At 44.9% G+C, this 69583-nt stretch overlaps 4 protein-coding genes across 8 annotated transcripts; 1 reads left to right on the top strand and 3 right to left on the bottom strand.

Moving 5' to 3' along the window:
- Window positions 1-20674: 20674 nt before the first annotated feature.
- Window positions 20675-26993, bottom strand: LOC113421186 (phospholipase A2 inhibitor and Ly6/PLAUR domain-containing protein-like). Its single transcript, XM_087970370.1, has 5 exons — window positions 26847-26993; window positions 25416-25532; window positions 24454-24606; window positions 22844-22987; window positions 20675-20958 (listed from the first exon to the last, which is right to left on the bottom strand). Exons 1-5 carry the CDS (start codon window positions 26896-26898, stop codon window positions 20810-20812), a joined length of 615 nt encoding a protein of 204 aa, XP_087826496.1. The 5' UTR covers window positions 26899-26993; the 3' UTR covers window positions 20675-20809.
- A 937-nt stretch (window positions 26994-27930) lies between these two features.
- LOC113421185 (phospholipase A2 inhibitor and Ly6/PLAUR domain-containing protein-like) lies at window positions 27931-34520 on the bottom strand. The gene is made up of 5 exons (XM_087970371.1): window positions 34388-34520; window positions 33368-33484; window positions 30410-30562; window positions 28979-29122; window positions 27931-28214 (listed from the first exon to the last, which is right to left on the bottom strand). The coding sequence occupies exons 1-5, from the start codon at window positions 34437-34439 to the stop codon at window positions 28066-28068; spliced, it is 615 nt and encodes a 204-aa protein (XP_087826497.1). The 5' UTR covers window positions 34440-34520; the 3' UTR covers window positions 27931-28065.
- Window positions 34521-36716: 2196 nt separating this feature from the next.
- Window positions 36717-57620, top strand: XRCC1 (X-ray repair cross complementing 1). Of its 4 annotated transcripts, XM_087971071.1 has the most exons (18): window positions 36717-36869; window positions 38730-38822; window positions 39885-39992; window positions 40593-40751; window positions 41912-41992; window positions 42107-42224; window positions 42607-42728; window positions 43375-43498; window positions 43984-44212; window positions 45305-45421; window positions 45506-45602; window positions 48007-48181; window positions 49342-49396; window positions 49970-50115; window positions 50485-50575; window positions 51279-51354; window positions 52370-52502; window positions 56856-57620. In XM_087971071.1, the coding sequence occupies exons 1-17, from the start codon at window positions 36819-36821 to the stop codon at window positions 52481-52483; spliced, it is 1956 nt and encodes a 651-aa protein (XP_087827197.1). In that variant the 5' UTR covers window positions 36717-36818; the 3' UTR covers window positions 52484-52502; window positions 56856-57620. The 4 variants fall into 4 exon arrangements, with proteins under 4 accessions (XP_087827197.1, XP_087827198.1, XP_087827196.1 ...); XM_087971072.1 differs by lacking the exon at window positions 56856-57620 and having other exon boundaries at window positions 40593-40718; window positions 52370-55024; XM_087971070.1 differs by lacking the exon at window positions 56856-57620 and having other exon boundaries at window positions 52370-55024.
- On the bottom strand, window positions 56769-67577 carry ZNF575 (zinc finger protein 575). 2 transcript variants are annotated; one of them, XM_087971074.1, is made up of 3 exons: window positions 67469-67577; window positions 60270-60383; window positions 56769-59360 (listed from the first exon to the last, which is right to left on the bottom strand). In XM_087971074.1, the coding sequence occupies exons 2-3, from the start codon at window positions 60349-60351 to the stop codon at window positions 58663-58665; spliced, it is 780 nt and encodes a 259-aa protein (XP_087827200.1). In that variant the 5' UTR covers window positions 60352-60383; window positions 67469-67577; the 3' UTR covers window positions 56769-58662. The 2 variants fall into 2 exon arrangements, with proteins under 2 accessions (XP_087827200.1, XP_026537214.1); XM_026681429.2 differs by lacking the exon at window positions 67469-67577 and adding an exon at window positions 65353-65835.
- Window positions 67578-69583: the final 2006 nt, after the last annotated feature.

Genomic DNA, 69583 nt, shown 5'->3' with positions numbered 1-69583 from the left:
ACCAGACAGAAAGAGGACATGGTGGAGAGAAATTGACATCTTCCTTAACTTCTCCTCCTCCAAAGTTTGCTAATTATTTCCTTCTTTTATTTTCTAGGACTGGTTAGGGCTCCTTTTGTTACGCCTTCAGGCATAAGGAAGTAAAACTCCTTTTGTTCTCTAATGCCTCATGATTCCCCACCACCACCACCAGAAACTCCAGACATGGAAGAAAGTAGAAACGAAATGTCACGCTAAAACTCACAAAATCCTTCAGTAAACGTGCTGGTTGGGGAATTCTGGGCATTGAAGTCCATCTCTCTTAAAGTTGCTAAGGCAGACAATCACTAGTTTAGAGAATCCAGCGACAATATAGTGACTTGTTGTTGGTCAGAATCTATCCTCAAGTCCACATATTTTAAAGTTTGCCAAGACTGAGAAACACTCTTTAAATATACAAATTGCAGGTCAGGGGGAGGAACTGCTGCTGTTAGCTTGAACCGAAGTGAAATAAGAATTTATAGTATTTTTCCTTTCCTTAAAATGCCACTTTCCCCCAATTAAATGATATCTCTGCTCTGAAGAATAGTAGTGTGTACTGGGTGAGTGATCCATGGAGAATCTGGTCCTCCGTAATCATGCCCAAGGGAGAACTGAGAAAAGGCATATTGTTGGTCATTAACCTTAACCATTCCCAAAATTCAGAAGCCAGCTTGGCCCACTGCTGAGAATTCTGGGAGCTGGAATCCCTGAATCACAAGAGACCCAAATGAGACAAAAGCTAATCTGCAGAAATGTTGAGATGTTGGATCTATTAGAAGGAAAAGATCCTCAGCCATTTTTTGCTCCGAGGATACAAATCCAGGACATGGTGGTGTCTTGTGACGAGAGTGAAAATTGTGTTTTTAGAGGATAGTGCCACGTGTGAGATGATGATTACAAGAAAAAGTGAAAAGATGTTTCTCGGCTGGATTATTTCAGCATTAGGGCCCAGACTGGAGTTGTTGCTATTTTTGATATGAGCAACAACAGAACTTCTCAGAGCTGCTATCAATAAAGATTTCTTCACATACTCTGCAGTTTCGTCCTATCTTTTTTTTTTTTTTTGAAACAAATTTTATTGATTTTGAAGACAAACAAACCACCGTTAACCTTTAAATACATAAAACCTCCATTATTAACTTTACAAGTCAAATAAAATATTATTTTATACAACATCATTCTGTTTTTCACCATTTCAATATCATCTTCATTCCTCTCTGTCTTGTTTAACATTATTCTCATCCAACAGTCCTCCGAGGTTTTATTAATTCTCAAAGAAAACATAGACATACAAAACACAAAAATATAAAAACTTCTTTTAAGAAAGTAGTTTGGCCCCAGATTACCTCTCTTTGTATGGACTTCAATTAAATTCGTGCTCATCTTATATACCATTACCTATCTTATTTACCATTCTATATCTTCTATATAACTTCTACCCGCTTTTCACTCTTCTTATTTCTATTTTATTTAATTCATTTTAATTTAAATCATTATATTTATATTTTTTGTCCATTCTCCAAATTATCCATTTATCTCATTCCCTAGAGCAAGTAAAAAAAAAAAAAAAGAATTTCTCCTGAAATCACTGATCAAGGTATGATGCCTTTCTATCCTCCCCCTAAAAATATTTAAAATACCCAATCTGAATCTGCTTAGTACATTCAACCTACTAACCTCTTAAAGAGAGAAAATAATAAGTCCATAATAATTAATATAATTAAATAATAAATCTAAATTTTAAATCTTATAACATTCCAATTGTCTATTTCAAGAAACAAGTGCTACAATAATGAGTTTATAATAAGATCAAAACAACAGTAAATTAAACTTTTTAATTAAACTCAATATTTTAAACATTCCTTTTAATCTTTTATTAAATTTTAAAATCTATCATTACTAAACATTTCAATATTTTAATCTTTTGTTAATTCTTATAACATTCTAGTTTTCTATTTCTAATACAAATACTACAATACCATCTTATGTACCTTGCAGAATCTTCTTTTTTAAAGAAATTATACATTACCCTTTATCCCTAAACAAAATTCCTTTTTTCCCATCTTGTTTTATACCTTTGTGGCTTTTCCCTCCCTTTTCCCTTCCTTTCTTATCCCACCTAACCTTTTTATCTCCCCCTTTAGCTTCCCCTCTCTGTTGTATTCCTTTCTCCTTTTGCTCAATAACATTAACACTGAGTTGGTTTTGCATCTTATTTTTTCCTTTCTTAAGTATTTTTTAAAGTCATAAGTCCTTCATTTTCCTTCCTTTCTTTCTCCTTTCTCTCTTAACTAAATTTTTAGATTCATTGAAGATGGCGTCTTCTTCTTCTTCTTCTCCTTCCATTTCCTTCATCTGTTGTTGTATTTGATAATTAACAAGCACCATTTCTAAAAAGAGGAAGGCTTCTTTCACAGCGTCCTTTCTTTCTTCATATTCTCTAAGTTCATCAACAGATAAAGCCATTCTTTATTCTTCTTCTTTTATAAAAAAAAACAACAGGTTTCTCAATGGCCATTTGTTGATTCCATAAGGAAGGAGAGTGAACTTTCCCTTTCAGCACTCAATTTTGCCGCTTGTAATCCTCCTCTGGAAACGAAGTGTTGTTCAAAAAACCATAGTTCTCAGGATTAAACGCCTCTTAAAATCCTGGGTTGGCCAAAAAAACTTTCTCTTGACAACTTTCTCCTCTCTTCCTCCTGCCCAATCTTACCCAGCTGCCGGCTTCTTTGAGGCGGCCATTACGGACCGCCGCTCGACCGTCTTGGGAGAAGGGGGTTTTGCCGGCTGGGAAGGGGGTCTGCAACACCCCCAAACCCCTCACCAGCTCCCCCTTATCTTCGGCTGCCTCTTCGTGGCAGCCTTAGCCTCCAGATCCGCGGATCGGAGGCACCAAAGCGGCTAGCGCGGCAGGGATCACGCAGGATCGCAAATCCCTGCCGCTAGCGAAGCCGACAAACTGGAAGTCCCCCAGTTTCATCCTATCTTGTGTGCGGCCTATTCAATATTGGGCAAAGAAAGAGGATGGGATTTTTGCTCTTAGATGAATAGTTTTTTAAGTGGGCAAAGGGGCTACGAGGAACTGTAAAAAAAACAATAAAACTTTTCCACTTGTCCATTAAGTTAGTGATCACTTGTGAGTCCTCATTCTTTGGCGTCTGTGTTGTTTTTAGCCATCCAGTATCTGATAGCAGGGATACACCCAATGTCTTTTATTCCTGAACAATGACTTTAGAACAATTAACTATGTACATTACAGCTTGAAGCATTTATCATAGTCTCAGGCATTAGAAGTTTCCTAACTATGTACATAATTGTTCTTTTGAAATCTGGGTAAACTAAGCCCCTCCCGGTAGTTTTCATGACAAATAAATCTATGCAAGGCTGGTTCTCTCTAGATTAAAAAGGCTAACAATCCTTTCTGTAGCAATCAACTGGTGAAGACTGCTTTGCCTTCACAAAAAAAGATGCGTTACTTGAGGAAACTTTCATGTAATTTCCTTCTGGGATTAATTGCTTACCAGCTTTGAAAATTTTATTGATTTGATTTGATTTGATTTGTCGATTGCTTACAAGATAATAGATATAAGTATAAACATAGTTATGAATACATGGATACATATAAGAAAAATAAAAGAAACAATAGGACAGGGGCGGTAGGCACGTTGGTGCGCTTATGCACGCCCCCTACAGACCTCTTAGGAAAGGGGTGAGGTCAATGATCCATTCCACTTTCCAATAGAAATTGCCGTCTGTGATTCGGATGATGTATTTTACAACCATGATGTTTTAAAGCAGGGGTGCCCCCCCCCATCCCCGGGCCGTGGCCCATTCAGAACCGAGCTGCACAAGAGGTGGGCGAAAGTGCACACATGCACACAGCTCCACTTGTGCGAGCGGGGGGGGTGGGGTGAACATGTGTGCGCATGAAGCTCCATTTGCATGAGCAGTATGTGTGAGTGCCCACACTGTGCAACCACTGAGCCACTACTTATGCTGACCCATCTTGTCTCTCCACCGCCACTGCCAGTCCACAAAGCCACAAGGGTTGGGGGTCACTGTCTTAAAGCATAAACTTTGGTTTTTATGCATCTGGCAGAAAGAAAAAAAAAAACGGTTTGGTGTGGTGCGTAAGACACAAGTCCTAAAAATGGGACACCATGAGTTAGTTGTTCTCCTATCTTAAACATGAAGCCAGCTGGGATTTGGTTTTTTTGAGCCAATCACTTTCTCTCAGCCCTTAGAAAGACTGGTAATCAAAGAAAAAATAAAAAATGGAATATTATATGGTATGGCATTTATTTTATCAATGATTGGAAAATAAAACAAATTAAAATGGACTAGATGAATATATAAAGTAATAAGGTAAGATCGTTAAAAATAGATATATTAAATAATAATTATAAGAAAATGTGATTACTGTTACATTGATAAGAAAAGTATTAAATATAATTGTAAGCACAAGATATATGTATCCAGTCAACACACGATTGAAATGAAATGGAATTAATTGTGAAATATAATTTTTTTTTCAAAAGAAAAGGAAGAAAGAAGGTGTTGGAAGAAATATCCTTCTGGGTTCAGTTCCAAGTGGGGAAAAAGACACTGGAAACATGGAGGCTGTTTGGAAAGTTGGTTTAATGGTGGACAGGACCACATGCCTTGGAGCTCTTGGGCGAAGAAAAAGGGGAGGAGATGCTGAGAGTCCCTGGGTTTTATGCCCTCTCTGGGCTTTTGAACTTCCTGGGGCACAGGAAGAGTATCCCGATTGGTTGCTGTCAGAGGTCATAGCTAGCTCTGTAGGTTGCCTGGGTGCTATGTTTGGTTGAAACTTGGTGGGTGGTGCAATGAAGGGCAATGGAATGGCTCTGCCTGAAGGAGACAGATCTTTGTTATGTAGAATAGACTGGCCCAGGCTTTAATGGCCCGTTAACAAAGGAGGGGGGCTGAGTTTCTGCCTCTCTGAGTTTCTAATTCTCTTTTAGGGGAAATATTCTGCCTTTTTAAAAAATATATCCTAAAATATTTCATTTTCCTAGGGGAGGGGTGGGTTTTAACTTCCAACAAAGGCAAGGGCCAACCACTTTTGAAATGACTTAGGTGGAGCTCTTGTTAAATCTCCTACAGTTGCATTAAGCAAGACGTAATGCTGGAGGCACCCATGGGAAAGCTTCTGCAGGGAAGGAACAGGGAAGGGAAGGAACAGATAAGAAGGAGCTTTGGCCCCATTTCACAGCTTGGATAAGCCACTCTCAAAGAGGCATTAACTCACTTTTTTAGCCTTGTCCGCAACTCCAGATTGGGCTGCTGAAACTGGATGGAAAAAGCATCAAATGTGAATGTGGCCTCCTAAAATTTCCACCCCACTCCAAAAGGACCAGATATATATGAGTCCTTCATTTCATCCACATGGTTATATCATATAAACAGGGGGATAGAATCAAGATCACATGAAGTATTAATAACACTTTATAATGCCTTGGTATGGCCACACTTGAAATACTGCATTCAGTTTTGGTTGCCACGATGTAAAAAAGATGTTGAGACTTTAGTGCAGAGAAGAGCAACAAAGATGGTTAGGGGACTGGAGACTAAAACATACGATGACTGGTTGTAGGAACTGGGCATGGCTAGTCTAGTAAAGAGAAGGACCAGGGGAGACATGATAGCAACGTTCCAATATCTCAGGGGCTGCCACAAAGAAGAGGAAGTCAAGCTATTCTCCAAAGCACCAGAGGGTAGGACAAGAAGCAATGGGTGGCAACTAATCAAGGAGAGAACCCAGCTAGAACTAGGGAGGAATTTCCTGACAGTGACAATAATTAATCAGTGGAACAACTTGCCTCCAAAAGTTGTGAACGCTCTAACACTGGGAGTTTTAAAAAAGATGTTGGATAACCATTTGTCTGAAGTGGTGTAGGGTTTCCTGCCTAGGCAGGGAGTTGGACTAGAAGACCTCCTAGGTCCCTTCCAACTTTGTTATTCCATTCTATTCTATTTTCCACATTCATTCAGCTTTGGAAAGTGAAAAGTTAAAGAAAAAAGACTCCCAGTTTCAAAAAAAGATTACCCTGGCTTTCTTAAAGCAAGAAGCTAAGGGACCTCACCAGATGTTTTGTTTCCATCTTGCAAATCTAAGGCCTCTCGTTTATTTTATTTTTTCTTTTTTTCCAAGAGGCATACAGTAGAGTAACATTTCTCAACCTTGGCTGTCTGCTCTACTGATGGGAATTTTGGCCGTTGAAGTCCACGCATCTTAGAGTTGAGAGTCAAAGTTGAGAAACAGCACACAATGGACGGTTTCTTGGGGACAGTGATATCCTGCCCATTGCATGAAGGATATCAAACCTGTGTTTCCTTGGACATACAGGATGTGTAAATATTTGCTCCTGTAATATTTATATGTTTTTACTTGGACTTTAAACTTGGCTGCTTTTTGTGGAAATCAAACACAAGGTGTTTAACCGCTTGCTGGTCAAAATAATTTCCCTCTTCCGCATTTGATAATCGAAGCAAAGACACACAATGATGCAGAGGTGTGTAAATGGAAACACTGGTCTCTCCCATGCTCTCAGCTGACCAACATGCATTAGATTAATGTGTTAAAAGAGTTGTGAAAAAGAGGTTAGGATTATGGCGGTTGACTTTTTAGATGGTTTTTCTTAAAAGCATTTGGCATGATGTGATTAGCCTTTTTTGTCAAAAAGTTTTTTATTTTTTAATTATTTAAATACATCTTTGAGAAAGCAGTGAAGTTCCGGAGCATCTTATAGTAAAAAAAAAACATGGTATATAAAGAAAGCTTGGGACTCCATTCGTGCCACTGGAGCTGCCTTCTTGCCTTTGATGCCTCTTGCTATGCCACACATCCCCGTGGATGACCCTTCCCTGAGTATATATTGGATGAAATTGCTTGGGTAAATTTTTCTCCAAAGAATTCTTGGGCTATTGGTGAAAATTTTTAAGGTTGCAAATGGAGGTAGGACATGTCCATCTGGACCTCCCACTTTTTCCAGAACAAAATGAAATTTTGGGTCATCTTTTGACCTGTTGGATTGTCCACCCTCCCATCCAACGTGAGACCCAATCCTCACACATTCTCAATGAAGCGTCAGTGGGTATAAGAAATTCCCTCTAATTTTACAAGGAAGAGAACAAATTAAATGTGTACCTATAAAACAATGTTCCTCATGCCTTAGGCAAGGAATACGCCTATTTATTGTTCGGGACAATGAGGGTCATGCAAAGGTGCCAGCTTTGTGGTTATGAAAAATAATGTTGTGGCTTTTCTAAATCAACGTAGTTGAGCAGGAAGCTAAATTCTGCTGTGACATCTTTGTATATCTGGGCCATTAGCTGAACGGCTCTAAATTATTGTCCAGTGTTTAACATTTGGCAACTTTTAAGACATTGTAATTTAAGACATTCCAGAATTGCTGAGAGTTGCTAAGGTTAAGAAACACTGGTATATTATACTATAGATTAGCTAACAAGCATTCTAGCTGAGGAATTTTGGGAGTTGAAGTCCATGTGTCTTAAATTTGCCAAGTTTGAGAAACATTGTATTAGATAAGTGAGAATAATACTCATTAAAATGTATGCCTTCTCAGATCCTGTGGTTCTGCAAAGAAATGTCATGTATTAATTAATTTGATTTTGAGACAAGGTTTAATACAGAAATGTCCAACCTTGGCTTGGCCACTTTAAGACTTATGGACTTATGGCTGCCTAGGGAATTCAGGGAGTTGAAGTCTACAGGTGTTAAAAGTTGCCATGATTGGATAACCCTGGTTATTAAGTATTAACTTTTGTACACCTGTATTTTCTTGAGCTTCATAACCCCTAGATGGAAAATGATGTTTGCACAACAGACTGTACTGTTCTTCTTTGCTAAGAGACTAATTAAACATTGGAAAGATATATTTATGTCCCCTTCACTCAGGGGTGGGATTCAATTTTTTTAACAACCGGTTCTATGGGTGTGGCTTAGGTGGTGGGCATGGCTTGGTGGTCATGTTATTGGCTGGGTGTGGCCAACTCAATATCACTCACATCGAGGCATGGCCTCTCATGACTGTGGGGATGCTGCTGAAGCAGGACCAATTACGGCATATAAAATATGGACATTATAGTAATCTAGGTCATAGGTTAGAACTAACTTACAGGTCACATTTACTTCTGTATTTTGTTTGTTGCGAAATTAAGAAACTTATATTTTAAGGAAGTAAAGCTCTGCTTCTCTTGCAACTAAGGATGGGGATGGAAAATTACTGTTGGTGTAAGATAACAGAATAAGCAAGAAAACAAATTATCATATCCTCTTTTGTGTTCCTGCCGTAACACAGGATATTGCATTTATCTGTCCTAAGATGCGTGTATAATCAGTTGACCGTAATTTGTGAAAGTGTTAAAGGTAAATGCCCAGACCTATGATGAGGTCATTCTGGGTATAAAGAAACCACCCCAGATGCAGCTGGGTGTTCAGAATTTGTCATGCTAATACTCTGAACGTGTTGCGCAATAAACCTGAGTTCCTCCACCTTTTTCGTGGTCTTGAGTCCTGTCTCCGATATATGATTTGCTGCTACATTCAATGGCGACCGCGGCAGGACTGAAGGGGCCCTGAGGCCCTCTGGAGGGGTCCATCCCGACTGCCAGAGTATCGGTGAGTTGTGGGGAACATCCCAGGCGCCATCGGACCTTTGAATCCGAGGGACTTCCTTAGACTTCTGTTCCCTGGCATCGGCGATCAGCACCTCCAAGAACCACTGCTGAAGGGTAAGAGGAACAGGACTGGGGGCTGGCCAGCTGTGAAGAAGGAAGACGCCTGCAGGCAAGTATTAGACTGGGAAAATAATCCCTCCCTATAAGCAGGGACGGAGGAGAGGACTGATCACCCTCTCTTAAAAGGTAAGGTGGGTGGAATTGTCAGGCCTGATTGTGAAGAAAGACTACTGCAGTTCCCTTTGGTGACTGTGAGTATCCAGCACCATGGGTCAGTAGAAAGCGAGTGGCGCCCGCAGTTCCCATTGGAGACCGTGTGCATCCGGCTCCCTGGGTCGGGTGTGTGTGAATGTGACTCCTTGATGTGTCCGGAGAAGGAGAGACCCCCTACTCTCCTCTTCAACCCTTTCCCTCAAACTGTCTTGTCTGGTTAAGTGGGTGGCTCATGGGTGGTAAGGAAAGCACTCCTGTCACTCCCTTGGAGGTTATGTTAAAACATTTCAAAGAGGCATACCAATCACAAGATTACGGTTATAAGTGGAGTAGACTAAAATTGCGAAAGTTTTGTGAGACAGAGTGGCCCACATTTGGGTTTGGGTGGCCCACTATAGGTACATTTGACATCCCCACTGCAGTACAGGTGCACCGCTTGGTCTTCCACCCTACTCTAGAACATCCAGATCAGGCACCATACATTGACGTGTGGCTGGACCTATTGAATCACCCCCCCCCACCTTGGTTACGAGTACTAAAAATGCGTCGGTGTAAGGCTCTATTGTCACGAAAGGTTACACTGAAAACCCTGCGCAAAACTGCGCAGGTGTTACCCAGTTGTCCTGAGGAAGCGCCACCCCCCCCACCATATGTGCCACCAGGAGGGTTTGATGATGGAGGGGGAGATGAAGAATCATCAGGGGTCTCTGGGTTCATGGCCCAGCTGGACCAATGGTCCCCATATGTAAAGAAGACAGATCGATCAGCCCAGGCTGACCCTCCTCAGCGGGCATCCTCTACATCAGTGGAAAAATGGCCTGACCCTATTTCTACTGAGAGGTCCCGACAATCTCTGAGTCTGGAACTGGGGGAGGGGACTTCATCTGGAACAGAGCCAGTTGCTGCCAGGACTCGAGCAAAAAAACAGAAAAAACCTCTTTAACAGCTCCTCTGAGGCAGGTAGATCAACTGGCCATTAACCCTAGGAACCCCTCTGAGTCAGTCACACTCTCATTATTCCAGCATGTACCTTTCACTTCCTCAGACCTGTTAAATTGGAAGTTACATTACGGCCCATTCAGCGAAAAACCCATGGAAGTGGCAGACTTAGTGAAGACAATAATGGATGCCCATAATCCCAATTGGCTAGATGTCCAACAACTCATGGGGACATTGTTCAGCCCCGAGGAAAGGGAGAAAATTAGGAATGCAATCAGTGAAATATTAAAACCTGATGTTACACTGAATCATTCTTTAATTGATCTCATGGATGAGAAATACCCATCTAGTAACCCAGACTGGGATCTTTACACTGATGAAGGGAAAACACGATTGAGGGATTACCAGTCCCTTGTAGTCCGAGCCATTCGCCTTGCAGGAAAGCCTGTGATTAATATGTCAAAGCCACCTTTAGTATTGCAGGAACCCACCGAGAGCCCAGAAGCATTTTACACCCGGCTGGTAGAGACATACCGTATGTACAACCCTATAGACCCCTCAGCCCCTGAGAACGCGCGTATGATGACTATGGCATTCATTTCCCAGAGTGCCCTGGACATACGACGTAAACTGCAACATCTTGAGGGTGCCCTGGGAAAACCCATGAGCGAGCTGATGGAAGTGGCCCGCAAGGTATTTGCCAATAGGGACAAAGAGGAAAACAAAAAGAAAGACCAAAAATGCAACGGAAGGCCGAGTTACTCGCGGCAGCCATTGCAGGCCCTACAAGAGGGAAGGCCCATGTCCCACGAGGTGCAGGGCCAGGCCTACAGACTAGGGGCAACAGTCTGCAAAGGGGGGGAAGATGGGAAATGGGCCCTAATCAGTGTGCCTTCTGTAAAAGGCAAGGCCACTGGAAAGGGGAGTGCCCTGAAAAGAATAATAGGGACAGGCCTGGAGACAGAATGGGCCCCCCACAGAATCTCTCCTTTGTGGTGGAAGATGGCCATAGGAGGCCAGTGGAGAGAGGCCGGGGAAGACAGGAGGGGAGAAGGGGTTTAGGAAGACTTCCCCTTGTGGGCTTGGCCCAGGTTGAGGATTGGGAATGAAACCGACCGGGTTCAGAAAGCCTCCCAGAACCCATGGTCAGCCTGAAAGTGGGAGGCAAGCCTGTCACATTTTTGGTAGATACTGGAGCCACCCGATCCGTCCTAACTCAGCCTTTGGCCCAAGCCTCTCGGCAGACTATTAATATCCAAGGGGCAACGGGGAGTACATCCCAACACCCCTTCTTAGAACCCCTTGAGTGTACAGTAAAGGGCCAAGCTATTACTGTTGTGAATCAATAAAAGTGAATAACCTAAATGCAAATTAGGGGTTGAAAACCTGCACACTTGATTGGTCCTTATACAACAACTTGGGATTGGGCCAGAACCAGTCCCTGATTGGTTACTTTTGGGACTGTCCTTATTGGTCAGTAGTTGGAACCTGTTGCGCAGTTTCATTGGTTAATAAGGCAGCAGCTAACCCTATAAAAGGGTTACTGCTGCCCATAGCATTGCTCTGTTCCATTCTGATTCCTGTTATTATTAAAGAGTTGAAGTCACTGGTCAGATGTCTGGTCTCCTTATTCTCCAAACTTAACACTGGCGACGAAGGTGGGATGCGGAGACCGAAGAGCTGACTAAACCTACAGAGCAACCTACAGAGCACGTGGTCAAACACGCACCATCAACGGCAACATGGCCAGCGGTGCCGTACCACCCGCTCCATTCAATCCAGAGACCGAAGACTGGGAGGCCTACATGGATCGGTTCCAGATGTTTCTGGAAACTAACAATTTGAAAGATGCAACAACCGGCAAAAAAAAGAGCTATCTTTCTAACGCATTGTGGGCCAACCGTGTTTAAAATGGCAAAGTCGCTTGCCAAGCCAGCAGAGGTAAAAGAAATGGACTGGGACGTCCTCGAGCTGTTACTACGGGCTCACTACGCGCCCCGTACCGACCCTAGTAAGAAGACACGAATATTACCAGAGGGATCAACGGAAGGGCGAAAGCCTTGCCAATTACATCGCGGACCTCCGGAACCTAGGAGGCCTCTGCGGGTTCGCCGACCTGGAAGAAGCCCTCCGGGACCGTTTGGTTCTGGGCCTAGAAGACGGTGCTATCCAGAGCAAAATTATGGCTAAGGGGGACATCAGCCTCACCGATGCCCTTAAAGAAGCCTCAGCAGCAGAGGCGACAAAGAAGTCAGCAGCCCAAATGCGCCGCACCAACGCAACGCTACGTAAACTCGCCACAGATACCTCGCCTCGCTCAGAGAGACACCCGGTATCAACTCACCACGAAGACCTAGAGTCCCCATCCGACAGCGATGAGGAAGAGGTAAACTGACTTCGAACGGAGAGAGAGCAGTCCTCACAACACTCATTTCGACCGTGTGCCGGCTGTGGAGCGAATCACCCACGATCCGGCTGCAAATTCCTTGACGCACTTTGCCGCCATTGCGGGAGACGCGGTCACATCGCAAAGGTTTGCAGAAGCAAACAGAACTCCAAACCCCGACAGGCCGAATTCCAGTCTTCCGGATTCTTCGGCACACACCGAGAAAAAGTGAACCACTCCTACAGAAACAAGCCGTCCACCACTTCCACCAGGCATGAGGAAACCAGGCGGGAAGAGACCCACCAAACAATCACCATAGGCCACGCTACATCCCTTGATGCCGGGAAAATCTGAGTAAAGGTCGCCATCGAAAACAAACCTTGCGTGATGGAGGTAGACTCGGGATCTTCCCTCTCAATGGTGTCGTGGAAAACGCTCCAACAGCTCCTTCCAACGATTCACCGCCAAGACCTTAACCCTCAAAGGGTTATACTCAAAGACTATCAGGGCAACCGAATCCCCGTCGTCGGGTCCCGCAGATTCCAGGGCTCATTCAAGGACCGCATCGTCGCACTACCACTGACTGTCGTGGATCGTGACAGGCCTAGTCTTCTAGGCCTCCAATGGTTCAGGCCGCTCGGAATCACTGTAGCCGGAGTCCACAAGGCCGAAAGCGTCGATTGGGAGGAAGACCTCGTGCAGGAATTCAAAGACGTTTTCGCGAACGGACTAGGCAAGTATAAGGGGACCCCAATCTCGTTTAACTTGAACCCTGAAATAGCACCCATCCGCCTTAAGCGCGTGGGTGCCGTTCGCTTAAAGCCTAAAATCGACGAACAACTCGATAAGCTGATAGCGCAGGGCGTACTGGAACCCACCGACCACGCCCGTTGGGAAACCCCCATAGTGACGCCAATCAAGCCTGATGGGTCCCTAAGAATTTGCGGAGTCTACCGGGCCACATTAAACCACGCACTGCAGCAAAGTGCTTATCCAGTACCGGTAGTGCAACACTTACTCCATTCTCTGGGCGGCGGGAAAGTTTTCGCCAAACTAGATTTAGCCCAGGCATATCAACAATTGCCTGTAGACCCAACCACAGCCGAGGCACAAACGATCGTAACACATAGGGGCGCCTTTAAATGCAACCGACTCCAATTCGGAGTAAGCGTCGCCCCTGGAATCTTCCAGAGTTTAATGGAAAGGTTGTTACAAGGGATAAAAGGCGTTGTCCCATATTTCGACGATGTACTCATCGCCGCACCTAACAAAGACACCCTAGAAAAACGACTCAGAGAGGTTTTACGAAGATTCCAAAATGCAGGCCTCAGAGTAAAAAAAGATAAATGCCACTTATGTACCGAAAAAGTAGAATTTTTGGGATACCTCCTGGACAGCCAAGGAATTCATCCCACCGAAGACAAATTACGAGCAATTAAAAAGGCACCCACTCCGAGGAACAAGGCAGACCTACAGGCGTTCCTTGGACTTATCAATTTCTATAATGTGTTTTTACCCCACAAAGCAACAGTAGCTGAACCATTGCATAGACTATTAGACAAAAAAGCAACGTGGGTTTGGGGACAATGGGAACAACATGCTTTCCAACAAATAAAGAAATTGCTAACTTCTGATTCAGTACTTATGCAGTACAACGAGACTCTGCCGCTTACTATCACGTGTGATGCATCGCCTTTTGGGGTTGGGGCAATTCTGGCCCACGTGTTACCAAACGGAGCGGAAGCCCCCATCGTGTTTTTTTCGCGAACCTTAGCTAAAGCTGAACGCAATTATAGTCAGCTGGACAAAGAAGCTTTAGCTATTGTTGCTGCAGTTAAAAGATTTCACGAATATGTTTATGGCCGTGCCTTTACAATAATCACTGATCATAAACCGTTACTGGGGATCATTGCGGGTAATAAACCAACCCCGTATATATTGTCCCCCAGAATGACCCGTTGGTCTGAATTCCTGGCGGCCTACAACTACACCTTGCAGCACCGCCCGGGGAAATCGATTCTCCACGCCGATGCATTGAGCAGAACACCGCTCCCAGACGCTGTTGTGGATCCAGCCCCAACCCTCTCAACACTACAGATTGAATCTCTACAGGCACCACCCTTGACGGCTAGAGACATTGCTTTTGAAACGAAACGTGACCCAGTTCTGCAACACATACTATGCTGGGTTGAACGGGGGTGGCCGATGGACCAAATTGCACCTGAATGGGCGCCCTTCAAAGCCCGCCAAACCGAGCTGTTTTCCCAAAAAGGCTGTATCTTGTGGGGCGATCGAGTCGTAATCCCTGCCAAATTGCAACAGACTGTGCTGGCGGTATTGCATGAGGGACATCTGGGTATTGTGCGGATGAAATCACTCACACGCAGCTACGCTTGGTGGCCGGGAATCGACAAAAGAATCGAGGCCTGGGTCGCTACGTGCCAACGCTGCCAGGACGTCAGCAACGCCCCACCGAAAGCAAGCCCAACCGAATGGGAACGCCGAGGGGACCGTGGTCCCGTATTCATATTGACTTTGCGGGCCTACCAAAGGTCACACTTTCCTGATTACTGTCGACGCCTATTCCAACTGGCTCGAGATTCATCGAATGCACACAACTACAACCGACTCAGTTATTAATAAATTAAACAGACTCTTTGCCACGCACGGGTTTCCGGACGTGTTGGTCTCGGACAACGGCCCGCAGTTCACTGCATTGCCCTTTGAACAATATCTGGCTGATCGGGGCATCCGCCATGCGCTGACCTCGCCCGCGCACCCTGCGGCGAATGGACGTGCAGAACGCATGGTACAATTTGTGAAAAAGACCCTGCATAAAATGGAATTTGGCAACATCGACGAGAAAATCAATCGAATCCTCTTATTGCAGCACATCACGCCTCACAGCGTGACCAACAAAACACCCGCTGAACTTCTTATGGGGCGGAAAATACGATCGCACCTGGACCGACTCCACCCCGCTTTCGCACCAGAAAAACCTGTCGGCTCCAGCAGCAAATGCCGGGAATTTAAGGTAGGTGATTTAATCTTTGCCAAAAACTTTTCCGGCGACCCGTTATGGATACCCGCAACCGTTACCCACCTCACCGGGCCTAGATCTTACCGCTTGCTAACAGACGATGGGAGGGTGTGGAAACGCCACATAGACCAACTCCGATCGAGATTATCACCCAGCGGCCATGACTTTCCCAGTTCAACAACTCAAGGGGGAGGGAGTATCGAGGGAATTGACTTTGATACAACTAATAGCGGGTCAACGGGAGCCCTACAGCCCAGCGAAGCACCGGAACGTGAAGCGGGGAGGGAGTTGATGTCGCCAGGGAACTTTAATACAGGGGAAAACGAACTGCAAAACCCCGAAGAAACACGCAGCAGCAGAGACATCCACAGTGAATGCAGCACGGAATCACCGTGCAGCGAAATAGAAATTAACAATGGTCATCCAAACGCTCCACCGGAACCGGACGTTGGACAAAACCCGGTGGAGCCTCGAAAATCTTCCAGGCAGACCAAACGGCCTGCCTATCTTGAGGATTTTATCACAGCTCCCCTCAAACGGAACCCAAGGGGGAGGGGTGTTGTGAATCAATAAAAGTGAATAACCTAAATGCAAATTAGGGGTTGAAAACCTGCACACTTGATTGGTCCTTATACAACAACTTGGGATTGGGCCAGAACCAGTCCCTGATTGGTTACTTTTGGGACTGTCCTTATTGGTCAGTAGTTGGAACCTGTTGCGCAGTTTCATTGGTTAATAAGGCAGCAGCTAACCCTATAAAAGGGTTACTGCTGCCCATAGCATTGCTCTGTTCCATTCTGATTCCTGTTATTATTAAAGAGTTGAAGTCACTGGTCAGATGTCTGGTCTCCTTATTCTCCAAACTTAACAATTACTCATCAGTTTGTCTACATGCCCGATTGCCCTATCCCATTATTAGGAAGAGACTTACTTTGTAAATTACGAGCACAAATATCCTTCAAAGAAGACGGCTCCATGCACCTGGGTTATGGCAAGTTGAATTTGTCTGTACCCCTAGAGGAATCCTGGCGGCTTATGGTCGCTAGAGATCTCAGCAACAGGAAAGAGGAAACGTGGAGACAGTTCCAAGTTCCTCATTTGTGGGCAGAAGATAACCCCGCCGGCTTTGCAGCTCATCATCCACCCATTCTGGTAGAGGAAGTGCCGATGAAAACCCCCGTGAGGATTCGCCAGAGGGCCTATCCACACCACATTATGCAGACTATTCAGGATATTATTGACATATACTTGGAACATAATATTCTAGTGCCAACTGAGTCTCCTTGGAATACCCCAATATTGCCCATCCCGAAGGGGGATGGCCGCTTTATGCCAGTGCAGGATCTCAGGTCTGTTAATTTGGCCACGGTGACCATCCATCCGGTGGTGCCCAACCCATATGTGATACTAGGCCTAATTCCCCAGGCCGCTCAGTGGTTCTCGGTCATAGATTTGAAGGATGCCTTTTTCACCATACCCATCCATGAACATAGCCAACACTTGTTTGCTTTTGAATGGGAGAACCCCGTCACAGGACGGAAACAGCAGTACACTTGGACAAGGCTGCCTCAGGGGTTTAAAAATTCACCAACTCTCTTTGGGGCAGCTCTGGCCAAGGATCTAGAAGCGTTGCACACACCAGCCCCTGATGTGGTGTTGCAATATGTAGATGATCTCCTAGTGACAGGACTCAATGAGGAACTCTGCTGGGACAATACCAGAAACTTACTTTCCCTCTTGCAGAGTTTAGGATATAAAGCCTCTAGGAACAAAGCACAATTAGTTTTACAGAAGGTCAGGTATTTGGGTTATGATATTGAACAAGGGAAGAGAACACTAGGCCATGAGCGCAAGGAGGCTATTTGTCAACTTCCTAGGCCAACTAGCAGAAAAGACTTGAGGGGATTTCTGGGAGCGGCAGGGTTCTGTCGTATATGGATTCCCAACTTTAGCCTCATTGCACAACCTCTCTATGAGGCCACAAAAGGGGCCGATAAAGACCCACTCCAGTGGGCAGGTGAGGAGGAAGTTAATATCACCATTCCTAATCCCCAGGACTGGATTGCGAAATATGGACCAACGTTGGGAATTAGGTTATATGCAAAGGGAACAGACCCAGGGGGGATTATACACTTGTCCATAGAGACTAGGAACATTGCATCTAATTCCAACTCTAGGTATTTCTCAGAATTTTGGCAGGAGGTGGATATAGAATTTCAGCCCTCCCATGAGGCACGAAATCTGTTCTTGGAGCTAGCTTCCACTATAGCTCATACCTTTAATGTTACTAACTGTTACATATGTGGGGGAACTAAAATAGGGGATCAGTGACCATGGGCAGCCCAGGAGTGGAACTATTCTATACCCTATAATCTTTCGGCTATGCCTCCACACCAGCCCCTCTCGAGATGGGAATTGTCCAACCCTATTGTTGCTCACTGGTGCCTGGCCAATACACAAGGGAAAGGTCCATCTGTTGGGGACACTGAGTGTTTGGAAGTGCATGAGTGGAACCACTCCACAAAGGTCTGGCATTATTGGCCTAACAGGACCAACACCTACTGGGCAGATAAGTATTCCTTTGAAAACGCTTCTGAAGCCCCTCCGGGTGTACATTGGATATGCGGGGATGTGGCCTATAGCTCTCTACCCACTGACTGGAGAGGGACTTGCACCTTAGGGATTATTAATCCTTCTTTCTTTATGATGCCACTAAACATACCCCAGGCATTGAATGCTAATTTATGGCAGGGCAGAAAATTGCAGGCTGCTAGGCCTTACAAAATTGGGGACTGGAGTGACGGAGACTGGCCCCCAGAGAGAATTGTCCAGTATTATAACCCAAGTATGTGGGCAGCGGACAGGTCTTGGGGATACCGTACCCCTATTTATATGCTCAACCGCATTATTAGGCTCCAGGCGGTGCTTGAGTTAATAGCTAATGAAACTGCGCAGTCTCTAGTTACCTTAGCGGAGCAACAAAGAAAGTTCAGGGATGCTATCTATCAAAATCGCTTGGCCTTAGACTATCTTTTGGCTGCTGAAGGTGGGGTCTGTGGGAAATTCAATTTTACCAACTGCTGTTTGGAATTTGATGATATAGGAGAAATCATTGAACAGCGCGCTCAGCGCATTATGACTCTTGCTCATGTCCCTGTTCAAAAATGGAAGGGTTTTGATTTTGGTGAGGTTTTTGGTTCTTGGTTCCCTAAGTTACCTGGCCTACAGGCCATTGTGGCACTTGTTGGGATGATTGCTGCTGGATGTGTAATCTTACCTTGTATTCTTCCTATCTTTGTGCGCACCATTTCCAGCAGCCTCTCACTTCTTGTCGAGAAGAAAACAAATGAAAAGGTAATGGCCTTATGGGCCCATGACCCCTCGGGAACATATGAAGAACTTCTTCCTCTTTATCCCACTACTCAAAATTTGGATGAATATGAAACTGCACACTGAATCTCTTGATGTGGGTGTAGTTTCAAAGGGGGGAATGAAGCAGGACCAATTACGGCATATAAAATATGGACATTATAGTAATCTAGGTCATAGGTTAGAACTAACTTACAGGTCACATTTACTTCTGTATTTTGTTTGTTGCGAAATTAAGGAACTTATATTTTAAGGAAGTAAAGCTCTGCTTCTCTTGCAACTAAGGATGGGGATGGAAAATTACTGTTGGTGTAAGATAACAGAATAAGCAAGAAAACAAATTATCATATCCTCTTTTGTGTTCCTGCCGTAACACAGGATATTGCATTTATCTGTCCTAAGATGCGTGTATAATCAGTTGACCGTAATTTGTGAAAGTGTTAAAGGTAAACGCCCAGACCTATGATGAGGTCATTCTGGGTATAAAGAAACCACCCCAGATGCAGCTGGGTGTTCAGAATTTGTCATGCTAATACTCTGAACGTGTTGCGCAATAAACCTGATTTCTTCCACCTTTTTCGTGGTCTTGAGTCCTGTCTCCGATATATGATTTGCTGCTACACTGCAACAGTCATAAAACAGTGAAAAATGGTCATAAGTCACTTTTTTCAGTGACATTGTAACTTTGAATGGTCACTCCACACAAGCAAAGTACCAGCAAAGGAGGGGGGAAAAACCTCCAGAGAAGTTCCTGAGACAGGAAGTCTAGTTCTGCCAAGAATGTAATAAGGGTCAATGGAGAGGCAGTTTCTGTAAGCAACACCAGAATGTTTCCTTCCTGCCCTCCTTACAGGATTAGGCCAGTAATTTCTTCTAACAACCGGTTCTCCAAACTGCTTAGAATGTTAACAATCGGTTCTAGCGAATAGGTGTGTACTGGTAGAATCCCACCCCTGCCTTCACTGGAAAACTTAATATTATTAGGGCTTTTGAAACAGTTACATGTTGATTAAGCATGGCCTCCATGAAATGAAGAAAGTACTTTTCTTCATTTTAAATTATTTGAGGCTTTCAAGAAATGTTCAGAAAAGACTGAACAGTCATTTGTCCAGAATGGTATAGGTAGTCCTCATTTTGTGACCACAAATGGACCGGCAACTCAAGCTTAAGTAAAAAAGTTGCTAATTGAAAACACAACTGTGCTTAGGATTGTATTTCAGCTTTCCTTTTGCTTTATAATAGAATTCTTTATTGGCCAAGTGTGATTGGATACACAAGGAAGTTGTTTTGGTGCAAATGCTCTCAGTGTTCATAAAAAGAAAGAAAAAAAATTCATTCGTCAAAAATCATAGGTATAACACTTAATAGTAGTCAAAGAGTACAAATAAGCAATCAAATCATCTTAAGAAACATAATAATAACCAATCAAATCAAATCAGCCTATGAAGATGTGAGGTCCAATCATAACTTTTACTTTTTTTATTACTGTCATAATTGTGAATGATTGCTAAATGAGGCAGTCACTAAATGAGGATAATCTATATGAGGATTCCTGTTCTGGACAGGGGATTGAACTAGAAGTTCCCTTCCAACTACCAACTCTATGAAATTGTTACATGAAGCTTTATATAGGCATTATAAACTATGATAAGCCATATATCTAGGCTTCTTATATACATATAATACATAAAAGGGAGGAAAAGAACAATAGTTATGTATTGTATGTATGTGTGTGATATATATGGGGATTTCTTTTTTGTTTTGTTCCTGTTTTATTTTTGCTATTATTTTTTTCCTTTATTCTGTTTCATTCTATAAATAAATATATGAATGCAGTACCCATCTCTTCCCTTTTATAGTCAGGTAAACAAGAATCCTTTTTTAAGAGGAGGAAGGAGTATTAGGTATGCCTTGATTTTTATTTTTATTTTTAGAAAAATACTAAAGGTGAGATTTAAAAAATAAACCAATATACATTCATGCTGGTTTTTCATGCTGTTTATTCATTACATTCAGTAAAGGAGATAATACCAGGCCCACATTCCCAAGCTGAAAGACAGTGAGGGGGGAAATCTTCTGAGGGGTTTCTTTGGAGGCCCTTATCACCAGGGCCTCCGTTAAGTGCTGTTGGCTCTCACGGCTGGGCTGCACTCAATTTTCTTGAGGCGAAAAGTGATTCCTGCGGAATAAATGTCGGTATCCAAGGGCAGAGCACATGCTGAGGCAGAGCTGCAGCCTCTGGAAGCAAGCGTCATAGGAATGCCACCTGGGGATCAAAAATTCAGTCCATTAAGGGGCATCCAAAGGGAGAGCTGCCAGATTGCCTGTTCAAATTCTACCTCTGCTATCACTCCAAATGGTTCGGTTGCTGGAACTAGGTATGTCTAGTTTAATGAAAAGAAGGACTAGGAGTGACATGACAGCAGACTTCCAATATCTAAGGCAGGGGTCTCCAATCTCGGCAACTTTACGACTTGTGGACTTCAACTCCCAGAATTCCTCAGCCAGCATGCACTGGCTGAGGAATTCTGGGAGTTGAAGTCCACAAGTTGTAAAGTTGCCAAGATTGGAGACCCCTGATCTAAGGGGCTGCCACAAAGAAGAGGGAGTCATCCTACTCTCCAAAGGCCCTGAAGGCAGGACAAGAAGCAATGGAGGGAAACTAATCAAGGAGGGAAGCAAACTAGAACTAAGGAGAAATTTCCTGACAGTGAGAACAATGGAACGAGTTGCCTCCAGAAGTTGTGGAGGCTCCAACATGGAGGATTTTAAGAAGAGACTGGACAGCCACCTGTCTGAAATGGTATCGGGCAGTGATAGCTAACCTTTTCACCACCAAGTGCCCAAAGCGTGTGCATGAGCGCATGTGCATCCCCAAAATGCAACACGCCTCCCCCCGCGCATGCACCCCCACTCTGTCCAAGCACACATAACCCCCCCCTGGGTCCCCTGTTCCCCATGCATGCAGAGACCCAAAGACCAGCTGGCCCATTGGAGGCATGCACACACACACATGCGCAGCAGAGCTGAGCTGGGACGATGGCTCACGTGCCCACAAAGTGGGCTCTGCGTTCCACAGGTTCACCATCACAGGTATAGGGTTTCCTGCTTGAGCAGGAGGTTGGCCTGGAGGACCTCCAGGGTCCCTTCCCACTCTGTTATTCATGTTCTGAAGAACAGTCTCTCAGCTGTTTTGTGGAACCTACAGGGATAGTGTCTTGCATACTCGTCATGAACCGGGTCTTTTGGCTGGGTTCACACAAGACACTATACCCGTGATAGCAAACCTATGGCATGCAGAGCCATTTGTGCCGGCACGCGAGCCGCAGGCAAAGTTACCTCACTGTGCATGCATGCGCCTCACAGCTGATTTTCAGCTGGTTTGAGGCCTTTTTCGGCCTCCCAGAGGTTTGAAAAAAGCCTCTGCAGGCCGAATAGGCCTGTTTCGTTACTTCCTGTAATACCGGAAGTGACAAAACAGGCTGGTATTACAGGAAGTGACGAAACGGGCCTATTCTGCCTGCAGAGGCTTTCTTCAAGCCTCTGGGTAGCCAAAAAAGGCCTCAAACCAGCCAAAAATCAGCTGTGAGGCGCAGTGCAGGTAAAGGGAGGGCAGCGTGGGGGCATGGGGGGGATTGCACGCTCATGCGCAAGGGGCATGGCAGGGTGCACATTGCTTTCTGGGTGCTGGCACATGAGCACGTGAGCGCCAGCGTGCACACAATTTTTGGCACAGGAGCCCAAAAAGGTTACCACCACTGCACTATACCCTCTTGTTCAGTGGTGAAATGCTACCGGTTCGGCCCGGTTCAACTGAACCGGTAGCAAAAATTGCTACTGGTTTGGCCCAACTGGTAATGTTAAAAAAAAAAAAAAGCTACGATGATCAGCTGAGAGAAGAAAGTAGAGAAAAGCGCACAGTCGGCCCTCCCACCTGCCTCTGTGCTTTTCTGTTCTTTATCCTCTCCGCTGATTGGCACGGCAGAGCTTCAGCTGGTGTTGGGAAAGCTGCACGCATGCGCGCGTTAGGTGCGCGATCACCGAACCAGTTGGGAAAGTGGTAGAATCCCACCGCTGCTCTTGTTGACTTCTACATGTGTGACCCAGTAGTGACCCCACAACATGAAAACGCAAATGCAAATGCAACTTACTAGCAGTTATGGTTCCGGATGTGGTTATACAATGATTGTCTTCCCCTACACAGTTCAGAGTCCCGACCATTTCGCACTGTTCCGAGCCAAGGTTAAAGCAAGCTGGGCAGGTCAGCCCATTGAGGGTAGTATTTTCAGGGGGCACTACAAAAGATAATGCCATACAGAAACCTTTGTTCAGCAGGCCTTAATTATACACCATCACATATAAATAAAGCATTCACAGGCACGGATTTACTGCACTGAGCATATTTATGATCAAACCTGCTGCAAGAAACAACTCTCGTAGAAATCCAGGGAAAGCCCATTATGCTACTGGAATTCTGAATGAGTTACTACTTCCAATTCAGATCTGGCAATTGCAGTGGGGTTGGGTGGGGGACACGGTTTTATTCCAGGCTGTTTCAAAGACAGCTAGTGGTTTTCTTCAATTTCAGTTGATGGTATACTGTCAATTACAGTTTTATTGTTTGTGGGAACCAGGCCAGGTTTGACACAAAGAGAGGGAACTGTAGCTGAGGTCCTTATTCCATTGAAGCACCCGGCCCAAAGGGGTGAAGTTGAGAATATAGCTTTGTTTGTACAGTATGTACGAAGGAGGGAGGGACCAAGATTTGTCAGTGCTTAAGGCACCAGTGAGCCTTAATCCGCCACTGCCTTGAAGACTGCAGTGTCTTAATCACCTGCAGCCACACAATCTTGCAAGATGGTTTCCTAGGTGTTCCAACAACCTTTGATTTGGAAAAAATATGAATATAAATATAAAAATATGAATACAATATAAAATATAAAATATAATATAAAATATAAATATAAAAAATATGGGGAAGTAGATAAGAAAAGGCATTTCTCCTTGTTTGCTTTTCGTATAAGAAGAATCTACTGAAAATCCCCCAAAGAGGTGATGGAAAGGTTCTCTGGAGGAGGATGGTTCAGGGAGATGTAGGAGAAGGAACTCCAGAAAGAGGTGATGCCAGACAGTGTTTCCCCAGGGGACTGGTGTGCCACTCCGAGTCAGCTTTGACTGGAAGGATGTACAGTAGAAACCATGTTAAATTAATTTTTTAACAGGCTTAAATTTTGAGCAGAGTTGGACCTGATGCAGTGGTGGGATTCAAATATTTTTTACTACCAGTTCTGTGGGTGTGACTTGGTGGGCGTGGCTTGGTGGATGTGGCTTGGTGGGCATGGCAGGGTAAAGGTACTGCAAAATCTCCATTCCCACCCACTCCAGGGGAAGGATACTGCAAAATACCCATTCCCTCCCCACCCCACTAACTACTTTCCAGCTCTGTTCTCCTGTGCAGGGCAACCAAAGAAGGCCCAGCCAATCAGCTTGGACTCAATGAGAGGGAGAGAATAGATGGGGACGGGGCCAGTCAGAGGTGGTATTTGCTGGTTCTCCAAACTACTCAGAATTTCCGCTACCGGTTCTCCAGAACTGGTCAGAACCCGCTGAATACCACCTCTGACCTGATGGCTGCTCCAACTGGGTATGCCAAATCAGATATAAAAGAGTACATGGAAGTAAGCAACCCAGTGAAAATTTGGGGAAATATGGATACCAACTTCAGGAACTTTAGTTGGGGAGAAGACAAACGGTTCCTTACTGTCTAACTTTTTGTTGTTGCACAGGTCTCCTTGGCAACAGCTGGAGGTGCTCCAGAAATGGATCTCAGGATTGATGGTGACACGGATGGGTCCAGGCAAGCAGGTGCTCTTAACAGAGCAGACTTTGACAGTCTCGGTGATTTTGTCAGACCCTGGTGAAGAAGACGCAGATAAGAGAGGTTTGGTTAAATTAGGTAACACCTTGCTGAAAATTTCTGAAAAATTAACATAGCCAATGCAAGACTCAGCCCCATCTCCTGACTCCTAAAGTAAAGGTAGAGGTTCCCCTCACAGATACATATTAGTTGTTTCTGGCTCTAGGGGGCTGTGCTCCTCTCCGTTACAAAGCCAAAGAGCCAGCGCTGTCCGAAGATGTTTCCATGGTCATGTGGCCGGCATGACTAAACACTGAAGGTGCACAGAATGCTGTTACCTTCCCACCAAAGGTGGTCCCTATTTTTCTACTTGCATTTTTGCATGCTTTTGAACTGCTAGGTTGGCAGAAGCTGGGACAAGTAATGGGAGCTCATTCCATTACGTGGCGCTAGGGCTTCAAACTGCCAAACTGCCGATCTTTCTGATCAACAAGATCAGCATCTTATCCACTGAGCCACCACGTCCCCCTAAATATACAAAGTTTGGTGACAGAACCAGGTGTCAGAAACCTTATGGAAGGCCAAACAGCAGACCTACAAAGAATGTCATAATCCAAAGGGTGAACGATATGTTTTATAATGTTTAAAAAGTTTATAATGTTTTCTAATATCTATACTATAAGAGTAAGTAGACACGTATCAATAAATCAACATATTGGGAAGACCTTCTCCAATGTTTTGGTGATAAGGTTGCCCAACTGAAAAGAAGTTTGGTAACCAACCACTGTCCCATCTGCTCTTCTGGGAACTTAGATCTCTTAACTCCCTCTGCTGGTTCAAAGCAAGTCTTGAGATCTTTTACTCACACAAGGAATTCATTCCTACAAAGGTAAGGCAGGTATCTTCAGTCTCTCCACAGGTGCGGCTCATACCAGTGCAGTCTTCACCTGGACTTTGACAGGTCTCACAGATCAAACAGGAACCTGGAGAAAACAACAAAGATGAGATGTGACTTATTCAATAAGCTATGATGGGGACACTTTCACTGAATACACCTCATTATGCAGAGTGGTGTTTCTTAACCTTTGTGTTATTAGGATTCCCCCTTCCTGGTTTTAAAAATGATGAAGACCTTTCAAGGAGCTTTGGCTTGCATGGGTTTTATCTTTATTGATATTTACCATATGAAAATGGACGCATTTTTAGGATAGTTATTGAGGCATGTAAAAGCAGCAATATTAAGCCCATGAGATCTTAAATAAATAATATTTTTTCATGAAAACAAGATATATTTTTTTAAAAAAAGAAGACATGAGTGACATTGTTTTAAATTTTTGTCAATATCTTCCCTATTTAGTAAATAATGTTGATTTTGGAGACTCCCGAGATGGGTTTGAGGAGCCCTCAGCCAGTGTGGAGAAAGCATAGGTCACAGTTTCATCAGAATGAGAAGATGTAGGAAATCCAATTAGAGTTCCTGGCCTTCATCAAATGAGGTTGTCCATCTTTAGTAGCCCCTCTTGAGTCCACACTCAGACTAACAGAGTAACAGAGTTGGAAGGGACCTTGGAGGTCTTCTAATCCAATCCCCTGCTCAAGCAAGATCCTCTACCATTCTAGACAAGTGTCCAGTCTCTTCTTAAAAGCCTCCAGTGATGAAGAACCCATAACTTCTGAAGGCAAGCCATTCCACTAGTTAATTGCTCTAATTGCCAGGACATTTCTTAGTTCTAGGTTGATCCTCTCTTTGACTAGTTTCCGTCCATTGTTTCTTGTCTTGCCTTCTGGTGCTTTGGCAAATAGGTTGACCCCCTCTTCCAACCTATAGCTTCTTGATAGTGGTGGGATTCCAAAATTTTTACTACCGGTTCTGTGAGTGTGGCTTGATAGGTGTGGCAGGGGCAGGATACTGTAAAATCTCCATTCCCACCCCACTCCTGGAGGAAGGTTACTGCAAAATCCAATTCCCTCCCCACCCCACTAACCTGCTTTCCAGCTCTGTTCTCCTGTGCAGGGCAACCAAAGAAGACCCAGCCGATCAGCTGGGAATTGGGAGGCAGAGAACAGACGGGGGCAGGCCAGTCAGAGGTGGGATTTGCTGGTTCTCTGAACTACTCAAAATTTCCACTACTGGTTCTCTAGAACTGGTTAGAACCTGCTGAATACCACCTCTGCTTCTACAGCAAGGTAAAAATGTTCAAAGATACAAGCACATTTCCGAGAATGGATGCATCCACCTTGCCTTTACTCTAGCTATAAAGCGGAAAGACTGCATCACTAGTTCAAAGCAAACTTACCTTGAGTTAGGAGTGTGGCCAGAAGGAAACTGAGGCTGGACAAAGATGCCATGATGTTGAATCTTGTAATCCCCAGATCCGTAGATTCTGAGGTGGAAGCATCCCGAGAGGGAGAATATATACTGGACCAGTTACATAAAGGGGAGTGAGTGAGTACACAGGATTGGCTTGAGAGGCATTTAAATCCTAGGCAACCCCACTTAGCTCTCTTCACAGCTGATTTCCTTGTCTGCTGATGGCCTCAAGAGGCCCCTTTGTGTGCCAGGTGGCTGTACTCCCCTCGCCAAAAGGAGCACAACCAACTTCATTTTCTGAAATGTCTCTTGTGGTTGGCAAGAGAGGGAGCCAAGGTGTTGCGTTTCAATTCACAGAATATAAAATGAAAGCCAGAGAAAAGAGGAATGCTTCCTTGTTTAAAATCTAAAAGCCATTTCACATTTTCTCCAGAACAAATGACCCCATTCTCATTGGGAGCAAGTCCTGGTCATCTAAACTTTCACTGCAGCTTGGCACAGAGGGTGGGATGCGGGAGGACAGCCAAGCTGGATGCCAAGATTGCAATCATTCAGAACCACCTCTTCAAATTGCTTTTATTTCCAAGAGTAACAAAATGTGTATTTTTGTACATGTATAAGGGGGTGGAGGTTCATTGTGAATATGGGGGCAAGCAGGCTTCTTAGCAGCAGTTCCAGGTGCTGAGAGCCTTCCTTGTAGGGTTTAGTTTTCAAGATTTTGGCCACTATTATATATCTAGGCTTCTCATATATGTATATATTCACATTAAAGGGAGGAAAAGAATAATAATTATAGATTGCATGTATGTGTATGATGTATATGGTGATTTCTTTGTAGTTTTGTTCCTTTTTTTTCCTATTCTTTTTTTCCCCCTTTGTTGTGTTTATTTATAGAATGAAACTATAAGGAAAATAAATAAATATATGAATGCAGTCCCAATCTCTTCACTTTTATAGTCAGGGAAATGAGAATCCTATTTAAGAGGAGGAAGGAGCATTAGGTATGCCTTAAGGGTTTTTTAGAAAAATACTAAAGGTGAGATATAAAAAACACCAATATACATTCGTGCTGGTTTTTCATGCTGTTTATTCATTACATTCAGTAAAGGAGATAATATCAGGCCCACATTCCCAAGCTGCAAGACAGTGAGGGGGAAAATCTTCTGAGGGGTTTCTTTGGAGGCCCCTTATCACCAGGGCCTCTGTTAGGTGCTGTTGGCTCTCACGGCTGGGCTGCACTCAATTTTCTTGAGGTGAAAAGTGATTCCCGCAGAGTAAAGGTCGGTATCCACAGGCAGAGCACATGCTGAGGCAGAGCTGCAGCCTCTGGAAGCAATCGTCATAGAATCGTCACCTGGGGACCAAAAATTCAGTCAGTTAAAGCAGAGGTCTCCAACCTTGGCAACTTTAAGCCTGGAGGACTTGAACTCCCAGGTTTGCTGGCTAGGGAATTCTGGGAGTTGAAATCCGCCAGGCTTAAAGTTGCCAAGGTTGGAAACCCCTGAATTAAAGGGTTCTTGTGGCATTCAAAAGGAGAGCTGCCAGGTTGCCTGTTCAAATTCTATCTCGGCTATCACTCCAAAAGGTTTGGTTGCAGGACCTGGGTATGTCTAGCTTAATGAAAAGAAGGACTAGGGAGGACATGATAGCAGTCTTCCGGTATTTGAGGGGCTGCCCCAAAGAGGAAGTCAAGCTATTCTCCAAACCACCTGAAGGCAGGACAAGAAGCAACAGGTGGGAACTAATCCAGGAGAGGAGCATTCTAGAACTAAGGAGAAATTTCCTGACATTAGGTGTTAGGACAATGGAACAACTTGCCTCCAGAAGTTGTCATGGAGGATTTTAAGAAGAGACTGGACAGCCACTTGTCTGAAATGGTGTAGGGTTTCCTGTTTGAGCAGGGGGTTGGACTGGAGGACCTCCAAGGTCCCTTCCAACTCTGTTATTCATGTTCTGAACAACAGTCTCTCAACTGTTTTGTGGAACCGACAGGGATAGTATCTTGCATACTCGTCATAAACCGGGCCTTTTGGCTGGGTTCACACAAGACACTATAGCTTCTTGTTGACTTCTGTGTATGACCTGGTGTTGACCCCACAACATGAAAATGAAACTTACCAATAGTCATGGTTCCAGATGTGGTTATACAACGATTTTCTTCTCCTACGCAGTTCAGAGAACCGTCCACTTCGCACTGATCCAAGCCAACGCCAAAGCATACTGGGCAGGTCAGCCCATTGAGGGTGGTATTTTTAGCAGGCACTACAAAGATTATGCCATACAGATGTAGGAGAAGGAACACCAGAAAGAGGTGATAACAGACAGTGTTCCTAAACCTTGGCAGTTGGAAGGTGTGTGGATTTCCACTCCCAGAATTCCCCAGTCACAGTGGGGTATTAACCATTAAGCAGACTAAGCAGGTGCTTAGGGCACCAGGCCCAAGGGGGGCACCACAAAGTTGAGAATATAGCTACATTTGTACAGTATGTACAAAGGAGGGAGGCACCAAGGTTTGTCTGTGCTTAGGACACCAGTGTGCCTTAATCTGCCACTGCCCAGCCAGCATGTATGGGCTCAACTCCTAGAATTTTCTGGCCAGCATGCCTAAGGATTCTGGGAGTTGATAGCAAGGATGAGCCACTCAGTTAGGTAAGATCAAGGAAATAGGAACAACACAGATTTCAATAGACAGCGTTGGAGGCGAGGTGAATTAATCTAGGGTAGTGTTACGTCCATGCAAGTGCGGACGTATGTTAAACTCAGTTTCCTATAAAAGGGGCTGTCAGCTGGGAGCTGGATGTTGGTTTATTGCGACTTCTTATCTTGAATGAACAGTGCTGCTAGAATCTAACTGCTCGTCTGCTCCCACTTGCAACTTTGCAGGTAGCAAAAGATATCTTTGGTTAAGAGACAGAAGCTTTTGTGAACTGCACAGTTCCTGGAGACTTTTTACAGAATATTGGAAATTGCAAGTGAAATTTCTCAGCGGGATTCATCAAGAGGGAGGTCCTTTGAAAATGCATCGAAATGCTTCTCCATGTGTTTCCTGCCACCTTGATGTTCATCAGCAAAACTGATGTTCACTTTGAAATCGGGATGCTCCCCTTGGAAATCCAAATCTTAGATCTTCCCTCTTAATTTTAACAAAACCATGGCTGGCACATTAGGAATGTTGAGGAATTAAGTTTGAATTTTGGCCTATGGGGTGTTTGCATTCCTCATTTCCTTCAAACCTTTTCTATGAATTGCTAGCATGAAATGGTTTTATTTCTCATGTCCATGGCTTGTTTTAATCTGGTGTTTACAATGAGGGGGGTGGTGTGCCACTCCGAGCCAGCTTTGACTGGAAGGATGTATAAACCATGTTCAATTAATTGTTTAAAAGGCTTAAATTTTGAGCAGAGTTGGACCTGATGGCTGTTGCAAATGGATATGCCAAATCAGGTAGAAAAAGAGTACATGGAAGTAAGCAACCCCAGTGAAAATTTGGGGGAATAAAGATACCAACTTCAGAAACTTTAGTTGGGGAGAAGACAAATGGTTCCTTACTGTCTGACTTTTTGTTGTTGCACAGGTCTCCTTGGCAACAGTTGATGATGAGCCAGAAATGGTTCTCAGAGTTGAAGGTGACACTAACGGATCCAGCCTGGCAGTCTGTGCGATTAGAACAGAGTTTGACAGTCTCTGTGGTTTTATTAGACACTGGTGAAGAAGATGCAGATAAAAGAGGTTTGGTTAAATTAGGTAACACCTTGCTGAAAATTTATTTGGTAAAATGACTGAAAGCATCATCAATTTCCACTGCAAGCTAACCTGGACGATAACACCCAAAGTTGCTCTTTTTTTTCTTTCTTTCAAGAGGCAACTGGACTTTCTGGATTTTCTTTGAAGATGTTTCGCTTCTCATCCAAGAAGATTTTTCAGCTCTGACTGAAATCCTTCCATTCCCCACCAATCCAATCAGAACTGAAGAAGCTTCTTGGATGAGAAGCAAAACGTCTAAAAAGAAAAAAGAGAAAGCCAAGTTGCCTCTTGAAGAAAAAAACAAGCATTTTTGGGACAACCATAATCTGGATGACTGAGAATCTCCATAGTCATCTAGACAGTGACACTAAGTGGGAAAAGAAGGATGGGAGCAGGGAACTCTGCCACTTGTCTATTATTTCTCCCACCGTCGGGATGGGGAATAATGGAAATTATTCCTCACTGTATCTGGAAAGCACACATTGAAGAAAGGGGCCGTAGTAGCCCCACTGCTTTTTTGACCCTTCAAAGCTCAGTACAGTATTCGGAAACTGGAGAGACATTTCTGCTTTTCTAGATTCAGAATAATGGGGTTCTAGGTATTCAAAAAGGAAGTCTAGCGATGATCGATTTTGAAGGAAGATATATGGGTGGTGCACAAGAATATAATATGCTTAATTTGAATATTTAGGCACCCCTTACATAGGTATATATTGATTTCTATTCCACTTCACCTCTGTAATGCAGATATTCTATGCCATTATAATACTTCCTATACCGATCATCACAGATTGGGGGCATGAAACACAAGGGGATGTGCAAGACTATTCATTAGGGTACCGGAAGAAAATAATAGGATATCTATTGTTATTTATTTATTCCAATCCTTTAAAAAAACTATTTTGGGGAATATTTACATATTCAACTAAAATGGCCTCCCACCTCAGTCAATCGATCAATCTTTGGTCATTAGACCAGCAGAACTGCCCATCTCATGTTAATGACTCTGAGTGGCTAGCAATATTTGTGTTTGTGTGTGTGTGTGTGTGTATGGAAAGGCAAGGGTTTTTCTGTTTTCATATAAATAAATAATATAAATATAAATATAAATATAAATATAATATAAATATAAATATAAATATAAATATAAATATAAATGTATGTATGTATGTATATGTATATGTATAGATATATGTTTTTGTTTGATTGTATGAGTTGTTTTTGTTGTAGCACACAGATTCATCTCCAGGCTTCTGTTGTGCGGACACAATACAGAAGCCTGATGATGGTAGTGAATTCTGTAACACAACTAAAGCAACTACGAATCACAAACATATACCAAACTTAGAAACAAAATATATATATATATATATATATATATATATATATATATATATATATATATATATATATATATAAAATATAACACACACACACACACACACACACACACACACACACACGTTACAAAGCTGAAGAGCCAGCGCTGTCCGATAACATCTCTGTGGTCATGTGGCCGGCATGGCTAAACACCAAAGACTCATGGAACGCTGTTCCCTTCCCACCAAAGTGGTCCCTATTTTTCTATTTGCATTTTTACTCGCTTTCGAAGCTGGGACAAGTAATGGGAACTCACTCTGTTACGCAGCACTAGGGATTCGAACTGCTGATCTTTCTGATCGACAAGCTCAGCGTCTTAGCCACTGAGCCACCATGTCCTACCCATCCCCAAAGTTTGGTGACAGAACCAGGTGTCAGAAACCTTGATGTTGTTGTTGTTAGTTGCAAAGACATGTCTGATCTATCACAACCCCATGGACAACATTCCTCCAAGCCTTCCTGTCCTCTACCTTTTTCTGGAGTCCATTTAAGCTCACCCCGACTGCTTCAGTGACTCCATCCAGCCACTTCATTCTCTGCCTTCTCCCCTTCTTCCATTCCCCTCAATCTTTCCCAGCATTAGGCTCTTCTCCAGTGAGTTCTTCCTTCTCATTAGGTGGCTGCCAAAGTATTTGACTTTCATCTTCAGGTTTCATCTTCAGGTCAGCAACCTTATGGAAGGCCAAACAGCGTTGGGGCCAACTGGACCTCCATAGGATATTATAGTTCAAAGGGTGGGCAGTATGTTTTGCAATGTTTAAAATATATAAAAATGCATAACTGTGGTACGTGTCAAGCAATTTCAACCAAACTTGGTACACAGATGACTTACTCTCTGGAAACAAATACTGTGGGGGGTAAGATACCCCTAACACCCCACGGGGGGGGGGGGTTGATCTGTGAAGATACAGCCTAGAGCCCAGTGGAGTTGCCATGGTAACAGCTTCACAGTACTCCACAAGGGGGCGTTTGTAAGGGGACCTGCCTGCACCGCTAGGAGATCCCCTCAGGACCTACATCACACAGATCACAATCAGGGCTCAGGGAGAAGTTGCCCTTGCAATCGCTTCTTCAAGAATTGTGGAGAAGTTAATGGAAGGAGGGAGGACAGCCCATGCTGCACTGACATTGCCGCTTGACATCTGCCATTCCTGTCTAATAGAGGATTGGGATAAAGAAGTACCCAGGCAACAGCCGGGTTATCAGTTAGTGGATCAATAAATCAATATATTGGGAAGACCTTCTCCAACGTTTTGGTGATAAGATTGCCCAGTTGAAAAAAATTTTTTGGAAACCAACCACTCTCCCATCTGCTCTTCTGGGAACTTAGATCTCTTAACTCCCTCTGCTGGTTCAAAGCAAGTCTTGAGATCTTTTACTCACACAAGGCATTTATTCCTACAGCAGAAAAGCAGGTATCTTCAGTCGCTTCACAGGTGCGGCTCATGCCAGCGCAGTCTGCACCTGGACCTCTACAGGTCACACAGATCAAACAGGAACCTGGAGAAAACAACAGAGATGAGCTGTGGCTTATTCAATAACCTATGATGGAGAAACTAGGCTTCACTGAATACATCTCATGGTGCGGAGTGGTGTTTCTTAACCTTTGTGTTCTTAGGATTCCCCCTTCCTGGTTTTAAAAATGATGAAGACCTTTCAAGGAGCTTTGGCTTGCATGGGTTTTATCTTTATTGATATTTACCATATGAAAATAGATACATTTTTAGAATAGTTATTGAATCATGTAAAAGCAGCAATATTGAACCCATGAGATCTTAAATAAATAAAAAAAATTCATGAAAAAAAGATATTTTTAAACAAAAAAATGGGTTTGAGAGGTCTGAGAGGTCCTCAGCTGGTGTGGAGAAACCATAGATCACAGTTTCATCAGAATGAGAAGATGTAGGAAATCCAATTAGAGTTCCTGGCCTTCATCAAATGAGGTTGTCCATCTTTAGTAGCCCCTCTTGAATCCACACTCAGAATAACAGAGTAACAGAGTAGGAAGGGACCTTGGAGGTCTTCTAACCAATCCCCTGCTCAAGCAGGATCCTCTATACCATTCTAGACAGGTGTCCAGTCTCTTCTTAAAAGTCTCCAGTGATGAAGCACCCATAACTTCTGAAGGCAAGCCATTCCACTAGTTAATTGTTCTGTCAGGAAATTTCTCTTACTTCTAGGTTGCTCCTTTCTTTGTCTAGTTTCCACCCATTGTTTTTGTCTTGCCTTCTGGTGCTTTGGAGAATAGGTTGATCCCCTCTTCTAACCTATGGCCTCTAGAGCAAGGTAAAAATATGCAAGGATACAAGCACACCTCCAAGAATGGATGCATCCATCTTGCCTTTACTCTAGTTGTAAAGCAGAAAGACTGCAGTGCCCATAACTGGCTCAAAGCAAGCTTACCTTGAGTTAGGAGTGTAGCCAGAAGGAAACTGAGGCTGGACAAAGATGCCATGATGTTGAATCTTGTAATCTGCAGATCCGTAGATTCTGAGGTGGAAGCTGGGGAATATATACTGGACCAGTTACATAAGGGGGAGGGAGGGAGGGAGGGAGTAAACAGGATTGGCTTGAGAGGCACTAAAAACCTGGGCAACCCCCCTCTGCTCTCTTCACAGCTGATTTCCTTGTCTGCTGATGGCCTCAAGAGGCCCCTTTGTGTGCCAGGTGACTGTACGCCCCTCGCCAAAAGGAGCACAACCAACATCATTTTCTGAAATGTCTCTTGTGGTTGGCAAGGGAGGGAGCCAAGGTGTTGCGTTTTAATTCAGGGAATATAAAATGAAAGCCAGAGAAAAGAGGAATGCTTCCTTATCTAAAATCTAAAAGCCACTTCACATTTTCTCCAGAATGAATGACCCCATTTTCATTGGGACCAAGTCCTGGTCATCTAAATTTTCACTGCAGCTTGGCACAGAGGGTGGGTGGGGGAGAACAGCCATCTGGATGCCAAGATTGCAATCATTCAGAACCACCTCTTCAAATTGCTTTCATTTCCAAGAGTAACAAAATGTGTATTTTTGTACATGTATAAGGGGGTGGAGGAGGTTCATTGTGAATCTGGGGGCAAGCAGGCTTCTTAGCAGGTGCTGAGAGCCTTCCTTGTAGGGTTTAGTTTTCAAGATTTTGGCCACTATTTTGCATCCTGATGACTGGATAGTCCTAGGGTTGTGGCTAGTTATTCCCAGTTGGAAATGGCCGGTGTATCCACGGCATGATCCCTTCTGTAACTGCCCATTAGGCAGTTCAAATTGTCACTTTTTGCACTGGGTGAATAAGTTCAATGTAAAAAGAACTTCTGGGTATATAAAATTTACCATGGTGTTAACCAACCATGAAATGGCTTCACACCTAATAAAGGGATTCAAACAAACCCACATCTTAAGCATGGTGGTTAAAGAAATTCCAAGAGTGTCTGAATCCAAAGAGATGTAACACTGACTTCTGAAAAAAAGACGTGTGTTTCTAGACCAGGTTTGGAGAGGAAATAATATTACTGCTGTAGCCACACTACGCAATAGGATGCTCCTCTCAGACTTGAGCATTAATGAACGGTTGCGAGGTCCCAAAAGTCTCAACATTAATTAAAATTCAAAAACATTATGACTCCTATATTGGGACATTTTGAGATCACAGCATCCATTTTAAGTTATCAATTATGATTTGCTGATGGTTCACCCAATATACTAAACCTGAATAAAACAAACCACATTTTAGTGTGTGTCCCTATAACAATTTTAAAGGCATTCTTGATTATTTTCAAGAATGTGAAATCTAGGATTCCCAAACTATGACTTGGATTCTTCTAGGGGGCACTGCCCCACAGCTATAGCAAAATCTGTTTCATCTGGAAATTTGGAATGGGAGGGAAGGGTCAGGTTTTAAAACACCAACAGCAGCTGATGTAAAAACTATGGTGTCCACCATCCTTTTCCAACCAGGCAACCTTCAGATACGTTGGATTCCAACTTCCCTAGCATCCAACACCGCTTTTTAAATCCAACATTGCCAGGATCAGAATAAATCAATGAATAAATTAATTTTCTGTCCCTGTGGCAGTTTCTCTCAATCTTTGTTTCTGGCTGGGCAATTCTGGGAGTTGACGTGCATCCATTTTAAAAGTTGCCAAGGATGGGAAGCATTGCCCTATGAATTTTTTTTTCAGAGGATTTTTTTTTTACTACTGAATAAGCAAGCATATCGATACTAGATTAATAACCTGACTCATAGAAATAATGCATTGCTACTTTTGTTGGTATTCATTCAATTTTTAAAAAATAGTTGTTACTTATGTGTCTTTACAGAGATAAGACCACGTTAGAGATTTCATTTCACCAACTAATGGTTACAAAGAGTGAGTAAGGGTTGGGAAATCCCACTCAGTGTTTTTCAAACAGGGCCACTTTATTTGGCCTTCAACTCCCCAGAACTCCTCAATACGACTATGTTGGCTGAGGAATTCTGGGAACTGGAAGTTCCACACGCCTCAAAAAGCGTTCAAATTTTGAAAATCTAACCCCGCGCAAAAATCGTATGCGCAGAAGGGAAGAACCGCGCTTCGGCGCCATGGCGTCACGACCGAAAGGAGCGAATGTGAGCATGCGCCACGACATCCCAACCCCAACCCCCTGACTCTCCCGCTCGCTCTAAAACCGCACGGCGTTTTTTTTTTTTAGACAGACGTCGATTTGAGTTTGCGCGCGGAGACGCCAAAGGGCACAAGTGGGAGGGACCATAGAGACGAGCGTCCGGGAAGGGTATAGAGCGCCCGTTTCCGGCGCTTTGGCGGAGTTTTGCCGCCGGGTGACGGCGGGTGACAGAAAGTGGCGGGGCGATGCCGGAGATCGAGATTCGACATGTGGTATCCGCGAGCAGCTCCGACACGGTAGCGCGGCTTCCACGGGGGCGTCGTCCTCCGCTCGGGGAGCAAGGCAGCCGTGGGGGGAGGCGGGGGAGAGGGAGCTGTTAAGTTGTGGGATGGAGCCAGCCATTGTGAGGTGGCGTGGGCGGTGGGGAGTTGGATAAGGGGGCGGCCGGGCCTGGAAGAGCCTCCCGGTGGCTTCGGGGGTGGAATGGGGTGAATGGGAAACCGTACAGACTAGGGGTCTCCAACGTTGGCCACTTTAAGCCTGGAGGACTTCAACTCCCAGAATTCCCCAGCCAGCTGGCTGGGGAATTCTGGGAGTTGAAGTCCTCCAGGCTTAAAGTGGCCAACGTTGGAGACCCCTGGTTCAGACAATGCAGCCTGCATTCCTTATGATACCTAAACCAGACAAAAGCCAGAATGGCTACTTTGGGCTCCAATGTGTTGGGGGGGAACCCAGCTAATGGTCAGTCAGGATGGATGGGGAAACTGACCATTGCCTGAAGCATTAACTTGGATGATTGGTTTCGGCATCTGGGATTTTTCCAAGAGAGGCCACTGGACTCCACTTCTAAAGCTTCTTGGATGAGAAGCGATGGGGAAACGAAACAACCACTTCATAAGCTCATGGCACAACCTAGGAGAATGAACCCATCAGGATTCGATTCGATAGTCCATCTTGATTTGAAAGATAGTCCATTAGATGGATTAGATAGTCCATCTTCATTTGAAAGACAAAGGCCGCTCTTTGGAAGACAGCGAAGTCCGCATTTTGGACAGAGAAGGCCGCTGGTTTGAAAGAGGGGTCAAAGGGGCCATCGGTGTCAAAATTGAACAGAGCTGTCTCAACAGAGGGGGAGGGATACAGCAACATCTATCTCCAATCTACAGCGTACTTTCAGCTGTTCCGAGAAGGCTCCACACCCATTTGCACCCCCATGAGCAAGATAAATCTCCAAGGGGCCTCAACGACTTGCTGAAAGAATGCAAATGTCCAGCTGCCTGCAAGGAGTATAAATCCTTCCGTTTCCCACCATGCAGTCAGAGCTGAAGGAGGTTCTTGGATGAGGAGCGAAACGCCTTCAAAGAAAAATCAGAAAGTCTAGTTGCCTCTTGGAAAAAAAGCACCTTTGGGATGAGAAGCGAAATGTCTTCCAAGAAAACCCAAGAGAGTCCAGTTGCCTCTTGAAAAAGCACCTTCGGGACAACCAAGATAGATTGAGACTCTCCATAGACATTGAGCATGTAATAGGAATAAACCATTGTGATCCCCTCATTTAAGGGCTTGGTGTGTTGGATGGACCTAATCAAAAAGACACAGAGAGGGGAAGAAGAAGAAAGGGGGTCATAAGAGAGAGAAAAAAGGGGTGTCTGCGAGTCTGAAGCACCATTTTTTCTAGCTTCCCTTTTGGGGAATAGGTAGCTTAGGACTGTCATAGTACAGGCAGTCCTCGATTTAGGATGACAATTCAACCCCATTATGCTGGATTAGGACACGTTTGACTGAACTGGGTTTGAGATGGTCCATTTTGCCTGTTACATGAAGTTAGGCCATCGCATTACTGTAAGCCAGAATAGAGCTCAGTTGGGTTTCTTAACCTTGGTAACTTTTAAGATATGTGGGCTTCGATTTTTCCAGAAACTGGCCGGGAAATTCTGGGGATTGAAATCCACACATCTTAATGCTGCTGAGGTTGAGAAATTCCAGAAAGAGAGCAATTGTGCTTTCTGATGGATTTAAAGTGTGCTGGGTAAATCCAGTCCATGTATAAGACCATTGGGGAACGAGGAAAGGAAAACAGGATAAGGAGTAAAGAATAGGATGGAATATGGATAGGATTGTTTTCTTGCCATTGATGTAGCCTCTCTTCCTGTCCACAGACGCATTGTGCTGAGAACCTGCTCAAGGCTGACACCTATCGCAAGTGGAAGGCTGCCCAGGCTGGGGAAAAGCAAGTCTCTGTCATATTACAAGTGAGTTTCTGCTAATCCAGAGGTGGGCAACTATGACCCCTTTATGACTTGTGGACTTCAACTCCCAGAATTCCTGAGCAAGCCATGCTAGCTCAGGAATTTTGGGAGTTGAAGTCCACAAGTCATAAAGGGGTCATAGTTGCCCACCTCTGTGCTAATCCCTTGGTGAGATTTGTCCCCAACACTTTCTGCAGTTGTTGGAATACTTGCAGTATGACAACTTGCTGTAAGCATATTTATACTGTTACAGATGTGTATGTATAAATTATAGTTCTTCAAACCCAATCCTATCTATGTATGTATGTGTGTCTGTCTGTCTACCTATCATCTCCATTTAACAACCCCATAATCCCTTGCAGGGTGGAATCTGGGCAACTGAATGGAGCTCGCAGAATGTTTTAATGGCCAGATGCCCTTCCTGTCACCAATGCGGAGTTTTGTTCAGCAGACATATTCTTAGTGTGTGCCCAAAGAGAAAAATATCTCACAGCCTCCTGACTGTGAAGCGAGAACTCCACCTCTAGGCCACCACACCACTCACATGTATATGTATGCATGTATGTATATATATATATATAACAGAAATAAATGCTTTTCAGGTAGTATTTAGAATTTCTTCATAATTTTCCTATTGTAGTTAATCATGGTTCTGCAGTGCATTACTGTATGCTCAGCCCTCCACCAGTCTCCTCAAAATCAGCTACTGTTAAGATCTTAGCGAAAGCAGCAGCTGGAAGAGGAACACCTTGCTGTCTTAGATAATCCCTGTCAGTCAAATTGGATAATGATGACTTTGGTCCTGATTTAATTATTGGATAGTTTTATTTGCTGTTTGCATGGCCCATATACCTGGTTGGGGCGTATTTGTTTAAATCAATATCCAACTGTTAAGATCTGAGCTTATAGCAGGGCTGTCAAACTCATGCCCGGTTTAGCAAAGGGGGAAAAAGTCCCAATGCGTCATGTGACGCCACCGTGACGATGTGAGTTTGGCACCCCTGCCTATAGGCCTCCTTTCCTGCATTTTCCACAATCTTTTACTGTATTCTCCTTCCCTCACAGTTTGAAAAAGAGGAGCAGATTCACAGCATTGATATTGGCAATGAAGGCTCTGCCTTTGTGGAAGTGCTGGCTGGGAGCTCTGCCTCCTCCAGTGAGCAGAATTATGAGGTGAGTGAATTCGGTGTCGTCTGAGGGTTGCCATCACAGCATGGAAGTGGTATTTGTGTGTGTGTGTGTGTGTCTTCAGTGAAGGGGGTTTGGTGTTACTTCCTTTGTTCCATTTGAATATGTACAGTCACAATTGGTAGGATTCCAGCAATGTAAACCAAACATCATTTGAATACAGGTGTGTGTATGGGGCTCCATGCAGGCTGACTGCTTAGCAGTTTAGGCAAAGCAGTGTCACCTGTTCTGGGTGTCAAACTCGTGGTCCACAGGCTGGATGTGTCACCTGCTGGCCACACCCCATCCCCGTTTTAGTGGGGGGAAGGGGGAAAAAAGTTGCGATACAACACATGGCAATGTGTTATCGCGAGTTTGACACCCCTGCACTAGAGGCACAAGAGAGACCCTGCTTTTCCCCTTGTATTTAATGTGTGCAACACTCTTCCCTCAAAAGCCCCAATTGTGATTTGATGTTCTGTTGCTCGCTCTCAGGCAGTTTGGGGAGGACTCTTCTGGATTAAGACTGGAATTTAGTGAGAGATGTACTTTCAAAAAAAGATGTGTCTCTTGATCTCCATTGTAGTGCTTTCCATTCCACCTCAGGTGCTGTTGGTTACATCCTCCTTCATGTCTCCCTCAGAGAGCAAGAGTAGCACCAACTTGAACAGAGTCCGTATGTTTGGGCCAGATAAACTGGTGAAGGCTACAGCTGAGAAGAAGTGGGACCGAGTTAAGATTGTTTGTACCCAGCCGTATACCAAGGTTTATATTTTGGAAACAAAATATAGGGGATGCTGGCTGGAGTCTGTCTTGGACTCCTGCATTTATTTCTTCCTCAGAGGTTTGATAAGGAGCTGGTACTTCTTAGCATACTCTTTGCCAATTGTGTTTAGTATCAAATGGGTTCCCTGCCTTCTTATAACTGCATTTCAAAGGTGAGAGAGTCATCGTTTTATATGTAAGAAAAGAAGTCGATCTCAGGCAGTTTTGATGATTATCTGGCAAACAGAAATTGTGAATATTAATTTCTTCTAAATGGGACTCCAAATTTCTGGGTATTCACCTTTCTGGAGGCGAGGTGAAGCTCACTTCCAGAAGTTCGCAATTATGCCTTTTCTAGATGAAGGTCTCTAGATAGCTGAACGAGCTAAAATCTCATTGGTCCTTTTTTATAGCCTTATCTTGTGAATGTTTACTCAGAAATAAAGCTTGCTGGCTTCAGTGAGACTGATTCCCATGTATATAATTATTGAATTGCAACTTTACAAGTGGGCTAACTTCTCTCAAAAGAGCACTTAAACTCTAGGATCAAAAAAGGTATAACAGTTATTAGCCGTTTATGTTAAGCAAGATTTATCCCTAAGGCAGACTGGCTCATGACAGACCCAGAGTTGTCTCGTGGGGTCATCTCAGAGACGACGAGGGATCGGCTCATGCTGACCTGGCCACACCCACCCAGTCAGCTGTGACAACCAGGCCATGCTCACCCTGGCCCCCAAGGGCAAACAGGATCCTGATACGGCACCTGTGGGATTGAGTTTGACACCCCTGCCCTAAGGCATGCTAGGAAGAGAAAATGGCAAGCTCTCAATAGGTCAAACCTTCCTGTTGACTTATTAAGCCCACCAGGGCTTAATACTGGCAATGAAGGCTCTCCAGATTTCAGTGTTCAGATTTTTTGGAGTTGGGAATTGTAGAAGTTGTGTATGTCCCTAGAGAAGGCTATAGTAATGCTAGTCTTACTTGTTTCTAACATTTATTAGCCACATAGATTTATCTGCCTTCTATTTTAAAACTGGTTTGTGTTCCACCTCTGGAGGGAGAGTGGTCTGCCCATTAGAGAAGGCAGTTGGCATGCACAGAATGACAAATTGTGGCTGTCTGGTTTGCCTAAATCTGAATCCTCTTCCTTCTCTCTTCAGTCTCTGGCTTATGGCCTTTCCTTCGTGCGGTTCCATTCTCCTCCAGACAGCAGTGAGACACATTCCAAAGCGGTTTCACCGGTGAGGATCCCTTGAGTTACATAATCCCTTCCAACATTGATTTGTGATCCTGTATTTTACCACACTTCTTTAAAATCTGGGCATCTCGTTCTCTTTTTGTTCCACCCGCATCAGAAGGTCACCAAATTGGGCCAGTTTAAGGTGAAGGAGGATGACAGCAACTCCAGCTCTCTGAAACCTGGTGCTCTCTTTTTCAGCCGTGCCAGCAAACCTCTGGTCTCCCCTCCTAAAGGTAATTCTCACAAGTGTTTTTATCCTACCTAAAAGTCATCCAAAGATCACAGTTACTATTTCTCATCCCAGCCAACAGCAGGCAATAATCTTTCTCTGTTGTGACTTAGAAGCTGATAATATATATGAGATTTTGCTCTTGCAATGCTCTGTCAACACTAATTGCTATTATCAAATAGAATCTGATAAAGTGAGATGTTACCTTCTTCATTGGCCGTTCTTGAAATGGAACTTTTTTTCAGCTGAAAATGTCCGTTCTGATGCTTTATCTGCTCTTTAGCGTTTGCAGTGTTTTTGCCATCTGTAGACATCCACTTTGAGACTGGTAACTGATGATGATGATGATGATGATAAAATAATAATAATAATGGCTATTCTTGCAGCATCTCAGAATGACCAGCCTTCGCCCAGTTATGCTGCTGCCTCACTACAGACCAACAAATCTCTTTCTCCTGACTCTTCACCATCAGCAGTGGAAAAGCCCACCACCAAAACTCCACCCAAGGTAAAGAAGAGAAAATTGAAGCCATGCGAGTGGGCAAAAGCAGTCACATTCCAACCTTTTTCCTTTTAATTAGCTGTCCAACTGAGAAACAAACAAACAAAAATCCTTGTTTAATGACCACTCATTCAGCAACCGAATGAGTGGTGCTTATAACTGGCCTTCCTAGCTGCAACTGGTAACAACGTCGCCGTTGATTGGAGGAGTTATGTCGTTGCAGTTCATCCTATGCTCATGTGACCTCTATTTGCAACCTTCACAGTCAACGAAGAAACTGGAGGAGGTTGCAAATGGCCACCATGTGACGTTGCATAAGTTGCGAAATGACAGCAACTAGAAGTCATAAGTTGGTATGGTCCTATGATGATGTGTTTTTATGACCGTGTCACTTAGCGACAGATTCTGTTCCCAGTTACTGTTGTTAAGCAAGGACTATTGTACTTCCATTCCACAATCTTACTGTGTCGCCTCTCTAGGCACAGGAGCATGGACCAGAGCAGCATTAGGGGTCCTAGAATTATTTGCAGCCAATCTTAAAAGGATCCTTAAGCCTATATATGTCTTAGAAGTAAATCCAATGAAGTTGGGAGAAGCTTCTGTCCAAGTATTTTAGGATTAGTTGCAGCCTTAAGTTTTTTTGTCTTTGCAGGAACCCACCCCAGTCAAAAGGAAATTTGAGTTCAGCAAAGAAAATGCTGGCCTCTCATCAGCAACCAAGAAAGCTAACCCTGATAAGTCCCGCGTTACACACCCACCTTCCAAAAAACACAAAGGTGTGTGAAGAAAGGAGGGAACTTGCAAGTTGAAAACTTCATGCAGTACACAACATTTTTTCAATTCATCTATTTATTTAATCAATAGTTTGTGTGGCCAAGCGTCTCCACAAGTGTCTCTGAGTGGCAAACAATGCTAAGATAAGATGAAAGCAGTTGTACAAGCAATAGCCCTGAACCAAATATTTTCAGCACGTTAGAGACTTTATCCTTATTACTATTATATCTTTATTAGATTCCAGAGTCAAATATTAAAATGCAAACTAGCATAAAAGGAAAAGGAAGCAGCAAAACAAATTTAAAATAACCCCAAAAAGTATTATTCGTTTGATGTAAATATTTTTGAGCACATCACCTTCTTGGAGTTTGGATTTCTAAGCCTTGACTGTTACTGTTACAGGCTGGGTAATTTACATCAAAGAATGAGCAAGGATTGCCTTTTCCATCTTTCCTAACCTTTGCATTTTGTTTTTGTTGATTTGCAGTCTCTCTCTCCACGTCTCCTCCCCAGAAGACGCTGCCTTTCAAAAAAGCTCTTCCAACGCAGTCTTCAGAGGAGACAGCCGCCAACGGGTCTTTCCAGCAACTCCTACAGGGTACTGTCTTCGTGCTGAGTGGCTTCCAGAACCCCTTTCGCTCTGAATTAAGGGACAAGGCCTTGGAGATGGGGGCCAAGTACCGTCCAGACTGGACCCCTGACAGCACTCACCTCATGTACGTGTCTGGTACCCAATGGGTCTATTCTCCTAAAGCATGCATGCACCCCCACAACTCCCTAAACCAAGGATCTTCAAACTTGACAAGTTTAAGACTTGTGGACTTCAACTCCCAGAATTCATGAGCTAACATGACTGGAGGAGGAGGAATTCTGGGAGTTGAAGTCCACAAGTCTTAAAGCTGTCAAGTTTGAAGACCCCTGCCCCAAATGTTAAGCCACTTGAAACCTCAAATGCTCTGCTTGGGGAGCCCAAGACCTCAACTTTGTTTTTAGGTAAAAGAAGAACTCAAGGAGACCCACAATTTTGCTACAGTTTATAACAACTTGCCAATTCACCGTGGCCAATATCAAGATCAATATCTAATATCAAGTTACTGTCAGCCTTCCAGAAAAACAAACTCCCAACAGCAAAACTCCAAGACAGGCATTTTCTCTAAGTTCCATTTTATTTGAGCTGTCATACTGGCACATCTGGGAAAAACCAAATCTGAAAGTTCTGGGTTTTCCTCCAATAAGTAATATATTACAAATCCACCCCCTGCACCCAACCTTCCATCACGTGCCCCAATCACCATCCACCCCAACTAGAGACACCCCTTGAACACTCCTCATCCAGGTGCAGGAATAACATGACCTTGACTGTGAAGAAGAATGCTGTTATGTCTAGCTACATATGCTCCATGAAATCCCCCCAACTTCCCAAGCTCAAGAATGTGTCAGTGTGGAATCTTCTGGTGCCAATGTGGCTTCCAAAGCTGACAGTTACACGAATGTCAAAAAAAATAGTGGAACAGAATAATTTTTTAAAAATATTCCAAAGAAGGGTCAAAAATATGAATGGATTGGTATTGGTCCAAAGTCACCCAGCCAGCTTTCGTGCCTAAGGCAGGACTAGAACTCATATTCATCTGGGGATTGGCCCAAAATCACCCAGCCAGCTTTCATGCCTAAATTAGAACTAGAAATCCCAGTCTCCTGGTTTCTTGCCTGGTGCCTTCACCACCAGATCAAACTGGCTGGTTTCATACTGGTGCCTGATAGATTGCAATGGATCCCTCAATGCTGAGCGACTCTGTTTCTCTTTCTAGCTGTGCCTTTGCCAACACCCCCAAATACAGCCAGGTGAAAGGGCTCGGGGGCACCATTGTACGGAAAGAATGGATCCTGGACTGTCACCGTACCCGTCGGTGCTTGCCCTGCAAACGGTGAGTTGTCAAGGGGAACAGGAGCTAGGTGGATTTCTACTCTGTCTTCATTTCAGACTGTAACTGGCAGGTTCCCTTTCCTAGGTACCTGATGGGTGGCCCCGATTCATCCAGCAGTGAACAGGAAGAGAGCGAGGAGGAGACCCCCGCTCTGCCTCGCAGACCTTTGACTCCTCAACAGGTAAGCTAGATGTGTTTGTTTGGGGGATGTTTCTATTATATGATACTAGCTGGATACCCGTCCTTCGTGACAAAACTTTGTGATTAGGCTATGGAGGAGAAATTTGGTTTACAATCCGTTGGCTCAGTGGTGGTCGGTGATTGAAACTCATAAGGGAGTATCTCTCCCGCCGCCTTGAGTCCGGAAGCAGTTCAATAGGTGGAAGGCGTAGACAATTTTGGTGAGGTACCGACGTTTAGGACTGTAAGGAGCCCCAGGCCGCTCCTGAGTGAAGGAGTGGAACGTCTTGCCAGTTTGAACTGAGGTAACGGAATGTGAGGCAACTGGCAGTTGGAACAGTTATTTTCAGGTGGGGAGGGGGAGTAGAACTCCTTAGCATCAGAGCGTGTTAATTGCTGTATTAAGAAATAGTAATTATCTGATGGTCATTTCGAAAAACCCTTTCTTAGTGAGCCCCTAGAACAGGGGTGGGCAAACTACGGCCCGGGGGCCACATCCGGCCCGTTGGTCTGTCCAATGCGGCCCGCCCCTGAAAAAAATAACTGCCATTGGTCTGTCCAATCTGGCCCGCCCCTGAAAAAAATCGCTGGGTGTGGCGTATTGCCCTGTGTCACGTGGCCCCCAAAGCTGCAAAACAGTGCGGAGCGATCTAGGGTAGGAAAGAAAAGAAATTTGCAAAGGCCTCGGCTGGGAGTTCGAAATCACCTTCGAGTGCGACCTCTCTGAAGGTGAGTCCCCGCCGATCCCCTTTTTTTCCGGGGCTTCCAGGCTTAAACTTTGCAAAGGCAAAGCTTGCAGGCTGGAGCGTCTTCCCGCTGAGGAGCGGGAAAGGTTCCACCGGCGGGCGGGGCGGGCTGCTTGGAGCCACCTAAAGCTAGGCCGCTGCTGGTGGAGCCTTGCCCTGCCTTGGTGCCCGTTCCCGGCTCGGCGGTCCTGCTCGGGCGGCACTTTAAAGCCTGCTCCCAGCACCCGAGCAACTTCCCAGCAACTTTCGGCTTCCTTTTAACTCGCGGGCGCCGTGCCTGGCCCCAAGCCGCGCGGGCGGAGGGGAAGCCCGCGGGCGGGCGGGCGGACTGCTTGGAGGAGTCTCCGGGCTTCCTCCGCCAGGCATGAGCGCCTGCGAGTTAAAAGGAAGCCGAGTTGCTGGGAAGTTGCTTGGGTTTCTGGGGCTTCCAGGCTTAAACTTTGCAAAGGCAAAGTTTGCAGGCTGGAGCGTCTTCCCGCCGAGGAGCAGGAAGGGTTCCGCCCAGTGGGCGGGCGGGCTGCTTAAACTTTGCTCGGGCGGCACTTTAAAAGCCTGCTCCCAGCACCCGAGCAACTTCCCAGCAACTTTCGGCTTCCTTTTAACTCGCGGGCGCTCACGCCTGGCCCCGAGCCGCGCGGCAGAGGGGAAGCCCGGCGGGCGGGTGAGCTGCTTGGAGGAGGCGACCCGGCAGTGCTCCGGCAGCAGCAACAGGCAGTTTCGCCCGGCTCCGCTCAGGTGTCTGGCTGGGGCTGTGAGGAGTTGCTACCGCCGGCGCAGCTCCGTGCGGCTCCAGTCCCGCGTTGCCTTGGGAAGGAAAAGGCAAAACCAGGAGCCGCTGAGCCTGAGCCTCCGGTGCCGCTGCTCCGTTGCAAAGCACTGCCGCGGCTCTTCCTTTTTGCCTTTCCTTCCCGAGGCAACGCGGGACTGGAGCCGTGCGGAGCCACGCCGGCGGTAGCAACTCCTGACTCAGGGGCCTCCGAGGGGAGGGGAAGGAGGAGAAGGGGAAGGGTGGGGGCGATTCCCAAAAATCTTGTGCTGACCCGGCCCATCTGTCAAATTTTAAAAGTCAATGCGGCCCCGAGCCAAAAAGTTTGCCCACCCCTGCCCTAGAAGCACCAAATTTCAAGTTTGTAGGCATTACGGTTCTGGAGATTTCGTCATGAGTGAGTGGTATTTGGCTTTTATATAGAGAGATATAGTGAAGTGAGTTTGATTGTAGGTTTTTCTTACCTGATTTGACTGTTATTTTGCAACCTGGGCATTAGTGTAAGTCATTAGATTGTAATCCTCTATGAGTGTTTTTCCTTTGTTGGGAAGATATCCAGGAATCTGTGAGGAGAGCCAGTTTGGTCTGGTGGTTTAAAGGCACCAGGCTGGAAAGCAAGGAACTGCGAATTCTAGCCATGAAAGTCAGCTGGGTGACTTTGGGCCAGTCACTTCCTCTCAGCCCAACTCACCAATAGAGTTGTTATTCTGGGGGAAATAGGAGGAGGAAGGTGTGCTGGATATGTTCACTGTCTTGTGTTAACTATAGAAATAATTAAAGTGGAATATAAATACATTAAAAAATATTAGAATTTAATGACAAAGAAATGTTCAAAAATGTGCTGCGGTGAGTTTGCCTTCCTCTGTAATTGAATCCTGTCTTTTCTGTGCCAGAGAACCAGTGTGCCAAGCCCCAACCACAAAGTTAAGCCTGCCACCAGCCCCAAAGTAACGCAGGCGGTGCCACCCAGAGTGTCTCCTGGGGAGGAAGAGGAGGAGCCCACCACCTCTCAAAACAGCAACATCCACAACAATTCAAGGGCATCCAGTGGGGATGAGAAATTTGCAGGTAGAGTGGAGCATAATTTGGGAATGCAGGGGAACGTTGCCCCCACAGAATCCTTCGTTGATAGTAGTGGGGTTGGTGGTGAGTGGGGCATGGGTGGTTGAAACCAAGATTCAGATGCCTCTCTATACACCTTGTAGAGAGATTGTTTTTTTAAAAAAATAGTCAATATCTACTTACCGCATTTTTCAGACTACAAGATGCTCCAAAGTATAAGACGCACCTAGCTTTGGGGGAAGAAAATAAGAAAAAAAAAATCTGCCTCTGCCTTCCAGTAATTTGCCTCCTTGCAGCAAACAGCAAACAGCTTGGTCAGCTTCAGCACAGCTTGATTAGCAGTTGGATCTGCCTCCCAACGATCAGCTGTTTCAGGCTGCAGGGATTGCCATCGCCTATTGCCACCTCTGTGCGCCGCATTTTCGGCCCATTCCAAGTGGTGAGGATTGGAACCGGCTGAAAACGAGATGCCAGGAGGTAGCAATAGGCAATGGCGATCCCTGCAGCCTGAAACAGCTGATCGTTGGGAGGCAGGTTTGCTGTTTGCTGCAAGGAGGCAAATTGCTGGGAGGCAGAGGCCGAAGGGTGGGGGGCCAGCGGGTGGGCAGGGCTTGGGCAACATTCGCTGTGTAAGATGCAGAGACATTTCCACCCACTTTTGGGAGGTGGAAAAAGTGTATCGTATACACCCAAAAATACGGTATATCAGTAAAGGAATGTATTATAGAAAGAATAAAACAAGAATAATACAATTTCAACTTCTGCAATTTCAATTTAAGTTAAATACTGAGCATTTCCTCCCTTCACGTTAGGGCATATGCAAAACCAAAAAGAATCATTGAATGCACTCTTACAGATACGTAGGCTTTTGTAAAAAAGTAGTTTTTAGAATTATATTCAGTTGCCTGTTGTCCTACTTCTGTCGCATATCCCCTTGGGGTTAATTTATTGAACATCTAACCACCTTCCAGGCTCATGGCGCTGATTTAACCGAATAACCTTGTAGAGATTGCCGAAGGGGTTAATGAAGGATTCTTGCTTCTCTGAGACAGCTAATCAGCCATCCACTTCCCACCAGTGATCAGGACAGTTTACCCAGCGGTTTGACAGTGGGGACATAAAAGAGATTGCTGATGGTGCCTTTCTGCCTTTCTGCTGCCTCTTAGGTCTTCAAAACAACGGAGACGAAGGGTCTGGTGACACCGATGACGAGTTAAGAAGGTTGGTTCAAATGATACCTGTGGTAGTTGACCCTCTCTATGCTGGCTGCTGTCTACTCATAAAATATTCCTATGCCTGTTTTAGCAGTTAGTAGTTCAGTAGTAACTAAACTACTGGAGCTTTTGCCCAAACGTGCTCAATTGAAGAGTCTGGTTTATGAGACACCCAGGCGGGGAGGGGGGAAACAGGGTCATAGGGGACTGTAAATGATATATGCCAGAGTTGGCTCTATACAGGGCAGTGCCAGTATGTTGCCTCTAATGAATCCTTTGAAGTTTTTTGAAGTTTGGCTTGAGAATCATGATTTAATTAGGGCGATTGCTGGAATCCTGACAGCTGCATCGCTTAGTAACTGAAACAGAGCTTGCCATCTTAGATTCTATGGCAGGGGTCCCCAAACTTGGCAAGTTTAAGACTTGTGGATGCTAGCTGGAGAATTCTGGGAGTTGAAATCCACAAGTCTTAAAGTTGCCAAGTTTGGGGACCTCTGTTCTGTGGTTTGAAGCCTGGAGGCCTTTGGTGGCTGTGGTGGATCCTCTCCCCAAGCTGATTCCGTATCTCCTCTGGCTTAAGAGTTGAAGAGGAGCACCGCAAAAAGCAGCAAGGTGGACGGAGGCTAGTCCCAGAACCAGACAATGACCCCTACGCTGGTTCCACTGACGAGAACACAGATGTTGAGGAACAAGGGGAGCCAGATCAGCCTATCCCAGAACTTCCAGGTTTGTCCAAACCGATCTAAAGTTTGGTATTTCTTTTTATTTTTTTTCTTAATCGAAATTCCAATCTGTAGGATTATTAGTCCGTTACTCTTTAGCTAAATAATAAATATCTAATACAGAGAGTCAGTTGGGACCATAACTTCCATTACTAGGGGCTGCAGTTTTTAAGTGAGGTGCTAAGACCGGCCCAAAGTCATCTAGCTGGCTTTTATGTCTAAGGCAGGACTAGAAGTCACCATCTCCTGGTCTCTAGCCTGCTGCCTTAAACCACTAGATGAAACTGGCTGAACGATTAGAGAACTAATAGGTATGTTTGGGTTGTCCATCCTTTGTTCCATTTCTCCCAAGATCTTTGCTTTTCCTTTCCAGATCTGTTTGTGGGCAAATGCTTCTTCCTTTATGGTGAATTCCCTTCTCAGGAACGACGCCTCTTGAATCGCTACATCATTGCTTTTAACGGGTGAGTTTTTACAGGAATATTACTGTAGGGCTGTCCCATTGCCTAAATATGATGCTGCATTACATCTGTAGATGTCATTATCTCTCTATACATAAAAGCGAAATACCACTTACGCATCGTCACAAAATCTCCAGAACTGTAAAGCCTACAAACTTGAAATGTGGCACATACGTTCCTCTTGGCTTCTAGGTGCTCACTAAGAAAGGTTTTTTCAAAATGAACCATCAGAGCCTTAGAATTTCCTACATTATTTTTATTAACACGCTCTGATGCTAAGGAGTTCCACTCCCCCTCCCCACCTGAAAAGAAATCTCTTCCAAATGCAAAACACAAGCAGGGAGTTTCCGTTTTAGTTTCACAGCAGCAAGCAGCTTTAGTACAGAAGAGTTGAGCTAAGCCATGCACAAGGCTCCTTGCTGTCTCCTTCTTGGTCACACAGCAAATACTCTTTCAGTTTCCAAACAGCCCTCAACTCTCACACACTGACAGGACCCTAGCCAGATAAATACCAATGGAGGCTGGTAGACAGAGGCATAATTTTCCCCCCTTATTTTCCTCCCAAAAAACTAAGCCCAATCACACACACACACACACACACACACATCCATGGACCAGGAGTGGGGGACCCCTGTCCTAGACGATTTCTTGTCTCTAGAGAAGAAGAAAACTCTCTCTAAAGGCCACACATTTTGACTTCTTGCAGGGAAGTGGAGGACTACATGAACGAGCGTGTAAACTATGTGATCACGGCTCAAGAATGGGATGACACATTTGACGAGGTGAGCTTGGATTTTCAGGGAAACTAGCCCAAAAGGACAGACCTTTAAACCATTCAACAAGACCGATAGGACCACGCATGCTATAATTCTGAAGGCTTTGAGGAATGGTCAGATTTACATTGAGTAAGGTACCCCAGTCTTCTGGCGATCCATCGCTCATGTCAGGAGCAAAGAATGAAGACTATATGTTAAATTGCGGTTCAGAATCTGTCAGAAATGCGGTGGGTTCTCCTGGCCTTGAGAGGGTGTTGGTGTTGGACTAGATGACCTACAAGGTCCCTTCCAACTCTGTTAATCTGTAAAACCCCTGGGAAGTTTTTATGTAAGAACTTAAGGCTAAATTGGCTCCAGAATAAGGTGCAATGAAATTGTTGAAAGGAGAAAAGTGGATGAGATGGTGATAGGGGAAATTTTTGGAGGACTCCTCTTTCATGGAGCGAATTGGAGGAGGCATAAAAGCTCATTCCATTGCACTGTCCTGCGGTGTCTCTCAACCTTGGGAACTTTAAGAAGGGTGAACTTCCAACGCCGGCAGGGGAATTCCGGGAGTTGAAGTTCCAAGGGTGAGAAACACTGCCTGAGTCGGTACAACGAGGTGAAGTTTCCAGAAAGAAGAGGAGGAGGAGGAGGAGGAGAAAAATATTAATTTGAATGCCAGTATTAGCCAGGTTCAACAGTGAGTGGTGTGGTGGCCTACAGGTTGAGCTCTCGCCTCACAAACAGGAGGCTGCAAGTTCAATCCCAGGTAGAGGCAGCTATTTCTCTGGGCACAATGAGAATATGTCCGCTGGGAAAAAAACCTCCGCATTGGTGACAGGAAGGGTATCCGGCCAGTGATCACTCAGCTCCATTCAGTTGCCGAGATTCCACCCCCGCAAGGGATGATGGGGGCATTAAAAGATGATGATGATGATTAACCAGTTTCAATAGTCTCTTGTCTACAAATAGGCTGGGTTCTGTCACTATGAGCAGCTCCAAGACTGTTGATGGTCTCTTTCCTTAATTTTGGCTGCAGGCTCTGAATGAGAACCCCAACCTTTCCTTCGTGCGTCCCCGTTGGATCTACAACTGCAATGACCGGCAGAAGCTGATTCCCCACCAGCCGTATGTCGTGGTGCCGCGAGCATAGGAGGATCCATCCTGCTGGAGTTTGTATATAATGTATATTCGTCTCTCTTGGGGGAAGATCCTTAGCCTCCTGGCTAGTTGAAACAGGGCACTCCTGCTGGGAGAAATTGCCTTCCTCTGAAGCCCTCCAACCTTGGGGTGGTTTGGATGGTCTTCGTTGTGTTCCCCCCACCCGCTCAGTTCCACCACATCATGTCGGAAGCCAGTCTGCTTTTGGAAAGCAATGCTTGCTGCGGGCTGCTCTGGGAACAGGGCTAGAGTCATCTTCCAGGATGGGGAAGGCGCTCCCTTAAAATTAGAGCCCAGGGTTCAACAAAGGCAAAAGTTAATGTACAGAACAAATTCACAGGCCTCTTTCACGCCTTTCTATTTCTTGCCCTTCTCACTACCCATTTAGTATTGGTGGTCTTCTCTTCTTTGTCTCCCCAGGCACGTGTCCTGGCTGAGCATTTTTGCCTCTCCCTACGGACGTGTCTTTTTTCATACCCTGAACCCCTTACTGCAGCAAACCTTATTTTCTTAAGCAGGTAGTTTGGGGTTTCGCAGAAGAAAAACCTGTCCCGTTTTTTTCACCTAGGGTGTTTTCAGTTTCACGATAGTACAGGTGGGGCTTGTCTCCATCATTGGTGTAGATAAACCTCTGTTGATTGTATCTGCAGGCAAAGCCAAGCTCGTTGCTGTAAAATGCAGAGATTGACAAATCGCATGCACATTTTTCACAAAAAAAAAAAAAAACCACCCAGGAAAAATGGCATCCCGTAACCCCGCCCAATCCTGGCTTGTGTTGGCAAATGCCCTTTTCTGATTAGAAGTGTTACATACGGGCTCCATCAGCTAAGTGAACACTTTCCCTGACCAATTATTTGAAGAAGAGGGTGTTTGGGCTTAGATCAGGGGTCTCCAACCTTGGCAACGTTATGCCAGCTGGGGAATTCTGGGAGTTGAAGTCCTTCAGGCTTAAAGTTGCCAAGGTTGGAGACCCCTGGCCTAGATATCCGATGGTAGCAAAGTTGAGAACGGAAGTATTAGAAGAAACCATGATTGCTTTAACCGTATCACAATTTCTGGGGTAGGCTTGTGTGGCTGAAGTCTTCCTTTCATTTTCGATGAATTTTCCCCAAGTCCCTCTGTAGGAAAATAAGAAACTGCTTTAGTTAATTTTCATGATGGAATTGTTCCGTTTTCCGCAGAGCATCGTCAGTTTCACTATGAATTGTTTTGGCCCCTCCTGCTTCTTTGGAAGGAAAAAATATTGGACCATTTGTATAGGTTCTTTTCAGAGTAGTGCTTCTTAACCTTGGCAACTTTAAAATGAGTGAACTTCAACTCCCAGAATTCCCTAGCCAGCAGAATTCTCCAGTCAGAATTCGGGTTGGGGAACTCTGGGAGTTGAAGTCCATGCATTTTAAAGTTCTCAAGGTTAAGACTATTTTCAGAATGACATCCCATTCCCCAAAGGTCACGTTCCTTCCCACTTTTCAGTTGCTGTAAACTGGCCTGGGATGTCTTGAATAATCTACCTCATTTTTACAGCTGGTTTCTTATTTCCCAGTTCTATATTTGCAATCAAACCAGCCATTCTACTCTTGGTTTTCTTACTTCCTTGCTTTCACAGGAAAAAATGTTAATCGGTTGTGGGAGTGTTTTACTTGTGATGGGCACTGCAGAATTGGAGGTCCATCTCTTGTTGAGACATTCGTCAATTGCGGTGTATTCATTATTGTCAAGCAGATTTTCTTTTTTATAAAGATTCCAAGATGGAAGCCAGAGATTTTCCCTGGAGCCTGAATTTTGTTTTATGTGCTGGAAACTCTCAACCCTCTAATTAGGAGGGAGATACTTGAGGAGGGAGTTCTCCTTCCTACCACTTCTTCTTTTTAAATTCATGACGTAGAATAACTTTGGCTGTACTTTCATTCCTTCTCATCCTTTATCCTGGCAATTCAGAACTTACCCAGATAAGGAGCGGCTAAAATATTAACAAACATTCCATTCTGGATGGAGTTTGCTCAGTTCTTCCCAACTTGAGTGGATTTCCTTGGTACAGATGATGCAGGCCTGTCTGCCCCGCAAAAGACATCGCAGTTTTATGGACTTCCATTCCCAGAATTCCCTAACTAGTCTTAATAGTTAGAGAATTCTGGGACTGAAAATGTGCACATCTCGAAGGGGCCAGGATTGGAGGTGGTTGTATTAGAGGATATTCCTGGTCTCAGAGGATGGAATGTTTGCAAGGGAGGCTTGTGTCGAGAAATTAGCTTTTAAGAGCACATTAAAAAGAACACAAGAGGAATTTGCAAGTGACTCTTTTAATGATGCCAAATTGTTAAGGAGAAAGGAGTAGCCTTGGCAGCTAAACTAGCTGAATGCTTTACTATTGTACAGTCCATGTTCCACAAAGACTCAAGGGCTTGCTTGTTTTCTATAAATTTACACCTTGGTTCAGCAGTTGTTCTGAGATTCCAGCGACAAAACTACGGGATGTATTCTTGTTCTCTTTTCCTATATCATGTTATGGTTTTAATAAAACAAGATGGAAGTCTCCACAGGCGACATCTTTTAAGAACTTGTCGACAGTGCCAGGGAAAGATAATATATTCCTCTGTGACCTCAAGTAGGACTCCTGTTCTCTTGGTGAGAAGATAAGCTTTTAAATATTTTACAAGACTCTAGTGCTTCAGATGACCAGGGGCAGTTCTTAAAAGGGCTTCAAATTCTTCCAATTTCGAATTTAAATGGCTTCAAGTTCTTTCAAGTGAGGCAATGAAAACAAAATGAGGGCAGAAAAGTTTGAAAGTAAAGTACTGCATAGTAAAAGCTATGTACTGTACTTTCTCTGCTCTGGCTTTGCCTTGTTTGTAGAGCCCCAGATGGATGCTTAAGCAACTTTCGGAAACCATACAAACAATACAATGTTCAGAAGTGAGCTAGATAGTCCCCAAGGTGCTTTTTTTTCAAGAGGCAACTGGACTTTCTTGTTTGTGTTTGAAGACATTTCGCTTCTCATCCAAGGAAGCGAAACGTCTTCAAAGAAAACTAAAGTCCAGTTGCCTCTTGAAAAAAGCACCTCGGGGACAACCCTGACCTGAGAATCTCCATAGACTAGTACTTGATACTTCTTAGGGTTAGGATCGGGGTTTTGTGAGTATATACTGCTTTTTTTTTTTTTTTTTAAAGTATGAGTTGAAACTGCCATGTCAGAGATCTAAGCTGGAATGTTCTGGGTATTTGTTGTAAGTCAAGGACTAATGCCTTTAGTATTAGCATTAAGTGTTAAGCATCAGCTAGGAGAGCTGATAATTTATTAGATCAGATAGTTGTCCGCTTAATTAAGCTTAGTGTTTTTAGCAAAATGACTCGCTCTTTGTAAGCTTCCAAAAAGAGATGGTGCCATCTAGCTTAATGAAGAGAAGGACTAGGGGTGACATAGCAGTGTTCCAGTATCTCAGGGGCTGTCACAAAGAAGAGGGAGCCAAGCTATTCTCCAAAGCACCTGAGGGCAGGACAAGAAGCAACGCATGGAAACTCATCAAGGAGAGCCGCAACCTAGAACTAAGGAGGAATTTCCTGACAGTGAGAACAATTAATCAGTGGAACAACTTGCCTCCAGAAGTTGCGTGTGCTCCAAGTCTGGAGGTTTTTAAGAAGAGATTGGATAACCATTTGAGTGACATAATATAGAGTTTCCTACCTGAGCAGGGGGTTGGACTAGAAGACCTCCAAGGTCCCTTCCAACTCTTGTTATTCCAATTGTAATCTGTCTCTGTCTTTGCCGAGATGCAGAAATGGGGCTTTGGGGAACACAGGCAGCCCTTGATTGACAACCAGTTGCTTAATGATTTATGACAGACCCACCCAAAGGACCTTAAGACCTGGTTCTGAAGGTCTGATGGCCCCTTTCCCTTCCCCACCTCCTCCAGGTCACAAGTCCGCCTTGTTGCATGTTTGACCCTCATTTATGACCATTGGCAGCATCTCATGACCACATTTTACTACCTTTTTTGGGGGAGGGGGGTGTCAAAAACCAGCTTTTACTTGTTTTGTGTGTGTGTGTGTGTGTGTGTGTATGTGTGTGTGTGTAAAAACAGCTCAGTGAACAATGGATTCGCTTTACAACGGCTACAAAAAAAAAGATAACGGGTCTGGTCACCTTGGTTTTACGATCATCACAACTTTGTGAATGCAAGCAAACTTCATTGTGGTCATTAAGTCAAGGGCTACCTGTATACAGATTCTTTCTAGCATCTAGCTCACATGCTCACACGGACCAAGTTTTCAAAAATGCGTTTGCTTTTTATATTTTATTTTATTTCAAGAAAAATATGATGAAAAACTCCAGCATCTAATGGAGCTTCACTTTTTTTTTTGTTTAGTATTGGCTACGAACAGACTAGGAACCAGTCACACATACTTCCACCTGCCTTTCACCCAAACCTGAATGATGGGGAGTTGGTGTGTGCTTGTGTGTGTGTGTGGAAAGATGCCTTCGACTTAACACTTCATTTTGGGCCTGTTCAAAGTTAGCAACAGCACTGGAAAAAAAAGTGACCCATGACCGTTTTCACACTGTTGCAGCATCCCCAGGGTCACATGATCAGAATTCAAATGCTTGGTAACTGACTCATATTTATGATGGTTGCAGAATCCCCTTTTACGACCTCCTGACCGTTAAAGTCAATGTGGGAAGCCGGACTTGCTTAACAACCACGTTACTAATTTAACAACTGCAGTGATTCGCTCAACAGCATTGGCAAGGAAGGTCGTAATATGGAGCTAAAAACTCACTTAACCAATGTCTCACTCAGCAACCGAACTTTTTGGGCTCAATTGTGTTTGTAAGTCGAGGACTACCTGTATTAGGTTTTACTAACTATTGAGGGGAAAAAATGTGTGTATTAATTGTGGATAGTAGTGAAAAGCAGACCTGGGTCTTAGAAAAGCAGGGGAGAGAAACAGGTGGAGAGAAAAAAAAAATCCCAGAGGGAACTTAATATTCAATAATGAGGGCAAAATAGCAACTGTCGGTGTCTTTAGGCATGTGGTACAACTAAACCAAACACACAGGAGTAAACAAGGATTAGCAGGCTATAAAATTGTGTGTACTACATGGTGAAAATAAAATTATACAGCCCCTTTTAGCCGGAGAAATTCATGTGTAAAATCTGCCTTCTACGCGTACTACTGGATGCACTTGCTTCACCCTTAATACACAACCCACACTAAACCTGGCCTGAGGCATCTTTTGATGCAACGTGTAAACAACAAACCTGGACGGTAATGCAAATTTGCCAAATGACTTTTCTGCTTCTAGAACTCTTTAAAACATAAATGTTGCCTACTACTCTTGCCTGGAATTTGTGTCTTAAGCGATCCCACTGGTGGATTTCACCAATTGCCACGTTGTCAGACTCAGCTTTTGTTTCGTAAAAAAACCCAGAGATTTCTTCTTAAAGCAGACCCAGCTCATGTCCAATACGATGTGCTCAGTTCATGCATATTAAACCTTCCATTTCCACGGCCAAAGGTTGACTGGTCACGGCAGCTGCAACAGAGCCCCTGTATAATGCACATTGAAGATACAAGTTTATAGAGCCTTGGATTACAGGGATGCTGAGTTCCACATTCTGACAGAAGCATGCACCAGTTGAGCATAAAACAAAACTACACACAGCCACAGACAAGAGGTTTCTCCTTTTGTGCAAAGCACACAACAGGTTTTGCTCTGCTGACAAGTGAGGTTTGGTGCAGGCATTCACTTCTCTAAATGCGATTAGTGGGAAAATCTCAATGGTGGTTTTTGTTTTCTTGGCACGGAACTGACATGGTCTATGGAGTAACCGGGATTGTGTTTTTGTGAGAACCAGAAGGTTAAAACAAATTGTGAAGGTGCAGAAGTCTGCATAACTTAAACCAGGTTGTAGAATAGGCCACTGGTCACTGCAGAAACAAGGTTACCAGAAGAGTTTTCAGCACGGTGCGTGCAGGTTGGCCTCTGGAGAGGGGAGCCTGTCATTTGGCCTTTTGCCATCAAAGCTGAGAACAGAGAAGTTATGGGTTGCTGGAGGTTACGGTGCCACCCTGACCTCCACCATAACTTTCCATTATTTACAACGATTCCCACAGCTACCAAGTTTTCAAATTATCCAAGTTTCTCCCTTGCAGAGCCCCAGCGGTTCCAACTCAGGCTCTGTCCCCACTGCTGTGGCTCTTGTCCTGGGCTAAGTCGTCACCTGCTTCTCCGTCCTCGTGCACCCGTTGGTGAAGGGTGAGGTTGCGCAGCTGCCGGAAACTCTTGCTGCAGCGCATGCACGGGTAAGGCCTCCCCGCTGCGGTGGCCGCATGGATCTGCTGATGGGCAGCCAGTTTGGAAGGGTAGCAGAAGCTCTTCCCGCAGCGGCTGCAGGGGTACGGCCGCTGCCCCGTGTGCGTGCGGCGGTGGGCGGCCAGCTTGGAAGGGTAGCAGAAGCTCTTGGGGCAATCGGCACATTTATACGGGCGCTCCGGCGTGTGAATCCACTGGTGGGCGGCCAGCTTGGAGCGATGTCCAAAGCGCTTGGGGCATAGAGAGCAAGGGAAGGGGCGCTCCCCGGTGTGCGTACGTCGGTGGGCGGCCAACTTGGATGGGTAACTAAAACTCTTGGGGCAGTCGGGGCATTTATAGGGGCGCTCGGCGCAGTGGGTCCATTGGTGGGTGGCCAGTTTGGAGCGGTACACGAAGCGCTTGCCACAGTCTTTGCATTGATAGGGACGATCGGAGGGCAGGACAGCAGGAGGCCGCCGCCGGCGGGGACGCGGTGGCTTGGGAGACTCCGTGGCGGGTGGGGAAGACAGAGGCGAAGGCGAAGGTGACTTGGTGTTCTCCTTCAAGGCTTGGGAATCTGGAAGGAAAGGAGAAAATTTTTTAAAATAGAGGATCCCTCACCAAGCATCCCTTTTCCTGCCTCAAATTCAAGTGCTGTTGTCTGCCAATTATTCTGCAGGTAGAATACAGGCAGTCTTCGTTGAATGGCCACTTGTCCAGCAACTAGTCAGAGTTACGATGGCCCTGAATGAGAGGGTTTTCTCATCGTTGTGGTTGTCGGTGACGATTCGGTAATTGGCTTGGCCATCGCCTTGCCATTGCAACATCCCAGCAACTTGTGGTCACTGAGAGGTTGCAATTGCGACATCCAAATTTGGAGGCTATACAAACGGGCAGCGCTTATAACGGTTGTGGCATCTCATGGTTGCCGTTTTTGTCACCTTCCCTGCCAGCCTCCAACAAGCAACGTCCATAGGGAAACTGGCAGGTCACAGATGGAAATTCTGCGCCCACAGGATGCTGCAAAATGACAGCAATTGGAGGACAGCCGGAACTGCCCTCATTAAGTTGAGGCAGTCACACGATGTGCCGCTTTAAGTGACTGTCACTTAGTGACAGAGTTCCCATTCCCAATTTATAGTCGGTAAATGAGGACTACCTATACTTGACATTAGGCGGAGCTTAAATGGAGGGAATATATATATATTTGCTTTTTATCTATCTATATATCTCTCTATATATCCATCTATATATCTATATCATCTATCTATCTATCTATCTATCTATCTATCTATCTATATATCTATATATCCATCTATATCTATCTAGTCTCTCATCTATCTATCTATCTAAATATTTATTTGCTTTTTTATCTAAAGAATGCATCATGATCTTTCTGGATTTGCACCGTTTGAAGAAACGCCAATTGTTTGCAATTTGTGCAAACAATGAAACGACTCACATTCCTCGCTCAGACCTTCCTTACCTGCAACACTGCTATTCAGCGGGTTGCTCACTACGCCGTTCTTGCTATTGCTCACACAGGGCTCTTCCCCCCTTTCCAGCATGAGGACCAGGGTTGGTCGGGTGAGAATATAACCTGCAGGCATGGGAATTTGGGGGGTGGGGGGGAGAAGAAAGTGGGGAGGGGGAGTTAGAGAGGATTCGGGTTCAGCTTTAAACAGGTTTATACATCCTTTCAGAAAAGAAATCTACCCTAAATAAAGCAGAGCTTGTTTTACCAATCCTGCTTCCGCTCATCAGAGAACTGAAAATTGTCTCACTAACTACTAGAAATCCAGCAGAGATGCAGGTCCTCGTTTAGCAACGGCCTCTTTTAGTGTCCGTTTGCAGTTTCGGCACTGGTGAGAAAGGAACTTTGGGACCAGTCTTCCTATTTTTCCACCCACTCAGGTCCGTACAGGTAGGCCTCGACTTACAGAGGATTGCTTAGCGACTGTTCAAAGTTATGACACAGCCTGAAAAATGGGACTCGTGACACGGATTCAAAGATCTGACCTCTGCCCACTCCTCCCCAGCTTGTGGTCATGTGATCACACATTTTGGGCACTCCGCAAACGGCCTGCCTTTACGGCCATTTGTGTCACATCACATGACTCGGTCTTATAATGTTTTTGTTATAAACGTGTTTACTTCTGGTTTCCAGCCAAAATCGCCCAATTGCAAACAATGGGTTCGCTTAATGACTGCCCCATTTGCTTAATGACCACTGCAAAAAAAAAAAGTTTGTAAAATCAGGCATCGTCATGTGATTATTCACTTTATGACCATTGTGATTTTCAGTTGAAATGGTGGGCTCAGTTACGGTCATAAGTTGAGGAGGATTACATGTAGAGTGAAACTAAGCATAGCTGTAGTTTTACTTAGCAACTATTTTGCTAAGAGCCACGCTGCTACTCCCCAATTGTCACTAAACAAGTGACAATTCCCTGAAAGAATAAACCTCTGGAGAATAAAATATCCTTTATTATACTTTGGATCCCTTGTATTTAACAGACAAAGATTGATTTTTAAATTCAGTTTTGCTTACTGCATAAATATCCCTAGGTTTCCAGTTTAGGCTACACTGAAAGGTTTGACCATAGAAGAAAAGCACAATAAAACCCACACAATGGGGGAAATATTACACTCCGATTCATAGTATCAGGTGATAAATTGTTTATATTGAAATATGATCTATTTTATCATTTGCCCCCAGAAAATAAGAAAACCCAAACTTCCATATTATACAGGTAGTCCTTGACTTACGACCATAACGGAAATCCCCAAATTTCCATTGAGAGATTTACTAAACGAGTTTTGCCCCATTTTATGACACTTCTTGCCACAGTTGGTTAAGTGAACCCCTGCAGCTGATAAAGTTAGCAACCCGGTTGTTAAGTGAATCCGCTTTCCTCATTGACTTTGCTCATCAGAAGGTCGGTAAAGGGGAATCACGTGACCCCAGGACACTGCGACCATCATAAATACAAACCAGTGGCCGAGCATTTGAATTTCAATTGCGTGATTATGAAGAGTCTGCAAACTGGTCGTAACTGTGAAAAATGGCCATGAGTCGCTTTTGTAACTTTGAGTGGCCACTAAATGAATTGTTGTAAGTCAAGGACTACCTATAATGCAATTTGGCCCCAGAAGACGTATCAAGGCCACGGTGAGGAAAACTGAGTAACTACTCAACTTCGTTCCTTCTTCCCCTCCTACCCCTCCACGCCATAACTAGCCATCATGGTTATGCATCAGCAGGGAAAATTGGTTTGAAAACTTAGCTTAGGCTTGTCATGGAGTAGTTTGAGGGGTTATCTAGAACAGACCTCCATTAACCAGCAGCATTTCCATAGCTTGGTTTCCCTTAGAGGCTCTCCCTGGACCACAAGGCCCTGGGATCCAATTACGGTGTGATTCTGCCATTGCTCAACTTGGCATCAATGTGGAGTTGCTATGGCAACGTGTTCAGGCCGGAGAGGAGAAACTAGCATATTGACGGAGAAATGAGATGTGCTATCAGAGTTCAGAAGCTCTGAGCAAGGGGGAGGATGAGAGGGAGGAGGGTCAACAAGAAAAAATGGGGGCTTGAACAACCAGAGATGAAGGATTCCCTGGAACTGGAGGGACCCCATTTTTCCCAAGTCAAAATGGCGGAGATCTAGGTGCCTTTCTACCTTGGCGACCACATACAGAAAGCCACGAAATGTGGACTGCAACCCCCAAAATGCCTTGCCAGCGCCCAAGCTGGTGGAGGCCAGAGGATGCTGAAACCCCAAATATCTGGAAACACTTGGAACTAGATTGAGGTGTCCGGAGAAAACTGCAGATAATTGGAATTGCCATTTCTAGGCAGTGGCTGCAACCTATGTGGAACCGTGAGGCAGGTTTTTTAAGATGCCAAATACCAAATCGAGAGTAGTTCATGGCGTATCTTCATATTCCACAGAAGTTTACTGAAATAAGTAACTTCTGAATCACTCTATGGCTATCTTCATGTAAGACTCTGCACCATGTGCAGAAGACACTGATCCATAAGCTAAGGGCCTGGTTTGTATGTAACTTACTAAGGCAGTGTTTCTCAACTGTGGCAACTTGGAAGACGGGTAGACTCCAACTTCCAGAATTGGAGTCTCGCATATGCTTTCTTTTGGCCGTGGTTTGCTTTCCAAGCTTGTTTCAATTTTGTTTCTGAACGTTTTGTTGCCAGACTGGATAACATCATCAGCAGGATTTTCTTGTCCTATTCTCCTTAGTTATAATTGCCTCGTGCACACGACATTTATAACTAAGGAGAATAGGAGAAGGAAACAACAAGCATGGGGAGCAAACCTAAATCTAAAACCTGAGCTACAAATATTTTCTATTATTTCGAAGTCACATACGCTGTTGGGGGAATTCTGGGAGTTGAAGTCTTCAAGGTTGAGAAACATCATGGAAGTCCCCATGAACTCAAGTTTAGTGTTTGTGTGGATTTTAACCCAGCGTCCAATGGAGCTACTAGGTCTTTAAATTTGGGCACTTGGCCTCTGGCACGTACTGTAAACAGTTACAGAATCCTAGGATTACGTGAGCACCATTTGCAACCTTCCTAACCAGCTTCCAACGAAGAGTCAACGTGGGAAGTTAAATTCGCTTAACAGAGCCCGGGATTCCCTTAACAATTGCAGTGACTTGTTTAACAACTGCGGCCCCAAAAAAATTGGTGGTAAAATTTGGCATGTCTCAATTAACAAATTCCTGTTGTGGTCCGTCCGCAGCCTGTGGAGACAGCAGCAGAGTCAGACAGTGGGGAAGAACATGGGCCAATCTGGGAGTCTGGGGAGGACTCAGACGAGGGTCCTGCGTCCGATACAGAGATGGGGCCAGGGCCATCTGGGAGTAATGTGCTGACTCCAGAGCCTCCAGAATCTGGCAGCAGTGAGGCAGAGGAACAAGGGGAGCCTGTTCCCAGTGCATACGTGCGCAGAGCTGCCAGAAGGCAAGAGCAGCTGAGACAAAAGGGACGACTCGGGGGTAAGGCTTGGGGATGATTGGCCCCTCCCATAAGACATAAAGGAGGAGCAAAGGGACAGGAATCTTTGCAGGAAGCAACTTTGTTCGCACTGGTCGGTTTGAAGCCTGAAGCTCAGTGTTGAATTTGTGTTTTGTTTTGGCCTCATTTAGTTGTTGGCAGCATTTCAAGGAAGATAAAGGTGGGGGCTTATCAGATTTATCCTGAAAGACTTTGGCAGACTTCCATGGGACCATTTACAAACTGTTTTAGACTCACTACGGGCTGTGAATGACTAAAATCCACAACCGTTGAAATAAAGAAAAAAGGATTTTGGGACTAACGTGTGTTTATTAGTGTGTTAAAGCCTTGGTCAGAACAATTCCTTGCTTAGCAACAGAAATTCTGTTCCCAATTGTGGTCATAAGCCAAGGACCACCTGTCCTGTATAACACTCAAGGCAGCCCATCATAGCCATTGAGAAGTGATCGGAATTGTTGACTCACATCTGGGGAGTTCCGTCAAATGCTGTTTGTGGGAACACAGCGTCCACTATTAGAATATATTTCTCAGCAAATCTGCAAGGAATTGGGATAGTGGTGGAGGTCGGTGGGGCTGAATTCAGAAAAAGGGTGTCTGTGAATTCGAGCATTAGCTTGCCTGGAAGGGTTCTGTATTCAAATTCTGGTGCCTTCTAGTCAGCAAACCCCGATGACACCAAAATATGGACACAAGTTACTGTATGTAGAGTGGCTTGGGCTAACAAGATGCCAGGCATATACACTTGATAAATAACATAATAAAATAACAGTAAAAGTGGTGCTTTTTGGTGTGATGACATCACAGGGGGGGAGGGTTGTCATCCTTGGACATCCTCAATTCTGGTTCTTCACACACACATTTGTTTTGCACCTAAAAGGCTGCCATCCCATGAAACCAGTCCCAAGCCCTATAAAACAAAGAGCAGCCAGGTTCACACAACCCACGCTTCACTCAACCCACTAACCCTGGTGACCATTCACCCAAAGGAAGCCTGGTTAGCTTTAAACCCTGGGTTTGGCCGCTGAGCCTCGTTCCTTTTTCCAACCTCCCTTGCCAGAAAACCCAGTAAGTGGGATGAATTCACTTTCCCAGGGTTGTGTGTATTGTCATAAACAGTGTGTGTGTGTATGGGGGAGGAATCCCCTCTGGATCTGTCAGGCTGAGGCTTCCCCCCTCCGCGCTATTCTCGTGCATGCACCCCCCATCCCAACCCCCCATCAATATGCCCTGAAATTGTGTGCCGGGGTGATAACAGAATTTGCCTCCCCCCCCGTACGACTGAAAGCAAATTTTGCTGCAATGCACCCGCGTTAAAAAGACAGAAGCCGGCTTGCTTGCAAGTGGGGTGGGAAGAGGGGCGGACCTCCCCCTCCTCGTTTTGGCCGGCCGAGGGCCCAGCTGGATGGGGGGGAGGGCGCTTCCACCACCACCACCACCCCTTCCCTCCCTCAGCATCGCCTGCAACGGGCACCGTCCTCCTTTGCATCCTTCCGCCCCGCCGAGCAGCCTTCCTCCCGCCTCTGTCACTCACCCGGCCGGGCGTCGGCGCCGGCTTCAGGCTGCCTCTGGGGTCTTCCCTTCATGAGGCGGTCGCGCCGGGTCATGCTGTCCCCGCGGGGAGCCGGGTGCAGCGCCCCACCGCATCCCTTCCCCAAGAGCCGGAGCCCGGAAAGGCGAGGCGCAAGGCCTGGCAGCCGCGGGGGAGGCTCCGCCGCCGCCGCCGCCGTCGCGCTCGCCCAATCGGCACCTTCCCGTCCTTTTCCTCTCGGCGGAGAAAAGGCAGGCGGACGATGAGGTAGCCGTGACGGAAGCAGCTTCCCCCCACCCACCCCACTCCCCGGGCTGCGTTCACACAACCCGCCTGAACCCGGGTCAGCCGCTTCTGCGCGTCTGCATAAGGTGCCATCCTTGAGTTCGTTTCTAGTTGAGATTTTTTTGTGGGGGCTAATCCCTTTCTCGTTTTTTTTTTAATAACTACTAATTTATTAAATACATTTATTAAATACATTAATTATTTAATAAATAATATTGAATACAGGTAGTCCTCAACTTACAACAGTTCGCTTAGGGACCATTGGAATTTGCAATGGCACTGGGAAAAAAAAAAAACCACATGTGGCCCTTTTCCAAACTTATGACCATTGCACCATCCCCCTGGTTGTGGGATACACTTGGATGCTGGACAGCTGCTTCGTATTTATGACGGTTGCAGTGTCCCTTTTGCAACCTTCTGACCAGCACATTCAATGAGGGAGCCAGATTCACTTAACGACCGTGCAGCTAACATAAGAACTGTGATTCGCTTTAACAACAGTGGCAAGAAAGATCGTAAAACGGGACAAAGGTCACTTAGCAAATGTCTCACGCAGCCACATCAATTTTGGGCTCAACTGTAGTTGTATGTCGAGGACTACCTGTATACCTAATGCTCCTTCTTATTCTTTTTCCTACAACAACCCTGCAAGGTGGGTTGGGCACATTAAGAGGAAGGTTCCCCCAGCTGGTTTTCATGCTTAAGGTGGGATGAGAACTCCGTTTCCTGGTTTTTAGCCTGGTGTACTGTGTGGTCAACAAGAGATGTTCCAAAAATTAATTAAGCTGTTGTGTGAACGCAGCCAGAGGCAGCAACATAACCCATCCCTGCACAACTCTTCCTCTTGGCCTCCCCTGCCAGTCGTGTGTACAGTCTGTGAGACTTTATACATCCACTAAACCATGGTTTGCTCAATTACAGATAGGTGAAGCTTATGCATCCTGCTAAACCATCTCCCAAATCATGTCAAACCTTGGTGACTGGATCAACAACATCATAGCTTAGTCACAGCCTCCCTTCCCATTCTAGACAACTCTAATTCCTATCTTAGTTTTAGCCAAACATTGCTAATTCTAGTTTTCTTCCATATTTTCTATTTTTCATCCCCCCTCAATGCAACCAAAGTTCTTTGGATGGTTGCAAAATTAGATCATACATGCCTTTTTACCAACCATGTGTTTTTTGGATCACGGCTCTCAATTCGCTGGTTGGGAATACTGGGAGTTGTAGTCCCAGATGCTAGGAAACCAGAACGGGGACAATAGGATACTGGGTTAAGTTGCAGAATAAGAGGCGCATGTCATGAGGATTTCTTGGAATCAAGTCTTAAGAATCATACAGCCCGACCCCCGCTTTTAGCAATCATGATCACGCAGCTCGGGGTCCAGTTCACACAATACGCCTCCTTTTCTGGGGACTTGCAATCCAGAACCATAAAAAAACCAACCCCAAAACCCTAATCAAACTGGCTGGATTGCATTCACACCTAGCAGGCTAAGTCTGCCCTCGAACCAACTAAGGTTTGCAGCTGGTGCGAATGCAAACCCCGAGTTTGCTATCCAGGTTGTGTGAATGCAGCCCCGGGGGGAGTTTGCACCCGATCCTAACAAGCGGTTGGCACTTCTGACCCTCACCCTCCCCCCAAAAAAGCTCGCCTGCAATTTGTCCACGTGAGAAAGGGAGGGGAAAAAATCATTGCAAGTTATGTATTTTTTCAAAAAAAAAATGCATGCCCCTTTTTAAAAACCGAGGAAGCGCGGAGGGAAACGTTTGGCAAGCACGCAACCCGGCCGCGCAAAAACCCACGCGAGCGAAACGAACGCAACGATTCTACCTGCAGGGGAATCAACAGAGCCAAACCTCGCTGAGAAAATGTTAGCCTGGACACAACCACGTTCCGGGATGGTCACCCCCTCCCTTCCTTGGCCTTATGGTTTCGCCCCAAGGAAGAGGGCAAAGAAATGACGTCGAACGGCGGCTTGTAAGGGACAAAGTTGAATCTCATTTGTTTTCAGATGCGCCTCTTTAGAACTTTTTTGGAAACTGCGTGGCGAATTAAGTTAGTGTCCCAATCCCGCAGGGTCCCCCCCACAGACCTTGAGTTTTAGTTGTAATCGGGCAATGGTAAAAAGTGAAATTTCACCGGGCTTTGCTTCAAAACCTTTTCAGCAATTTTAGTGAACAGTTTGCTAGTTAAGAAGAAGGACGAGGGTACTGGAATATTTTTTTATTAAATCATTGTTGCCCACTGGGAATCCAAGAGCGTTTGATGAAGATCCTAGTTAGAGGCTCCTGCTCACGCAGGGGGTTGGACTAGATGACCTCCAAGGTCCCCTCCAACTCTGTTATTCTATGAAATAAGACATTTCACTTTTCCTTTCTAACAGATTAACAGAGTTGGAAGGGATCTTGTAGGTCATCTACTCCAACCCCCCCAAGCTGTGTAGGGATGTAGCAAAACTTCAATTTTATACTCTTAAGCTTGGCTAGATTCTCTTTGGTCATGCTCGTACAGTTTTCCCCTGAAAAACAGAGATTTTTTTTTTTTAAGAAAAAGAGTTGTATTTACAGTACGTGTCAAAACCAACAAACCTGATTAAGGGATTGCATCATGTACTGCCTTGGTGCATGTACAATCTTTCCCCAAATTCCCTCTATGAATCACAGAAATGATGCAAATTATGCTCTGGTGCTTTTCTGAACATTTGCTGTAAAAAAAAAAGTACATTTTTTTTGACATTTGGCTTACCCCACATTAAAATGGTGCAATTGCTGGAATTTGGGACACTTACATCACCCTGTCTCATGACACAGCAAAATATAAATTGCACATTGTACTTGGTACAGTGCTCTGCCTACCTTATCAGGCTGCTCACTGGAATTCCCAATAGCATCCCTGAAAAAAAGACATTGTTGTAATATCACATAATTGAAGCTGGCAGCTCTTTGCCCTATGGAAGAATGGGGGTTGTTCAAAGAAGCTTGAAAAATCAGCTGTGTGACTTGGGGCCAAGCATCGTCAGGAGACAGTGAGTTCTAGTCCAGCCTTAGGCATGGAAAAAGGGACTGTGTGGCTTTGGGCCAATCATTCACAGGCAAGCCCATCTCACAGGGTTGTTGTTATGGGGAAAAATAGGAAAAGGGAGGAGTATTGTGTGTGTGTTTGCTACCTGGAGTTGCTTAGAAAGAAAAGGCTGAAATAAAAATCTAATAAATAAAATTATGCTTAAGGTTATTATTGGAGGCTAGTCATAATTAAGTGCTAATCGCTACCATTTCAGCACCCAAAGACAAGCTGCAACCTCATAACCAACCCTACAACCCCTTTTCATTCTCCAAGCACCTGAGGGCCATTGAGAGATAGTCCTCTGTGGAGGTTGGTTTTGTTCTGTGCTTTATTGCCATTGTACAACTTTTAGCTTTCGTCATTGTTAATTTTTAAAACCTTTTTTTCATTAATATTATGCATTTCTGTTGTATGCTCCCCAGTCACACAGCCTGAGTTGAATGACCTTGTAACTCTTGAAATAAATAAAATAAATGTGTCAGCATGACAAGGAAGGACTTCAACTGTGCAGTTGCAACTAGCATGTTTAGTTTTTTTTCCCCATGTCCTTGCACTGGCCAAAAGCCCAGACATGATTATAGGTGGCCCTAACTCCCCTGACTTAGCTAACATCAATATTGTAATGTGGGGGGGAGCAGTGGGAATGAGTGGGAAAGCACAATGGTAGCTGCTGTGTTTTGGTATTCAGAGAAATGCAAGAGTTAGTTCCATCTTAGAGCAACTAAGACGATTAAAGGCCTGGAGGCTAAAACATATGAAGAACAGTTGCAGGGACTGGGTATGGCTAGTCTAGAGAAAAGAAGGACTAGTGGGGACATGATAGCAATATTCCAGTATTTGACGGGCTGCCACAAAGAAGGGGGGGGTGTCAACCTCTTCTCC

This window comes from Notechis scutatus, chromosome 8 (assembly GCF_049901735.1).
Source record: "Notechis scutatus isolate UNSWTSFEM ecotype Mainland chromosome 8, rNotScu1.2, whole genome shotgun sequence".
NCBI lineage: Eukaryota > Metazoa > Chordata > Lepidosauria > Squamata > Elapidae > Notechis > Notechis scutatus.
This window is presented reverse-complemented; position numbering and strand designations above follow the sequence as displayed.

Excerpts from the sequence above, each read along its gene's own strand:
- LOC113421186 (XM_087970370.1), bottom strand. The coding sequence starts at position 26,898 with ATGGCATCTTTGTCCAGCCTCAGTTTCCTTCTGGCCACACTCCTAACT. Across the intron at positions 24,607-25,415 it reads TGTAGGAATGAATTCCTTGT|GGTCTGACAAAATCACCGAG; the intron begins GTGAGTAAAAGA and ends CTTCTTCACCAG. Across the intron at positions 22,988-24,453 it reads CAACAACAAAAAGTTAGACA|TGCCCCCTGAAAATACTACC; the intron begins GTAAGGAACCGT and ends TATCTTTTGTAG.
- XRCC1 (XM_087971071.1), top strand. The coding sequence starts at position 36,819 with ATGCCGGAGATCGAGATTCGACATGTGGTATCCGCGAGCAGCTCCGAC. Across the intron at positions 42,225-42,606 it reads TCTGGTCTCCCCTCCTAAAG|CATCTCAGAATGACCAGCCT; the intron begins GTAATTCTCACA and ends CTATTCTTGCAG. Across the intron at positions 48,182-49,341 it reads TGGGGATGAGAAATTTGCAG|GTCTTCAAAACAACGGAGAC; the intron begins GTAGAGTGGAGC and ends GCTGCCTCTTAG.
- LOC113421185 (XM_087970371.1), bottom strand. The coding sequence starts at position 34,439 with ATGGCATCTTTGTCCAGCCTCAGTTTCCTTCTGGCTACACTCCTAACT. Across the intron at positions 33,485-34,387 it reads GGCTACACTCCTAACTCAAG|GTTCCTGTTTGATCTGTGTG; the intron begins GTAAGCTTGCTT and ends TGTTTTCTCCAG. Across the intron at positions 28,215-28,978 it reads ATCTGGAACCATGACTATTG|GTGACGATTCTATGACGATT; the intron begins GTAAGTTTCATT and ends TTTGGTCCCCAG.
- ZNF575 (XM_026681429.2), bottom strand. The coding sequence starts at position 65,425 with ATGACCCGGCGCGACCGCCTCATGAAGGGAAGACCCCAGAGGCAGCCT. Across the intron at positions 60,384-65,352 it reads CGGCGCCGACGCCCGGCCGG|GTTATATTCTCACCCGACCA; the intron begins GTGAGTGACAGA and ends CCATGCCTGCAG. Across the intron at positions 59,361-60,269 it reads GCTGAATAGCAGTGTTGCAG|ATTCCCAAGCCTTGAAGGAG; the intron begins GTAAGGAAGGTC and ends CTTTCCTTCCAG.